The sequence below is a fragment of the Lonchura striata genome, chromosome 8 (assembly GCF_046129695.1).
Source record: "Lonchura striata isolate bLonStr1 chromosome 8, bLonStr1.mat, whole genome shotgun sequence".
NCBI classification, from domain to species: Eukaryota; Metazoa; Chordata; class Aves; order Passeriformes; family Estrildidae; genus Lonchura; species Lonchura striata.
Genome location: NC_134610.1, coordinates 1,236,395 through 1,305,235, shown reverse-complemented (window position 1 = coordinate 1,305,235; position 68,841 = coordinate 1,236,395). Strand labels below are relative to the sequence as shown.

The window sequence follows — 68,841 nt, the reverse complement described above, 5'->3', positions numbered from 1 at the left end:
GGCTCCAGGATTTTCCTGCCCGTCCTGGTTTTCCCTGTTTGTTCCCTTGCCATAGGATCGGGCTCTGCTCCAGGGGATGATCGGCAGGCAGGATTTCCACCCTGGAATTCCCCATTCCCGGGGTTCTTGGGAGAGCTGGGGATGTTCCCCTGGAGAAGGGAAGGATCCAGGCAGAGCTCAGAGCCCCGGGAATGTTCCCCTGGAGAAGGGAAGGATCCAGGCAGAGCTCAGAGCCCCGGGAATGTTCCCCTGGAGAAGGGAAGGATCCAGGCAGAGCTCAGAGCCCCGGGAATGTTCCCCTGGAGAAGGGAAGGATCCAGGCAGAGCTCAGAGCCCCGGGAATGTTCCCCTGGAGAAGGGAAGGATCCAGGCAGAGCTCAGAGCCCCTGGAATGTTCCCCTGGAGAAGGGAAGGATCCAGGGAATCCTCAGAGACCTTCCAGGGCTCCAGGAGAGCTGGAGAGAGACTGGGGATGGATGGGATACTGGGAATTGGGAATTCCTGACTGGGAGGGGAGGCACAATCCCAGGGAATGGTGGTCGGAACGCTCCCAGCTCAGCTGGGACTGAGCCTCTCTGGTGTTATTTAAGAACAGAATTCCCTGTTTAACTTCCCGGGATTTCTCTGGGCATTTGTTCTCCCCGTGGAACATGTGGTGTTTTCTTCCTTCCAATTCATTTTGTGTCCCTCTAATTCTCCCACCCCATGGAAATGTGGGATCCGAAGGGGTGTCCGGGAAGGAGAACAGGAGTGTTTCCATGGAATACTGAGCAAATACCTTCCCATCAGCAGCAATTCCTGCTCTGCTCCCAAACATCCCACGTGTCCGTGGCCGTGGGGACCAAACTCCTCCGTCCAACAGCTGTACCTTGGAAATTCACAATTTCCTTGGAAATTCACGATTTCCTTCGAAATTCACGATTTCCTTGGAATTATTCTCCCTTTGCTGAGGGCTTTGTTGGCTCAGCGGAGAGAGGAGCAGGAATTTGTTGGGACGCACTGGGGATGTCCTGGAGCTCCAGGAGATTCCCGGTGCTCCACGTTACCAAACCAGGCCTGGAATGCCAGGGAATCACATTCCCCGGCTGGAATTCCATCGGAAGGCCGTCTTTCATCGGGAATTGTGTGTCCCCTCCCTTGCAGAAGCTGACCCTGAGGCACCTGAACAGCAACCAGTGCCTGGCGGAGCCGTCGGCCGAGGAGCGGCTGGTGCCCACCATGCGCGAGTGCGGCGGCGGCCGCGCCCAGCAGTGGCTGCTGCGCAACGCGACCCTGGGGCCCTGAATCCGCCCTCGTCCCGCTGCTCCGGCTTCTCCCGCCACCCCGGCCCGGCCGCCCGCGGGCTCCTGCTGCCGCCGGCCCCGGGGCTCCTCCGCGCGCCCCGAGACCTGCGGCGCCCACGCCAGCGGGCTCCAGATTCCAGAGGCAGCGGCTGGCCGCGGGGAAGTTGGATATGGAGGTGTCGCTGTCACTCCAGAGATTCCAGAGGCACTGACCTTGGAGAAATTTGGATATGGAGGAGTTGCTGTCACTCCAGATTCCAGAGGCACTGACCTCAGAGAAGTTGGGATATGGAGGTGTCACTGTCACTCCAGAAATTCCAGAGGCACTGACCTTGGAGAAGCTGGATATGGAAGAGTTGCTGTTACTCCAGAGATTCCAGAGTCACTGACCTCGGAGAAGTTGGGATTTGGAGGTGTCACTGTCACTCCAGAGATTCCAGAGGCACTGACCTTGGAGAAGCTGGATATGGAAGAGTTGCTGTTACTCCAGATTCCAGAGGCACTGATCTTGGAGAAATTTGGATATGGAGGTGTCACTGTCACTCCAGAGATTCCAGAGGGACTGACCTCAGAGAAGTTGGGATATGGAGGTGTTGCTGTCACTCCAGAGATTCCAGAGGCACTGAGCTCGGAGAAGCTGGATATGGAAGAGTTGCTGTTACTCCAGATTCCAGAGGCAGTGGCTGACCTTGGAGAAGTTGGGATATGGAGGTGTTGCTGTCACTCCAGATTCCAGAGGCACTGGCTGACCTCAGAGAAGTTGGGATATGGAGGTGTTGCTGTCACTCCAGAGATTCCAGAGGCAACCACTGACCTTGGAGAAGTTGGGATATGGAGGTGTCACTGTCACTCCAGATTCCAGAGGCACTGACCTCAGAGAAGTTGGGATTTGGAAGTGTTGCTGTCACTCCAGATTCCAGAGGCACTGACCTTGGAGAAGTTGGGATATGGAGGTGTCACTGTCACTCCAGATTCCAGAGACAGTGTCTGACCTTGGAGAAGTTGGATATGGAGGAGTTGCTGTCACTCCAGATTCCAGAGGCAGCAGCTGGCCTTGGAGAAGCTGGGATATGGAGGTGTCACTGTCACTCCAGATTCCAGAGGCAGCCACTGACCTCGGAGAAGTTGGGATGTGGCACTGGGAGCCATCCTGGGAGCTGTGGCCCGAGCTGATGGGATGTGCTGGGCTCTCCTGGAGAGGATCCTGGAAGAATATCCTGGAAGAATATCCTGGAGGATCTTGGGTGGTCTCTCATGCCCTGTGGGATTTGCCAGCACCAAAACTTCCTGGGTTGTGCTGGGAAAAACCAGGATCCGGTGCTGGGAAAACCAGGCCAGGACTGCGCTTCTGCAGGAGCTCCAGCAGATTCCAACAGGAATTCCCACAGGGGACATGGGACTGCCGAGGGGAAGGAGTGACGCTGGTGGGACCTCGGAGTGGCACGGAGGGAGCTGTCCCCTCCTTCCATGGCGATGGAGCTGTCCAAAGCTGATCCCTCTGGAGCTTGGAGTCTCCATCCCTCCATCCCAACACATCCGTGATTCCCAGCACCCCACCAGGCCACAGGCACAGCTCCGTCCCCGGATCCACCCCCAGCTCTGCCTCCAGGTGTTCCCCCTCCTGGAGGAATCCCAGAGCTCCTTTCTGCCTCTGGGAATTTCAGGAGTTTCAGGAATTTGGGGGTTCAGTCCTTTTGTGGGTATGGCCCTGCTGGCGCTGGGAGCTGCTCCCTGCTGGGATGTGGGGACAGGGACATTCCTGGAAAGTGCTGGGGACATTCCTTTGGGAGCCACCCCAAATGCAGCTGTGGCCCTCTGGGCTGGGATTTTGGGAATTCTCGCTGCCCAGAGGGTTTGGGAGACTGAAATCCCAGGGCAGCGGGATCCCAGCACGGGTAAGCGGGGAAATATTTCCCAGGATTTCCCTGGCAATTCCCAAAAATCTCTGTAAAATGCTCTGGGTGATTAAAAATGCCGGTATTTTCTGTATCTGCTCTGGCGGCTCTGGATTCATCCCGCGTTTCTGGGTGGAGAAAATGACAGAGGATGTTTGCTGGGAACTGAGCAGGAGGGAGAAAGGGAAAGGGATTGCTGGAATATCCCGGACTAACTCGGATTTGGGCTCATCTCCAGCCTCCTGCCCAAATATTCCTGCTCCTCCTCCTCCAGTTACCCCAAAAATACAAAAGGTGGTTTAAAAGATCCCCTTAAAAAGGGCGAGGTTTCGTTCTGCTTGGTAAAAGGAGCAGGAAAACATCAGGATCAAACTTAAAGAGGAATTTCCATGCAGGAAAAGAGGAATCCGGTATTTATTCCATCTCCTCCCGCAGGGTTTGGGCACAGCACAGCCCCGGGGGGGTCCCGAGGCCGGGAATTCGGGCTGGGCTGGGAAGGAGGAGGTGGGGAAGGTCCTGGGGACGGTGGGGGAGGGCAGTGGCACTTCCCTGGGAACAGCCCTGCTCCAAAGGGGAACAGCTCCACATTCCCAGCACTGCCCTGTCCCATCCCAAGGCTCCTCGGTGTCGGAGCCGGAGCTGTTTGCAGAATTAGAATTTTATAAACAGAATTTCTATATTCATATATAATTTTGTAATTCACCCTACACTGCTGCAGGGCCCTTCAATCAATCAGATCACAAAAGGGCTAATTAATAACTCATCCAATGAGATTCCCCACATCCAGAGTTGCTTCCTTGTCCAAAAAAACCATGGAAAAACACCAACTAAAATCCCTTTTCTCAGTAATTCCCTGTTCCAGGTTGTCCCTGCAGGTCTGGGGGGTTGGAGCTGCAGGTGACACCAAACCCTGGCGAGGCCCAACCTCCCCTGCTGGTAATTAAAGCCTTTAGAGTAATTAACTGCTCCTGTTAATGATGGGCTGTGGAGCCTGGGAATGAATCACCCAATAATCCCTTTGGGAGGGATGAATGCCGGCCCGGTATTTCCCCTTTTTTCTTTTGGAATTTCTCAGAAATGTTAGTAATTAGGATTGACAGAAAATTACAGAGAGGGAGCCAACCTCCATCTCATTTCCCTGGAAATCTGATTTATCCCTTTTTTTTTAGGATTTATTTAAGGGATTTAGGGATTCATCCCCCTTAGGATATTTTTGAGGTCAGGAAAATCCTGGTACTGTTGCCATGACCACCTGCTCCAACTCCCATTTCAAACTGGAAATGATTTTTCCAAGGGAAAACAGCAGGACCTGCCCTCAATCCACATGCAGTGGGATTGGAAGAGACAGCTCTGGGAATATCTGTTAATTCAGGGAATAAATAATTCATCCCATCATTTTATCTGTCATCATCCCCACACCAGCTAAAGCCTGGGAAAGCCTCGAGGTGCTGAATTCAGGGAATTGCAGGTAAGAGATGGAATTGCAGGAAAAGGAGCTCCAGAGGAAACTCCTGCCCCTTAAGGGGAGTTTAAATGGATCTAAACACGGACCTGGGATGGGAAACCTCACCCGGAACGTTCAGCTGGGACGGATCCCGGCACGGGAGGTTGGATTTGTGGGATGTTCAGCACAAGGAGGATGTGGAGATGCTGGAGAGTCCCGAGGAGGCCATGGAAAGGATCCAGGCAGAGCTCAGAGCCCCGGGAATGTTCCCCTGGAGAAGGGAAGGATCCAGGCAGAGCTCAGAGCCCCGGGAATGTTCCCCTGGAGAAGGGAAGGATCCAGGCAGAGCTCAGAGCCCCGGGAATGTTCCCCTGGAGAAGGGAAGGATCCAGGCAGAGCTCAGAGCCCCGGGAATGTTCCCCTGGAGAAGGGAAGGATCCAGGCAGAGCTCAGAGCCCCGGGAATGTTCCCCTGGAGAAGGGAAGGATCCAGGCAGAGCTCAGAGCCCCGGGAATGTTCCCCTGGAGAAGGGAAGGATCCAGGCAGAGCTCAGAGCCCCGGGAATGTTCCCCTGGAGAAGGGAAGGATCCAGGCAGAGCTCAGAGCCCCGGGAATGTTCCCCTGGAGAAGGGAAGGATCCAGGCAGAGCTCAGAGCCCCTGGCAGGGCCTGAAGGGTTCCAGGAGAGCTGGAGAGGGACTGGGGACAAGGGATGGAGGGACAGGACACAGGGAATGGCTCCCACTGCCAGAGGGCAGGGATGGGTGGGAGATTGGGAATTGGGAATTCCTGGCTGGGCTGGAATTCCCAGGGCAGCTGAGCTGTCCTGCCAGCAGGAGCCTTTGGTGACCCTGTTCCATGTCCACCATTCCCTCCCCACTCCCCCTATTCCCCCATCCCAGCCCGGCTGGCAGAACGTGCTGGGAATGCCGGGAATCTCTCATCCCCCTAAAAGCAAGGATGATTTTAATTGCAGTAATTACAGGGAATGGCTCCCCTTGGATTGTCACTGTCACACCGGGATGGATCACAGGGAATCTTTGCCCAATTCCAGCCGAGGGAGAGGCCTCTGGGAAAACAGGAGCGATGAGGAAGGAGAAATAGGAGAGAGGAAGCTGGCAAGGCTGCTGGATCTGTGAGCCACGAGGGTTCTGGCAGCGTGGCCAGAGTTAGCCAGAGTCTGGGATGAATTCCATAAAAAATTTCCTTTAATCGGGTGGGGAAATTAACAGGCATTGTGTCAATCACAGGAAAAAAGAGTGGGGAACAGGAGAAATTTGGAATATAAAACAGAAAAGGGAGAAACTAAATGAATTTTCTGGGAAAAAAATAGAATATTTTTCTATTTCTGAATATAATAGAAATGCAGTGGCAAGAAAATCCCTGGGGATCAGTTCTGAGGGAGGTGATGGTTGAAAAACGAGGTGTGGCAGGGCTTTATCCCATGGTTAAAGCCACCAATCCCAGTTTTTTCTGGAGCTGATAGTGGCAGTCCGGAGCAGCAGGAGCAGGAGGGGGTGAGGAGCACCCTTGGGTGCAGCCTGGCCCTTCAGAGCATCACCAGCTCCCTTCCCACCCCAACTGCTCCATCATTCCCTGGGCATTTATCCACAGTTTTGGGCTGATTTCCTGCTCCCCGGCAGTTCTGGGGCAGAGCTGAGCTTTGTGGCTTCTCCTGGGGCATTTCTTCCCGGGTGGAAGGGGCTGGTCCCCTCCGGGTCCCCTCTGGGTCCTGGAAGTGCCCTGTGGCGGCCGTGGGCACCAAAACACCTCAAAAACCTGACACAGAATGCAGTGACGCTAAAAACGGGATAAAGGGGGTTGGAATGGAGTGGAATGGAGTGGAATGGAATGGAATGGAATGGAATGGAATGGAATGGAATGGAATGGAGTGGAGTGGAGTGCAGTGGAATGGAATGGAGTGGAATGGAATGGAATGGAATGGAATGGAATGGAATGGAATGGAATGGAATGGAATGGAATGGAATGGAATGGAGTGGAATGGAATGGATTGGAATGGAGTGGAGCGGAGTGGAGTGGAGTGGAATGGAGTGGAGTGGAATGGAATGGAATGGAATGGAATGGAATGGAATGGAATGGAATGGAGTGGAGTGGAGTGGAGTGGAATGGAATGGAATGGAATGGAATGGAATGGAATGGAATGGAATGGAGTGGAGTGGAGTGGAATGGAATGGAGTGGAGTGGAGTGGAGTGGAGTGGAGTGGAATGGAGTGGAGTGGAGTGGAATGGAATGGAATGGAATGGAATGGAATGGAATGGAATGGAGTGGAGTGGAGTGGAATGGAATGGAGTGGAGTGGAGTGGAATGGAATGGAGTGGAGTGGAGTGGAGTGGAGTGGAGTGGAATGGAGTGGAGTGGAGTGGAATGGAATGGAATGGAATGGAATGGAATGGAATGGAATGGAATGGAGTGGAGTGGAGTGGAGTGGAGTGGAATGGAATGGAGTGGAATGGAATGGAATGGAGTGGAGTGGAGTGGAATGGAATGGAATGGAATGGAATGGAATGGAATGGAATGGAATGGAATGGAGTGGAGTGGAGTGGAATGGAATGGAATGGAATGGAGTGGAATGGAATGGAGTGGAATGGAATGGAGTGGAATGGAATGGAGTGGAGTGGAGTGGAGTGGAATGGAATGGAATGGAGTGGAGTGGAGTGGAGTGGAGTGGAGTGGAGTGGAGTGGAGTGGAGTGGAATGGAATGGAGTGGAATGGAATGGAACGGAATGGAGTGGAGTGGAGTGGAGTGAAATGGAATGGAGTGGAATGGAATGGAATGGAATGGAATGGAATGGAATGGAATGGAATGGAGTGGAATGGAATGGAGTGGAATAGAAATAGAATATAACAGAAACAGAAACAGAAACAGAAACAGAAATAGAATAGAATAGAATAGAATAGAATAGAATAGAATAGAATAGAATAGAATAGAATAGAATAGAATAGAATAGAATAACAGCGCCCGACCTCCCCTCGGCCCCTCCCGGCTGGTTCTGCGGGAGCTGGAGCCCCTCCAAGGGAGAAGGAGGAGGAGGAGGGATGGAGCCCCGGGGGAGGAAGATGAGCGGAGGATGCTGGGGGGGGATGAAGGGGAGGATGAGGATGCGGAGGGCGGGATGTGCGCGGGGTCGCTGCGCGCTGGGACGCGCAGGGTCAGAGGGGCGGGCGCAGGTGCGGAGCGCGGATGCAGAGGCGGTGCGGGAGGAGGAGCGGCGCTGCGCGGGGCGCTGCGCGGGGCGGTGCGGGAGGAGTGGCGCTGCGGGAGGAGGAGTGGCGCTGCGCGGGGCGGTGCTGCCCTGCCCGGGGCCGCTGCCGGCGGCTCCGCGTGGGAGGCGGCGGCGCCGGGCGGAGGCTCCGCGGCCGCGGAGCGGCGGGGCCGGGCGGGCTGCGCGGGGCTGAGCGGGGGATGCGGAGCTGAGCGGGGCTGAGCGCACTGCGCGGAGCTGTGGGGTGTGCGGGGCCGTGCGGTGTGCGCGGAGCTGCGCGGACTGCGCGGGGCTGAGCGAGTGCCGGGGGCTGCGCGGATCTTGCCGGCCGAGCCGGGTGTCGGTGGGTGCGCGGATCTTGCCGGCTCCGCGGATCTTGCCGGCTGAGCCGGGTACCGGGGGCTGCGCGGATCTTGCCGGCTGCGCGGATTTTGCCGGCTCCGCGGATCTTGCCGGCTCCGCGGATCTTGCCGGCTCCGCGGATTTTGCCGGCCGATTCGGGAGCCGGGGGCTGCGCGGATCTTGCCGGCTCCGCGGATTTTGTCGGCTGAGCCGGGTACCGGGGGCTGCGCGGATCTTGCCGGCTGAGCCGGGTACCGGGGGCTCCGCGGATTTTGCCGGCTCCGCGGGTCTTGCCGGCCTATTCGGGAGCCGGGGGCTGCGCGGGGCTGCGCGGGGCTGCGCGGAGCATGTCGGCGCTGCGGCGCAAGCTGGGCGATGAGTACCAGGTGGTGAGCACCTCGGCCAGCGGCGGAGGGCTGCCGCCGCCGCGCAGCGCCCCGCGGGGGAAGCGCCAGCGCTTCGTGGACAAGAACGGGCGCTGCAACGTGCAGCACGGCAACCTGGGCGGCGAGACCAGCCGCTACCTGTCCGACCTCTTCACCACGCTGGTGGACCTCAAGTGGCGCTGGAACCTCTTCATCTTCATCCTCACCTACACCGTGGCCTGGCTCTTCATGGCCTCCATGTGGTGGGTGATCGCCTACATGCGCGGGGACCTCAACAAGGCGCACGACGACAGCTACACCCCGTGCGTGGCCAACGTCTACAACTTCCCCTCCGCCTTCCTCTTCTTCATTGAGACCGAGGCCACCATCGGCTACGGCTACCGCTACATCACCGACAAGTGCCCCGAGGGCATCATCCTCTTCCTCTTCCAGTCCATCCTGGGCTCCATCGTGGACGCCTTCCTGATCGGCTGCATGTTCATCAAGATGTCGCAGCCCAAGAAGAGGGCCGAGACGCTGATGTTCAGCGAGCACGCCGCCATCTCCATGCGCGATGGCAAGCTCACGCTCATGTTCCGCGTGGGCAACCTCCGCAACAGCCACATGGTCTCGGCCCAGATCCGCTGCAAGCTGCTCAAGGTGGGTGCTCCGGGCGGCGGCGCGGGGAGATTCCTTCCTGGCAAGCTGCCCAGGGCAGTGGTGGAGTGCCCATCCCGTGTGGAGGTGGCACCTGGGGACGTGGGGTCTTGGCAGTGCTGGGAACGGTTGGGGTGGTTGGACGCGATGTCCTTGGAGGGCTCTTCCAACTTCAGTAATTTGGGGGCTCTGGCAGTGCTGGGAATGGTTGGACTCAATGTCCTTGGAGGGCTTTTCCAACCTCAGTAATTCCATGGGAGCCCTGGCAGTGCTGGGAATGGCTGGGATGGTTGGACGCGATGTCCTTGGAGGGCTTTTCCAACCTCAGTAATTCCATGGGGCCCCAGCAGTGCTGGGAATGGTTGGACTCGATGTCCTTGGAGGGCTTTTCCAACCTCAGTAATTCCATGGGGGCCCCGGCAGTGCTGGGAATGGTTGGACTCAATGTCCTTGGAGGGCTTTTCCAACTTCAGTAATTCCATGGGGGCCCTGGCAGTGCTGGGAATGGTTGCACTCCGTGGTCCTGAGGGGCTTTTCCAAGCTAAACAATTCCGTGGCTCTGTGACAGACCCGTGGCCCCACTGCCGCTCCCCTGGGGACATCCCAGCCCCTCTCCACGTCCCTTGGATGTCCCTCGCTCCTGCCCCGGCTGTTCCCGCGTCCCTGGGGCTTGGAGCAGCCGGGTCCATGGAAGGTGGCCGTGCCCACGGCCAGGGGTGATCCCAGGATGATCCCAGGTTGTGTTTTGGGTCCTGCTGCTGTCCCAGCATCCCTGTCCTGTTTTCCCGGTGCAGGGAACATCTCCGGGAGCCTCGGGCTGCGGGCTCAGCCCCGCATCCCCAACCTCCTTGGAGATAATTCCCACATTCCGCGCAGGATTGGGATGGATATTTATAGATTCCTATAAAATGCTCCATTTGCCTGACAAGGAAATCCTTTGTAGCTCCGAGCTTTCCGGGAGCCGGGAAGGAGAAAGCTCCGGGCATAATCCTGAGCTTTTTGGGCAGCCCTGAGCCCAGCCGGGCTGAACTTTACCGAGGTGGATTCCCAGGAAAGCGGGGTCCGACCTGGAGCATCCCTGCCCTGGAGGGCTGCGAAGGCCCCGGTGGGCTGAGGCTCGTGGGAGCCGGGAATGGGAATGGGAATGGGGACTCGGGAATGGGGATGGGGACTTGGGAATGGGGACTCGGGAATGGGGAATTGGGAATGGGGATGGGGACACAGGAATGGGGACTCGGGAATGGGGAATTGGGAATGGGGATGGGGACACAGGAATGGGGATGGGGACACAGGAATGGGGAGCTGGGAATGGGAATGGGGACTCGGGAATGGGGACTTGGGAATAGGGAATGGGGATGGGGATGGGGACACAGGAATGGGGAGTTGGGAATGGGAATGGGGACTCAGGAATGGAGACTTGGGAATGGGAATGGGGACTCAGGAATGGGGAACTGGGAATGGGGATAGGGACTCGGGAATGGGGACTCGGGAATGGGGAATTGGGAATGGGGAACTGGGAATGGGGATAGGGACTCGGGAATGGGGACTCGGGAATGGGGAATTGGGAATGGGGAATTGGGAATGGGAATGGGGACTCGGGAATGGGGAATTGGGAATGGGGATGGGGAATCGGGAATGGGGATGGAGCAGGTGGGAGGAAGGAGCCGGCTCGGGGGGCGTTTGCTGCATCCTGCAGGGACCCCCCGGGAATCGGGATACCCGCCGGGGGTGCTGGGCAGGGAATGGGGTGTCCTGTCCTTGGGGTGGCTGTCCTGACGGGAATGGGGGTGCTGTTTCCATGGGAAGGGTGTCCTGCAGGGATTTGGGATATCCTGCAGGGATTTGGGATATCCTGCAGGGATTTGGGATATCCTGCAGGGATTTAGGATATCCTGCAGGGATTTGGGATATCCTGCAGGGATTTAGGATATCCTGCAGGGATTTGGGATATCCTGCAGGGATTTGGGATATCCTGCAGGGATTTAGGATATCCTGCAGGGTATGGGGGTGTCCTGTCCTTGGGATTGGAGTGCCCTTGGGATGGGTGTCCTGCAGGGATTTGGGATATTCTGCAGGGATTTGGGATATCCTGCAGGGATTGAGGGTGTCCTGGCAGGGATTTGAAATATCCTGGCAGGATTTGGGATATCCTGGCAGGATGTGGGATATCCTGCAGGGATTTGGGGTGTCCTGCAGGGATTTGGGATATCCTGGCAGGATTTAGGATATCCTGGCAGGATGTGGGATATCCTGCAGGGATTTGGGGTGTCCTGCAGGGATTTGGGATATCCTGGCAGGATGTGGGATATCCTGCAGGGATTTGGGGTGTCCTGCAGGGATTTGGGATATCCTGGCAGGATTTAGGATATCCTGGCAGGATGTGGGATATCCTGCAGGGATTTGGGGGTGCCCTTCCCTCGGGCTGTGGGGTCCCCATTCCAAGGACAATCCCCTTGGGAATTTCCCCGTTTTTCCTCCCTGTCCCCCCACAGCCCCAGGGATGGGGCTCAGCCCGTGGGAGGCTCCTGAAGTTGTGCCGTTCTCCCAAATTCCTGTTTTCCATGGGATTTCAGGATCAGGACTGGCCCGGTGTTGGGGTCCCCAATCCTTGAGGGAGTCTGTGCCTAAAAAAGGGAAAGAATTCCTGAAAAATTCCCAAAATAACCCTTTAATAGCTTTAAAATTATGGAAAATATAATTATATATAAATGATAAATTATATAATTTATAAATCTTATTTATAAGGATAAATATATAATATATATAATAATATATAAATATATAAAATAACATTGCAGCATAACACCATAGGTTTATGTAACATGCAATTACAAATATTTATATTTAACAATATATAATTTATACAGTTTGTTTTAAAATAGTTAATAATGTCTAAATATATATTTGCATACTATATAAATGTATTTAAATAATTTCCTATATTTCAAGCTATAAAAGATCAAAAATTAGTAATTTCCAGTCCAGCATTTGAAAATTGCCTCCTTTTTTTTTGTTTTTTTTTTTTTTTTTTTTTTTTTTTTTGTTTTTTTTTTTTTTTTTTGTTTTTTTTGTTTTGTTTTGTTTTGTTTTATTTTGGTTTTTTTTTTGGCTCTGGAAGTGTCAGAGGGGGAATTTTAAAAGTTGAAGCTTCAAACTCAGTGTGGCTCCAAAAGAATTCCCTGGATTTGAAATAAGGGAAGGGAAAGGTTTGTGCTTGGGAGAGAAGCAGTGCCAGGCCAGGCCTCCTGGGGAAAAAAGGGAACGGAAAAACAAAAGTGGAAAAGAGGAAATTAGGAGGAAAAAAGGGGAAAAGAAAGGAAAAATGGGGGAAGAGCAAAATAAAAGGGGGAAAAGGGAAAATAAAAGGGAAAAGTAAAATTTAAAAAGCAGGGGGAAGGAAAATTAAGGGGAAAATAAGAGGTAAAAACAAAATAGGAAAAAGGAAAATAAAGGGAAAAATCAAAGAAAAGGAAAGGGAAAATGAAAGGGGAAAAGAGTAACAAAAGACAAAGGAATAAAAGAAAAAGGGAAGCAGAGGAGAAAGGGAAAACAAAAGGGACCCACACGGGGAGGGAACAAGAGGAAAACTAAAAGGAAATGGGGAAAAGGAAAAGTAAAAGAAATAAAAAGGAAATAAGTGAAAAAATAAGGGAAAAGATAAAAAAAACCCCTCAATCCATGGGGGAAATATTCCTTTATTTTTCCTGCCGGGCTCAGGCCAGGAGCAAGACCAACCCCAAAGCCTTAAAGTGGGAAATCTGTGCAAAGCCTCTTTTGCTGTAATGGGAATTTTGGGATGGATTTTTGGGATTGGAAAGAGCTCGGATGTCACTCAGAATTCCTGAATTTTCCCCCCCTCATCACCTGGAGCAAAGGAGTCACTCAGGGTTCATTCCTTAGCAAAATGTTCCCTCTGGAATTGCCTGGGGTTGGATTTTTCCAGGGACTCAGGGAGGTGTGAAATTAAATTTGGTTTCTCTGGATTTGAGCTCTGGCATTCCATCGGAATTCCGGGAGCAGCTGGAGTGTGACATCCCAGCTGGATCCGGAACACCCGGATCCCTGTCCCACAGAGGCTGGGAGGGACGTGCTGGATCCCTGGGAATTCCGGGGATCCAGGGGGAGCGGGGAGGGCAGCGGGGCGCTGTGGGGATTTCACCTGGAGCTGGATCGGATGTTGGGAGATTTTGGATTCCACACGGTGAAATCCCAGAATCCTGGAATGCTTGGATTCCACCCGGTGAAATCCCAGAATCCTGGAATGCTTGGATTCCACCCGGTGAAATCCCAGAATCCTGGAATGCTTGGATTCCACCCAGTAAAATCCTGGAATGTTTGGGTTCCATCTGGTGAAATCCCAGAATCCTGGAATGCTTGGATCCCGCCTGCTGAAATCCCAGAATCCTGGAATGTTAGGATTCCACCCTGTGAAATCCCAGATTCCTGGAATGTTTGGGTTCCACCCTTTGAAATCCCAGAATCCTGGAATGTTTGGATTCTATTTGGTGAAATCCCAGAATCCTGGAATGCTTAGATTCCACCCAGTGAAATCCTGGAATCCCGGAATGCTTGGATCCCACTTAGTGAAATTCCACTTGGTGAAATCCCAGAATCCTGGAATGTTTGGATTCCACCCTGTGAAATTCCAGTATCCTGGAATGTTTGGGTTCCACCACATGAAATCCCAGAATCCTGGAATGTTTGGATTGCACCCTGTGAAATCCTGGAATCCTGGAATGCTTGGATCCCACTTAGTGAAATTCCACTTGGTGAAATCCCAGAATCCTGGAATGTTTGGATTCCACCCTGTGAAATTCCAGAATCCTGGAATGTTTGGGTTCCACCACATGAAATCCCAGAATCCTGGGATGTTTGGATTGCACCCTGTGAAACTCCAGAATCATGGAATGTTTGGGTTCCACCGGGTGAAATCCCAGAATCCTGGAATGTTTGGATCTGGAATGTTTGGATCTGGAATGTTTGGGTCTGGAATGTTTGGATCTAGAATGCTTGGATCCCACCTGCTGAAGTCCCAGAATCCTGGAATGGTTGGATCTGGAATGTTTGGATCTGGAATGTTTGGGTCTGGAATGTTTGGATCTAGAATGCTTGGATCCCACCTGCTGAAGTCCCAGAATCCTGGAATGTTTGGATCTGGAATGTTTGGATCTGGAATGTTTGGATCTGGAAAGTTTGGATCTGGAATGTTTGGATCTGGAAAGTTTGGATCCCACTTGCTGAAGTCCCAGCCTCCTGGAATGTTTGGATCTGGAATGTTTGGATCTGGAATGCTTGGATCCCACCTGCTGAAGTCCCAGAATCCTGGAATGGTTGGATCTGGAATGCTTGGATCTGGAATGTTTGGATCTAGAATGCTTGGATCCCACCTGCTGAAGTCCCAGCCTCCTGGAATGTTTGGCGGGAGGGTCTCTCAATCCCAGATTCTGGCGCAGGGATTCGTGTCCCAGCTCTCCCTGGGCTCTCCGGGCACGAGGAGCTCCAAGGTCCCTTCCCCTCCTTGTCTCCCGCAGTCCCGGCAGACTCCGGAGGGGGAATTCCTGCCGCTGGACCAGCTGGAGCTGGACGTGGGCTTCAGCACGGGGGCTGACCAGCTGTTCCTGGTGTCCCCGCTGACCATCTGCCACGTCATCGACGCCAAGAGCCCCTTCTACGAGCTGTCCCAGCGCAGCATGCGCAGCGAGCAGTTCGAGATCGTCGTCATCCTCGAGGGCATCGTCGAGACCACCGGTGAGCGGCTCCGGGGGGCTCGGGGAGCTCCGCGGGCCTCCTGCACCTCTGGAGCGCCTGCAGGCAGCTGGAGCTGGGATTGCCTGCACAGGGATTTTGGTGCTGGGGACGGGTTTTGGTGCTGGGGATGGATTTTGGTGCTGAGGCTCTCTCCAGGAGATCGACTTTGGTGCTGGGGATGGAATTTGGTGGTGGAGATGGATTTTGGTGCTGGAGACGGATTTTGGTGCTGGGGATGGATTTTGGTGGTGGAGATGGATTTTGGTGCTGAGGCTCTCTCCAGGAGATCAACTTTGGTGCTGGGGATGGATTTTGGTGCTGGGGATGGATTTTGGTGGTAGAGATGGATTTTGGTGCTGGGGATGGATTTTGGTGCTGGGGCTGGATTTTGGTGGTGGAGATGGATTTTGGTGCTGAGGCTCTCTCCAGGAGATCGACTTTGGTGCTGGGGATGGATTTTGGTGGTGGAGATGGATTTTGGTGGTGGAGATGGATTTTGGTGCTGAGGCTCTCTCCAGGAGATCGACTTTGGTGCTGGGGATGGATTTTGGTGGTGGAGATGGATTTTGGTGGTGGAGATGGATTTTGGTGCTGAGGCTCTCTCCAGGAGATCGACTTTGGTGCTGGGGATGGATTTTGGTGGTGGAGATGGATTTTGGTGGTGGAGATGGATTTTGGTGCTGGAGATGGATTTTGGTGCTGGAGATGGATTTTGGCGCTGGGGCTGGATTTTGGTGGTAGAGATGGATTTTGGCGGTAGAGATGGATTTTGGCGCTGGAGATGGATTTTGGCACTGGGGATGGATTTTGGTGCTGAGGCTCTCTCCAGGAGATCAATTTTGGTGCTGGGATGGATTTTGATGCTGGGATGGATTTTGGTGCTGGGGATGGATTTTGGTGCTGGGATGGATTTTGGCACTGGACCTCTCTCCAAGGGATGGATTTTGGCACTGGGGATGGATTTTGGTGCTTGAGCTCTCTCCAAGGGGATGGATTTTGGTGGTGGAGATGGATTTTGGTGGTGGAGATGGATTTTGGTGCTGAGGCTCTCTCCAGGAGATGGATTTTGGTGCTGGGGATGGATTTTGGTGCTGGGATGGATTTTGGTGCTGGAGCTCTCTTCAGGAAATGGATTTTGGTGTTGGGGATGGATTTTGGTGCCGGGGCTCTCTCCAAAGGGATGAATTTTGGCTCTGGGATGGATTTTGGTGCTGGGGATGGATTTTGGCACTGGGCTTCTCTTCAGGAAATGGATTTTGGTGCTGGGGATGGATTTTGGCACTGGGGCTCTCTACAAGGGATGGATTTTGGTGCTGGGATGGATTTTGGCATTGGGATGGATTTTGGTGCTGGGATGGATTTTGGCTCTGGGATGGATTTTGGCTCTGGGATGGATTTTGGCTCTGGGATGATTTTGGCGCTGGGATGGATTTTGGCTCAGGGATGGATTTTGGCTCTGGGATGGATTTTGGCTCTGGGATGGATTTTGGCTCTGGGATGATTTTGGCTCTGGGATGGATTTTGCCGCTGGGATGGATTTTGGCTCTGGGATGGATTTTGGCGCTGGGATGGATTTTGGCTCTGGGATGGATTTTGGCTCTGGGATGATTTTGGCTCTGGGATGGATTTTGGCTCTGGGATGATTTTGGCGCTGGGATGGATTTTGGCGCTGGGATGGATTTTGGCACTGGGATGGATTTTGGCTCTGGGATGATTTTGGCGCTGGGATGGATTTTGGCGCTGGGATGGATTTTGGTGCTCCAGGATGTGGTTGGAATGTGGAGCTCCTGGCTGGGATGCGGGCTCCGGCATTTCCAGCTGCTGCTGGGCCCAGGGGATGTTCAGGGCACCTTGGATCCGTTTTGGGGCCGCTGTGGGGTCCCGGTGCTCCCTCCCTGCTTGCCCAGGGAGAGGACGGCGAGTCCTCCCTGCACTTCCCTAAAAACTCCCTGAGGTTTCCATAACTCCCTAAAACCCCCTGATCTTCACCTACCCACCCCCTGAGAGCTCCAAAAATCTCCTTGATATTCCTCTGAAAACTCCTTGGCATTTTCATAAAGACTCCCTGGTATTTCTCTAAAGAATTCCTGATATTTCTCTAAAAAATTCTGACGTTACTCTAAAATTTTCTGATGTTTCTCTAAAAATTTCCTGATATTTCTCTAAAAAATTCCTGATGTTTCTCTAAAAAATTCCTGATGTTTCTCTAAAAATTTCCTGATATTTCTCTAAAAAATTCCTGATGTTTCTCTAAAAAATTCCTGATATTTCTCTAAAAAAATCCTGATATTCCTCTTAAAAAATCCTGATATTCCTCTAAAAAAATCCTGATGTTTCTCTAAAAAAACCCTGATATTCCTCTAAAAAAAATCCTGATGTTACTCTAAAAAAATCTGATGTTTCTCTAAAAAATTCCTGATATTTCTATTAAAAAATCCTGATATTTCTCCAAATAATTCCTGATACTAATTCCTGATCCATTCCTGATACTAATAATTCCTGATAATAATTCCTGATACTAATTCCTGATCCAAATAATTCCTGATCCCTAAAACTCCCTGATATTTCTCCTGAACCTCCCTGATATTTCCCTAGAAGTTTCCTGATACTTCCTTAAAAACCTCCTGGTGTTTTCCTAAAAACACCTTGATACTTCCCTAAAAAAAAAAAAAAAAAAAAGTGATATTTTCATAAAGGCTTCCTGATATTTCCCCCAAATTCCCAGATACTTCCCTAAAAACTCCCGGACATTTCCCTAGAAACTCTCTGATATTTTCCTAAACACTGCCTGATACTTCCCTAAAAATTCTGTGATATTTCCATTAAAAATTCCCTGGAAAAGCTCATGGAAAACTTGCAGGCCTGACCTGCAGACCAGACCTTGCAGGTTTCTTGTTTTTATTCCTCAAAAAAAAAAAAAAATTAATTCCAAACAAAATGGGGGAAGCAAAGCTCTTTTGTAAACAACTCTTGGGAATTTAAACCCCAGCTTTGTTTTGGGAAATATTGACCTGGAAATTATGTGGGGAATGGGCAAAAAAAAAAGAAAAAAAAAGAATTTCTGGGTCTTTAAAGCATAATTGGGATAAGGTTCCAAATGTTGTGACCTATTTTTGGGAGTGGAAAATTGGGCAAAATAGAGCAAAATGTGCTGGATCCGGATAAAACAGGAGGGAATGAAGGGTTGGGAAAATCTTCCAGTGGGAGCAAAGGGAAGAGGAGGATTTGGGGAAGGGAGAGCTCATCCAGGAGGTTTTTTAGGGAACAGGGGGCACCTCTGTGGGTTTCAATCCTGCAGAAATTCCCGGGTTTTTCCCATTTTCCCTCCTGTCCTTCACCTGGAAGCCAAAGGTCTGGAAAAGCAGAGATTTTCCTGTGGGAACGGGCAGCGATCCATGAGCAAACACTGGGATCCCTGGATGTAAATGTGCATTCAATACTGAGAATAAAGGGATGCGTTTCCTGTGGATCCCATTCCTGGATACCTCTGGCAAGGGAAAAATGGGATTAATTCAGGGGTTTTGGAGAGGTTGAGTGTGGTACTGGGAATGTGACCCTGGAATTGGGATGAAGGCAGGGAAGGATCAGCCGCAGCTTTGCCAGGACCCGTAAAAAGTTTAAAAATCCACAAACGCCAGGTTTTTTCTCTGTGTGGAGTGATTTGGAGGGAATTCAGCTTGTCCAGACCTGCTGGGCCAGGAAAGGTTGGAGCAGATGATCCATGAGGTCAGCCTGGCTCACTCCCAGGGAGGGGAGACGAGAGGAGAGGCTGTTGGAGGCGCTGGCGGGATCAGGATTCAGGGATATGCTTCTCCCTCTCCCTTTTACATTCTCCGACATCATTTATAATGATCAGGGATTTTGGAATCCAAATATCCGCGGTGTGAGCTGGCTTTGCTGGGGCTTCGGAGCCTCCAGGCTGGCTCCAGACGCCGCTTGTCAGGAAATTTTCCTGTTCCCCTTCCCTCCTTTAACCACTGAAGGATCCTCTTTCCTTCCCATTGCCCAGGTTATTCCCATCCCACTCCTCCCGTTTCCCTGTGCTGCAATTCCTCCCGGATTACAGCCAGGATCAGAAGTGCTGGCTGTTTCTACATCCCGTATTTATCCAAAACAGGGATTTAGGAATGTGAATATCCATGGCCCGAGGCGCCTCTCTCTTTCCCTGTGCATTTGCAGCCTACTGGCTGGCTCCAGCTTGGGAATTTTTTCCTTGAACTCCCTTCCTTGCTTTAATCCTTGCCTTTGCTCAGCTCCAGCACTGGGGGGCTTGGATAATGAGGAAATATCCCAAATAAATCCTTCTGGAATTCCCTGAGAGCTCCTGATCCTTCTGGAATTCCCTGAGAGCTCCTGATCCTTCTGGAATTCCCTGAGAGCTCATGATCCTTCTGGAATTCCCTGAGAGCTCATGATCCTTCTGGAATTCCCTGAGAGCTCCTGATCCTTCTGGAATTCCCTGAGAGCTCCTGATCCTACTGGAATTCCCTGAGAGCTCCTGATCCTTCTGGAATTCCTGGAGAGCTCCTGATCCTTCTGGAATTCCCTGAGAGGTCCTGATCCTTCTGGAATTCCCTGAGAGCTCCTGATCCTTCTGGAATTCCTGGAGAGCTCCTGATCCTTCTGGAATTCCTTGGGGAGAGCAGCAGGGCTGAGCTGAGCTCTCCTTCCCTCCCCAGATTCCAGCCAGGCCTTTCCTTTAGAGAATTGTCTCCTCTGAGGGTTTTTTGGGAGTCACAGGAGGGATCCTGGCCCAGGATGGTGGAGGTGATTCCTTGGGATGGTTTTAACTAAAAGAGGGAATATTTAGATGGATGTTGGAAGGAATTCCTGGCTGGGCTGGAATTCCCAGAGGAGCTGGAGGATCCAAAGCCAGGCTGGACACTGGGATGGATGGTGGGAGGTGCCAGGGGTGGGGTGGGATGGGATTTAAGGTCCCTTCCCACCCAAACCATTCCATGATTCCATGACCTGAAATTCCTGAGTGCTCCGAGCTCCTCCCAGCCCCCAGGAGCTGGAGGAGCCCCACTCTGGCACTGGGATTGTTCCCGTTTTTTGGAGCCTTTCCCAGTGGAGATGCTCCAATGGACACGGAGCTGGTGCCCATTCCGGGTTATCTTGGAGATCTCTTCCAAGTTTGGGATAACCTGGAACTGGGAAGAACATTCCAAGGGTTTATTTTCCAAACCTTTTGTCCTCGCTTCCCATTGCTTGGATGCAGAATTGGAAGTGTTCCAGTGGAGAATTTGACTTCCATCCTGGATTTTCCTGCTGGGATTTGCCTCTGGATATGTTTGGCATTATGTAACCCTTGATAATTTTGTGTTTTCCCGCAATTTATTGATAAGCTGCTGAAATTCCTGAGAAATGAGTCATTAATAGGAACCTGAAGCAGACAATACCCTGCAGGAATGGTTTGTGCATTCGTTTTCCAAACTCATTAAATTTATTTTGGAAACCTCTTCCCGTGATTTGGCGATTAAAGAACTCCGGAGCCTGGCAGGCTTTTTAATGAAAGAAATGGGGATGGCATCAAAGGCCCTTTCCTCTGGTTTTGCTTTTAAAAACATGAAAAACGTGGAATTCTGGAAGCACGGGAAGGGGCTGAGCTCAGAATGCAGCAACTTGAGGGAACAAAGAGCTGGGACAGATCTGAAAATTACCAGGATTCCGATAATTCCATTTAAAATGGGATTCTTTTTGGATGTCTGTTCTGAAGGTCAGCAAGAAACCTCAATACAAATTCAGCAACTTTAAAGCTGGAATATAAAATACGGGAAATCTGGAATGGTTTGGGTTGGAAGACACCTTGAAAGGTCAATTTCTTTGTGTTTTTTTATCTTTCCATTCAGATTTTGGGATTTTTGTTGTGTGTGTTGGATGGGAGGGCGACAGGAAAAGAGGATTCAGCACTTCACATATTGACAGTAGCTTTAAATTGCATTTCTTTTATTTGGAATGTTTTTAAGCACAGCCTGAGCCCGATAAAACATTCCTGTAAAACTCTCGGGGCCGAACATCCCTCGGATCTGCTCCCAGTCCTGCCGTTATAGGAAATCCGTCAGTGGAAAATCCAATATTTTCTGGTCACGTGGAAAACCACGCTTGGCCCTGGCAGAGCCGGGGTTCCCGGGCACTGGGAGCTGCAGCTCCAGCTTCCTCCTGCCCCCCTGGAGCTGCTGGAAAAGGGAGAAAAGGGATTTTTAAACCTGGGGAAAGGTCTTATCCCGTACATCCCTTTATATTATATCTTGGATGTAAGATAAAGGGATCCTGGCATCCATCCCTTCCATAATTTTATCTTGGATAAAAGCTAAAGGGATGTAAGGGATCCATCCCTTCCATAATTTTATTTGGATATAAGATAAAGGGATCCTGGCATCCATCCCTTCCATAACTTTTATTTGGATATAAGATAAAGGGATCCTGGGATCCATCCCTTCCATAATTTTATCTGGGTATAAGATAAAGGGATGCAAGGGATCCATCACTTCCATAATTTTATCTGGATATAAGATAAAGGGATCCTGGGATCCATCAATTCCATAATTTTAACTTGGATATAAGCTAAAGGGATTCTGGGATCCATCCCTTCCATAACTTTTATTTGGATATAAGATAAAGGGATCCTGGGATCCATCACTTCCATAATTTTATCTGGATATAAGATAAAGGGATGTAAGGGATCCATCCCTTCCATAATTTTACCTTGGATATAAGCTAAAGGGATCCTGGGATCCATCCCTTCCATAGTTTTATCTGGATATAAGATAAAGGGATCCTGGGATCCATCCCTTCCATAACTTTTATTTGGATATAAGATAAAGGGATCCTGGGATCCATCCCTTCCATAACTTTTATCTGGATAACGCTCCCTCCTCCTGCCGGAGGCAGCAATTCCCCCAATCCCCATTTCCCTGCACCAGGCCTTCCTGCTCCTCCTTTTCTCCCTGAGATCTCTTTGGAGGCCCAGGAGAGAAAACTGGCAGTGATTTTGACCTGGAGGCAGGCAGGAGCTTCCCTTTCCCTTTCCCTTTTCCTTTTTTTCCTTTTTTTTCCTTTTTTTTCCTTTTTTTCCTTTTTTTCCTTTTTTTTCTTTTTCCTTTTTCCCCTTTCCCTTTTTTTCCCTTTCCCTTTTTTTCCCTTTCCCTTTTTTCCCTTTCCCTTTTTTTCCTTTTCCCTTTTTTTTCCTTTTCCTTTTTTTCTTTTCCCTTTTTTTCCCCTTTTTTCCTTTTCCCTTTTTTTCCCCTTTCCCCTTTTTTTCCTTTTCCCTTTTTTCCCCTTTCCCCTTTTTTCCCCTTTCCTCTTTTTTCCCCTTTTTTCCCCTTTCCTCTTTTTTTCCCTTTCCCCTTTTTTCCCTTTTCTCTTTTTTTCCCTTTCCCTTTTTCCCTTTCCCTTTTTCCCTTTCCCTTTTTTCCCTTTCCCTTTTTTCCCCTTTCCCCTTTATTTCCCCTTTCCCCTTTTCCCCCTTCTCCCTTTATTCCCCCTTCTCCCTTTTCCCCCCCCTCCCTTTCCCCCCCCCCCTTTATTCCCCCTTCTCCCTTTTTCCCCTTCTCCCTTATTTTCCCCTTTCCCCTTTTTTCCCCTTCTCCCTTTTTTCCCCCTTCTCCCTTTTTTTCCCCATCTCTCTTTTTTCCCCTTTTCCCTTTTTTCCCCTTTTTTTCCCTTTCCCCATTCCCTTTCCCCGTGGATGATCCCAGTGAGCGGTGCCTGAGCTGGACTCAGCTCTGCCAGAATTCCCTGCTCACGCCGGATCGAGCAGAATTCCTTCAGCCCGAGCAGCTCCTTGTGCTGCCGCAGCCTCTGGAGCAGCAGCTCCCATTGGAGCCCCGTTTTTCCAGGGATTTCTGTGGGAGCCTGAGCAGGAACCCTCATTTTGGGAGCCCCAAATTCCATCTCTGGCACAGATCTGCACCTGCTGCCAGGAATGGGGGCAGAGCAGGGAAAAGGGAATATCCAGCTCCTGTGGGAGCCGTCCTGCTGCAGCTGGAGAAGGGATTTGGGAATGCTGGGGTGGGAAAGGGCAAGGCAGAGGGCTGGAATTTTTCCTGGAGCGCTGGGATGTGAAATGCTGCTGGCTAAATATAGCCCCAGAGTGCTCCTGCTGGAGAAATTCGTGGAGAGATAAAAGCCTGCAGTGCTCAAATGGTGCTGCTTCACAGGATCCTGGAATGCTTTGGGATGGAAGGATGAAATCCCATCCTGAAATCCCATCCCATTCCATGGGCAGGGACAGCTCCCACTGTTCCAGGTCACCCTGCCTGGCCTTGGGCACTTCCAGGGATCCAGGGGCAGCCCCAGTTTCTCTGGGAATATGAGCCAGGGCCTGCCCACCCTCCCAACCAGGAATTCCTTCCCAATATCCCACCTAAATCCTTCCGTTTAAAGCCATCCCCTCCTGTCTTTTCAGGCAGTGGCTCCTTGAATCCTTCATTATATTGAAATCTGAGCCATTTTTTCTCTGTAGCAACTTCTTCCCACTCCTTATTTAGCTCCTGGATCCTCTGGCAGTGCAGCTTTCCCTGGATATTTGCCCTCGGTGGATTGTGGATGCTGCTGTCGGAGGTTTTTGTCAGCAGCCCACTGATCCCTCCTCACTATTATTTATTTATTGTTCCAATAATCTGCAGCAGGGTCCGTGCCTCGGGCAGATGTGCTGCTCCAATCCTGCCAGGAATTCCCAGCTGGCTTTTCCATGGATACCTGCTCCTTGGCCTGGACGCTTTGCTGTTTGTTATTCTTTATTTCCAGCTCTGCACAGCGTGGGGGTGTTAAATATCCCAGCTCCTTCCTCACGGGCTCGCTCTCCCGAGGGATCAGCCGTGGGAATGGCCTGAGCTTGCACCAGGGGAGGTTTAGGTTGGATTTTTGGGAATGTTTTTCATGTCCAGGCGTGGCACAGAGTGCCCATCCCTGTGGCACTGGGGCCGTGGGCAGTGGTGGCCTGGGGATGGTTGGACTCGAGGTTCTGAGAGGCTTTTCCAGCCTGAACCCTTCTGGAATTCCGTGATCCCGGCTGAACTGGCCTGAGCAGCCACGCGTGGCACCTCCTTTTGGAAAGGAACAAAGCCCTGAGCTCTCCTCGGGGTGAGCTCTGGGGTCCTTCTGCCTTTGGAGGGTTTTGAACCCCTGGAATTCTCTGGGAAGCAAAATGTGCTGTGGGGCAAGGAGCACAAAAATCCCTGCAGGGATGGGGACTCCCCCTGAGCCCCTTTCCAGGAAGGAATTTCCCCAAAATCCACCCTGAGCTCCCCTGGGCCAGCCTGAGGCCGTTCCCTCTGCTCCTGGCCCTGTTCCCTGGGATAATCCCAAATCCCCCCGGCTGTCCCCTCCTGGCAGGGAATTCCAGAGAGGGAAAAGATCCCTGGGGATCCTCCTTGGCTCCAGGCTGAGCCCCTTCCCAGCTCCCTCAGGGATTCTCCATTCCCTTCCCAGCTCCCTCAGGGATTCTCCATTCCCTTCCCAGCTCCCTCAGGAATTCTCCATTCCCTTCCCAGCTCCCTCAGGGATTCCCCATTCCCTTCCCAGCCCCATTTCCCTCCCAGCCCCTCTCTTCCATCCCACCCCAGCCCTTCCCACACATCCACACCTCCCGGGGGCTCATCCCCAGGGAAGAAGCCCAGCCTGGCCGGGCTGGTTTTCCTGTCTGACCCTTTGTCCCAGCTTTGTCCCAGTTTACGGCTGACAGGAACCAGTTGTGGTTTGGGCCTCACTTTGTGCCCGCTCTTGGTTGCTGGGGTGGTTTTGAGGTGAGGATTCGGGGGAAGGCGCTGCTTTAGCTGCTGCTGTGTGACACGATCCGAGCTGCACCGAGCTGGGTGATGATAAAAGTGGTTGGCAGGAGAAGGGGGAACGTTCCCGGAGAGTCATCCCAAACGTCAGGAGGAATTGGGAATTCATGGAGGGGAAAGCTGGCTGGGCTGGGCGCTGCTCCTGCCTCCCTTCCCCCTGCCCTGGGCTGGGCTTGGGGGGTCTGGGGGCTTGAGGGGTCCAGGAGAGCTGGAGAGGGACTGGAACAAGGGATGGAGGGACAGGAGCCAGGGAATGCAGGGATGGCTGGGAGATTGGGAATTGGGAATTCCTGGCTGGGAGGGAGGAGAGGCCCTGGCACAGGGTGCCCAGAAAAGCTGTGGCTGCCCCTGAGTTCAGCACTGGCAGGATTAAAAAAACCAAAACAAACAAAAAAAACAAAACAAAACAAAACCCCCCAAAAAACCCCAAACAAAAAATTAAAAAAACAAAACAAACAAACAAACAAAAAAAACCCCACAGAAAAACCCACAAAAAAAACCCCCACAAAAAAACCCCACCAAAACCAAAAAACCCCTACAAAACCAAACCAAACAAACAAACAAAAACCCCCCAAAAACACCCCAAAACCCCCCCCCCAAAAAAAACCAAACAAGAAAACCCAAACAAAAAAAACCCACACCAAAAAAACCCCACCAAAACCAAAAAAACCACAAGAAAACCAAACCAAACAAACAAACAAACAAAACCCCCAAATAAACAGACAGTTTTGCCCCCAGGAAAATGCTCCCTGCAAACGCCCCAGATGGACAAACGCTGAGTTTATCTGGAGATTTACTGATTGTGGGGCAGAGCTGGGTCAGCCCTTACCTGGGTTCCCGGGCTGGAATCACCCTCTGCTTATCCCGCTCCTGGATCTGCTCCATGCCCCTGCCCTGGAATTCCTGCTGTTGGCTTGGATTTATTCCATTTATTGCCCGCCAGGGTCCGTTCTGCTCGGGGTTTGTCAGCAAGGATAAGGACAGGACAGGAGGGAATGGCTTGCACTGAAGGATTGGGGTTGATTTCGGTGGGATATTGGGAAGGAATTCCTGGCTGGGCTGGAATTCCCGGAGCAGCTGGGGCTGGCCTGGATCCCTGGCAGTGCCCGAGGCCAGGCTGGGTGACCTGGGACAGTGGAAGTGTCCCTGCCATGGCAGGCTGGCTGGGATGGGGTTTAGGGCTCCTTCCCAACCCATTCCATGCTCTGGGATGCGTGGCACTGATGACTTTGGGGTGCTGAGAGGTCCCAGAGCTCTCCGGGGTGAGTCAGGCACCCCAATCCCCTCGGGAATCTCCTCCTGCTCCCCTGGGCCGGCTCTGGGGAAAGAGGAGCCAGAGGTGCAGAGATGGATGCAGCCGGAGCCAGTCTCAGCAATTTTCCTGCTGAGATTTCCTCTCCTCGTTAGGATATCGATCTGTGGCTGCAGGCACTTCCCCCAGCACACAGCTCCGGGATAAATAACCCAACAGGCAGCACTGACTGGGGTTTAGGAGCTGGGACGGGATAAATAACCCGGACAGGCAGCACTGACTGGGATTTAGGAGCTGGGATGGGATAAATAACCCAACAGGCAGCACTGACTGGGATTTAGGAGCTGGGATGGGATAAATAACCCAACAGGCAGCACTGACTGGGATTTAGGAGCTGGGACGGGATAAATAACCCAGACAGGCAGCACTGATTGGGATTTAGGAGCTGGGACCAGGGGTCTCTCCATCCTCCTGCTCTCCGTCCTGCCTGTGGCTTCCCCAGGGATCTGACGTGGCCATGGGGCTGCCTGTGGCTTCTGGAATGTTTTTGGGAGCGCTGTAACCGAGAATCGGAATGTGTTTAAATTTAAAATACCTCCGTGTTTAAATTTAAAATACCTTCGTGTTTAAATTTAAAATACCTTCGTGTTCAAATTTAAAATGTGTTTGTGTTTAAATTTAAAATGTGTTGTCAGTGCAAGGGCGGTAAAGATCAGGGAATCACAGGATCATGGAATGGGTTGGGTGGGAAGGGACCTTAAATCCCACCCAGTGCCACCCTGCCATGGCAGGGACACTCCCACTGTCCCAGGAGCTCCAGCCCAGTGTCCAGCCTGGACTTGGGCACTGCCAGGGATCCAGGGCAGCCAGAGCTGCTCTGGGAATCCATTCCAGCTCCTCCCCACCCTCCCAGCTGGAATTCCTTCCTGTGTCCCACCTGGGCCTGGCCTGGGTGACAAGGTGGGGGTCGGGCACAGGGGTGACCTTGGAAGGCTTTTCCAGCCTCGGGATGCTGGGATCCTGGGATTCTGGGATTCTGGGATCCTGGGTGTGTGATGGCTCCTGGATCCCGTGCTTGCTTCAGCAGGGCCGTGGGGCTGTGCTGAGTCCTGGATAAAAGCTCATCCCAGAGCTCTCCACACAGATCCCTTTTCCCTTTGTATTCCCATCGTTTTTCCCGTGGTGCTGAGCTCGTTCCCAATGTCCCCCGGAGCCTTTCCTGCTCCTGCCTGTGCTCAGACACTTTAAATTCCCGGGCCAGGGAGCTGGGGGTGGAATTTCCCCCCGTGCAACGCTGCTGACTCCATGTGATGGAGGAGCTGGGATTTATATTTCATATTCCCCACGGTCTCCCTGCCTGTGGCTGCTCCTCCCAGCGCTGCTCAGCAGCCAGACCCAGGCAGGGCTGGAAAACCTGGGAAAAGTCATGGAGTGCTTTGAGCCAAGGACCTCAGCCAGGAAAAAGGGGATTTTCCCTGATTTTTCTATTTTTTTTTTAACCTGGAAGAGGCTATGAATTTAAAAGCTGCATGGAAAACACGCCTGGAGCTGTGGCTTGGGCCATGGTGCCTGTGAAAGCATCCCAGATTTCCACTCTAGATGGGATACTGGGAAGGAATTCCTGGCTCGGAGGATGCTGGAGCTCTGGAATGGAATTCCCAGGGAAGCTGGGGCTGCCCCTGGATCCCTGGCAGTGCCCAAGCCGGGCTGGAGCAGCCGTGGGAGGTGTCCCAGCATGGCACGGGTGGCTGGGATGGGATCTGAGATCCCTTCCCACCCAAACCGTGCTGGGATTGCAGGAGCAGCGTCCAGGGAATGCCATCCTCCGGGTTCTGAGGCTGAGCCGAGCTCACCTGGTAATTAATTCATCAGCAGAACTGCCTGGAATTAGCGCTCTGCTCCGAGAGAGGCTCCTAATTGGGAGTTAATGGCTCATTAGCGCTGAGCACCCCGGCAACACAAACAAAGCAATTAGCGATTTTCAGGGAGGGGATCCCCATCCCAGCGCCCGGCTGGGCCAGCGGGGGCTCCGGGGGTGCTGCTGCCAGGGGAATTCCCTTTGGGATGCTTTGGAAGGGCTGGGATGATGGGGTGGGCTGGCTCCGGCTTCCTGCTTTGGGGCCTCCTCCCTGTTCATCCCAAACTGGGAATGATGGGGGTTGGAAAAAGATGGGAATAATGAGCAGCAGCGGCTCCTGCCCAGAGCGCTTTAAGGATGTAAATCACAGGATTTCAGGCTGGCTTGGGTGGGAAGGGATCTTAGAGCCCAGCCCAGCCCCTTCCCACCATCCAGGGTGCTCCAGGTCCTGTCCAGCCTGGCCTTGGACACTTCCAGCGGTGAGAAGGGGCTCCAGGAGAAACGGAGAGGGACCTGAGAAGTTCCAGGGAATGGCTCCCACCACCGGAGGGCAGGGATGGCCGGGATATTGGGAATTCCTGGCTGGGAGGGCGGCGGTGCCCTGGCACAGGTTATCCCATGGATGGCCCATCCCTGGCAGTGTGCAGTGCCAGGCTGGGGCAGTGGCAGGTGTCCCTGGCCGTGGCAGGGCTGGAATGGGACGGGATTTAGGGTCCCTTCCCACCCAAAGCAGGTTGGGATCCTGGGAGGGTGTGGCAGCGCCTCTGCAGCCGCCAGGATTTTCCCTGGAAGCGAAGCAGTGCCCGGAGCTGTGGGGTGGGAAAAGGCAGAGAGCCCCAGCCAGGATTGCCAGCGTCATCCTCAGCCGGCTGTCCCCGAAATCTGCGGGAAACCAAAGGCATCGTTCTCCCTTGAACGCCCAAAATGCTCCAGCCTCTTTAAAGCAGCCTGGGGAGAGCTCAATCAGCACCACGGGCATGGCAGGCAAGGCTGGGATGTAAAATTCGAAACCCCTGGCAGGCATGTGGGCATTGCTGCAGCTCAGGCTGGGATTGCATCGATCCTCCTGGGAATAACGGGCCTGAGGGACGGCAGCACATCCCCAGGGATGGGGCCCGAATTCACCTGCCCTGACTGCGAGGTGGGCTCGGGATCACCTCCCTCCCTCCCTGCTGCCAATGCTGCAGGAACAATATCCCTGTGCAGGAATTTGGGATCCGAACCCAGCTGGGAGCCACGGGAGGGAGCAGCTCCGAGCCCCATCTGCCTCAGCTGCCCCCGTGCAGGAATTTGGGGCTGTGGGATTCGGGGATCCTCGCCCCAGGTGCTGTGGGATGCTGGGCTTTGAGGAACAGCTGGGAGATGCTGAGCACCTGGTGCTGCACCTGGGGGGGGTCAGGAAAATGTGTCACCAAGGGGGAGAGTCCAACCTGGAACTGCTGAGGGTGTGGAGATGCTCCCTCAGGAGCGTTTTTGGGGATTTTTTTCCTCGGGGAAAAGGTTTTCCAAGCTGGGCAAGTCTCGGTGAGATCTCTGCTCACTGCAGGGGCAGGAGGAGCTGCCCCATCCCTGGGAGTGTTCCAGGCCAGGCTGGAACAACCTGGGACAGTGGGAGATGTTCCCGACCATGGGAGGGGGTGGGACGGGATTTAATGTCCTTGCCAGCCCAAACCACCCTGGGAGTCTGTCATTCCATGACATTCACACGTGTTTCTCTCTGTGACCCAGCAAGGAGCGCGTGGGTCCCCGAGGAGCCTCTTGCAGCCCCAAATCCCGGCTGCCAGCCGTTCCCACAGGGCTGGCAGTGCCCATCCTGCCTTTGCTGGGAGCCCGTGCGCTGCTGGTGGCAGGCAGGGAGTCAGAGCCAGCCCTGCTGCTGCCACAGCCCGTGTCCAGCTCGGGGGAGGTGGAGCTGGAGCTGTGCCGGCTCCGAAGGACGTGGCAGGAGCTGCTCCAGCCTCTCATGCTGGGAATGGCCCTGGGACCATCCCGGTGGGTGCAGGTGAGGAGCTGGAAAAGCTGCTGGAGCTCAGCCTCAGCGGCTCTCTGGGCACAGGGGAGCAGAGATCCCTCAGAACAGGAGGCTGGGCATCGGCAGGGCTGCCAGGGCAGTGATCCCCTGAAAGGGGATCCCTTTTCTGGTGATCCCTTTTCAGGTGATGCTTTCCAGCTGATCCCTTTTCAGGGGGTCCTTTTCAGGTGATCCCCTTTCAGGAGATCCTTTTCAGGTGATCCCTTTTCAGGGGGTCCTTTTCAGGTGATCCCCTTTCAGGTGATCCCCTTTCAGGAGATCCTTTTCAGGGGGTCCTTTTCAGGTGATCCCCTTTCAGGTGATCCCCTTTCAGGTGATCCCTTTTCAGGGGGTCCTTTTCAGGTGATCCCCTTTCAGGTGATCCCCTTTCAGCTGATCCTTTTCAGGGGATCCCTTTTCAGGGGGTCCTTTTCAGGTGATCCCATTCAGGTGATCCCTTTCCAGCTGATCCCTTTTTAGCTGATCCCTTTTCAGGTGATCCCATTCAGGTGATCCCATTCAAGGGATCCCATTCAGCTGATCCCTTTTCATCTGATCCCTTTTCAGCTGATCCCTTTTCAGGCTCTGGATCCAGCCCTGGGATACCCTGGGAGTGCAGTCCGTGTTCTCCAGGAGTTTTAAATGTTGGGGGATACTGATTTGTAAATATTGGTTTTTAAATATGAGGGGATGCTGAGCGAGGTGTGCAAGGAATTGTGGAGTATCAGAGCTGGAAGGGAGGCACAGGATCACAGATCCAGCCCCTGGCCCTGCACAGACACCCCAAAATCCCACCCTGGCACCTCCAAACGTTCCTGGAGCTCCTGGGAATGTGCCCATTCCCCGGGCAGCCTGGGCAGTGCCAGCACCCTCTGGGGGAAGAGCCTTTCCTGATGTCCATCCCAGCCCCTCTGGCACAGCTCTGGCTGTTTCCCCTCTCCCGTGATGGATTTGGGGGTCTCCCCTTGCATTCCTTGGCCAAGCTGGGGCGGCAGGCGAGGAGCAGGACTCGTGCAGAGCTGTGCTGGGAGCAGCTCCGGGCACGGCCTCCGAATGTTTGGTGTTTTAGGAGACCCAGCAAATCAGTCCCTGTGTTAGACCCGTGGCACTAAATCCCAGAGGTTATTCCCAAACAGCCCCACCTGCCTGCTGTAAATCACAGAATCCCAGGCTGGTTTGGGTGGGGAGGGACCCTAAAGCTCATCCAGGTGTCAGGAACACCTTCCCCTATCCCAGGGTGCTCCAAACCCTGTCCAACCTTGCACACTTCCAGGGATGGGGGTTCCACAACCTCTCTGGACAATCTGAGGCAGATGATCCCTCTCTGCACCAGCCCTGAGGCTGGTACAGATTATTTTCAGCTCAGAAAGTGGCTGCTGGCTTTCTGTTCTATTCAAATCGGTCTCCCGGCCACCCTTTTACCACAGGGATGCTGGCGTGGAGCAGCTCTGCCCCGGCAGCGCTCAGGGAACATCCCCAGGTCCTGGAGGCCAGGAGAGCTCTGCCACCCCAGGGAATTGTCCCGTTCCATGAGAAGAGAGCTGGAATTTCCATCCAGGGAGGCGTCTCTGGATGCCTCGGGGAGTTTTGGGGGCTGCAGAGGGAAGCTCTATTTTGGTGCTGAGCCCATATGGCCGGGTGGGTGTTTGGGGGAGGGGAGGGCTGGGCCGGCCTCACAATGAAAATGTTCTCCTCTGGAGAGCAGAAATTATTGTAAATATATATATATTATTTTTTTTTTTTGCCCCTTTTCTCAGTCTTTTCCCCAGACTTCCCCCAGGTGTTGCTGACCTCCAGCAGTCTCCTGGGATTGCACAGAACATTCCTTTTTCCCCATGGCTCTTCCCCACCATTCCCAACATGGAGACACAAATGGATCCCCTCATTTCCAGCTGCACTTGGGAGCCCCAACTCCATGAAAAACAGAACCAGCTCTTTTATTTTTCTTTTTTTTAGGAAAATCCCTCTGAGACCATGGAGTCCAACATTGCCAGGCTGCCCAGGCCACCACAGCCCCATGTCCCCACACCCACGGGGCTCTGGGATTCCTCCAGGGATGGGCACAGCTGGGGTGGGATGATCCCGAATTCCTCTTCCAACCCACACCGGCCTGGGATTCTCTGCTAGGCATAAGGAACGTTTCCATAGGGCTGTGCTGCCTGGAAAAATCTGGGAATTGCTGGGGCTGGCGGGAGCCCTGGAGAGCAGGCAGTGCCGTTTTGCAGGGCGTGGTGGGCAGTTGCAGGTTCATCCCTTTCCCCGTGTCCCCAGCTGCCGGGAACGTCCCACCCGAGCAGAGGGGATCCACTGATCCATTCCACCCCTCGTCCCTCCAGCCCTTCCCCTGCCCTTCCCGGTGCTTCCTGGCAGGGAATGCGCAGAGTGCAAGGATTGCAGGGAGTGCAGGGATTGCAGGGAGTGCAGGGAATTGAGGAAGTGCAGGGATTGCAGGGAGTGCAGGGATTGCAGGGAGTGCAGGGATTGCAGGGAGCAGGGGATGCAGGGAGCGCAGTGAATGCAGGGAATGCAGGGAGCACAGAGAATGCAGGGAGTGCAGGGAATGCAGGGAGTGCAGGGATCGAAGGAAATGCAGGGAGCACAGGAAATGCAGGGAGCACAGGGAATGCAGAGAGTGCAGGGAATGCGGGCATGCAGCGAGTGTAGGAAATGCAGGGAATGCAAGGAGTGCAGGGAATGCAGGGAGCAGGGAGTGCAGGGAATGCACTAAATGCAGGGGATGCAGGGAGCACAGGGAATGCAGGGAGTGCAGGGAGTGCAGGGAGTGCAGGGAATGCAGGGAGCACAGAGAATGAGGGGAGTGCAGGGATCGCAGGAAATGCAGGGAGTGCAGGGCACGCAGGAAATGCAGGGAGCAGGGAGCACAGGGGATGCAGGGAGTACAGGGAATGCAGGAATGCAGGGAATGCAGTGAGTGTAGGAAATGCAGGGAATGCAGGGAGCACAGGGGATGCAGGGAGTACAGAGAATGCAGGGAGTGCAGGAAATGCAGGGAGTGCAGGAAATACAGGGAGTGCAGGGATCACAGGAAATGCAGGGAGCACAGGGAATGCAGGGAGCAGGAAATGCAGGGAGCAGGGAGCACAGGGGATGCAGGGAATGCAGTGAGTGTAGGAAATGCAGGGGATGCAGGGAGCAGGGAGCACAGGGAACGCAGGGAATGCAGCGCTGCCCTTCTGCTGTGCTGAGTCAGTCCCTGCCAGGTGGGAGGGAGCGCTGCAGGCCTGGGGAGGTGCAGATGGCTCCGGGAATGGAACCTGCTCCAAGGCAGGAGCTGCAGGGGCTGCAATCGGCCCTGACGCATTCCAGCCCCGGGAGGAGGAGCGGAGCAGAGCCTGGGGTTGGGATCAAAAAAAACAACCAGGAGAGGATAAAAATAGCAGGGCAGATTCTCAGCCAGGATTAATTATGGCGTGGAATGTTTGATCCAGATAACTGCTCCTGCCTCTGCTCTTCCGAAAGGATGGGCAGCCCTGCTCCAGGCCTGGGAGGGCAGCCAAATTTTCCTTTTCCCCTCTTTTGGTACAAAAAAAAGGAGGTTGTTGCATGCCTGGATGCGGGAGCAGGAGCAGGGTGTGCTGATTCCATGGGATTTTGGAAACTTGCCCCGATTTGGGCTAAGGGTGGTCCTGGCAAACACCAGGATGAGCTGCTGAGGTGCCAGGGAAATCTGGGGGTGTGAGGACTAAAAAGTGCCCCTGGAAGAGGCCTGGCTGATAAGGAAAATACCTTTGGAGTCACGGCTCTGTTTGGATGTCAGGAATGCTCCGGGGGGACAGTGGGAATAATGCAGGGGGTATTTATGGAATGGAGATAAACAGTGGGAATAACACAGGGGGCATTTATGGAATGGAGATAAACAGTGGGAATAATGCAGGGAGTATTTATGGAATGGAGATAAACAGTGGGAATAACACGGGAGTATTTATGGAATGGAGATAGTGGGAATAACACAGGGGGTATTTATGGAATGGAGATAAACAGTGGGAATAATGCAGGGGGTATTTATGGAATGGAGATAAACAGTGGGAATAATGCAGGGGGTATTTATGGAATGGAGATAAACAGTGGGAATAACACAGGGGGTATTTATGGAATGGAGATAAACAGTGGGAATAACACAGGGGGTATTTATGGAATGGAGATAAACAACATGGCTGAACTGAGGAGCAGGGAAGGAGCCTGGATTGCTCCTCAGGGTAGGAAGAATAAAGGGTTTGGGATAAAACCCTGTCTGACTGACAGGAGTGTGGCCTGGAGCCGTGGGAGTATGGAATCGTGGAATGGTTGGGGTTGGAAGGGATCTTCGAGATCCTCTTGGTTCCCTTTTGCACACAAACATCATGGGATAAATCTGTGTGCACTGGAATTCCCAGGGATTCAAATTCCCAGAGCTGCTGTGGCCACCCCTGGATCCATGGAAGTGTCCAAGACCAGGCTGGACAGGGCTTGGAGAACCCTGGGATAGTGAAAGGTGTTGGAATTAGATGGTCTTTAATCATCTTCCAATCCAGATCGTTCTGGGATTCTGGAGGATTTTCATGGAATCGAAAAGGATTTTTGTGGTTGCTGCCTTTAGGACATATTTTGTGTCTTCCATTTCAGGAAATGCTGGGTTTTTCTCTCTTTAACCAAAGTGGGTTTTTATGGAAAAATTGACTCCCAGCCAGAAATTCCCAATCTCCGAGCCATCCCTGCCCTCTGGCAGTGGGAGCCATTCCCTGGCTCCTGTCCCTCCATCCTTGTCCCCAGTCCCTCTCCAGCTCTCCTGGAGCCCTTCAGGCCCTGCCAGGGGCTCTGAGCTCTGCCTGGATCCTTCCCTTCTCCAGGGGAACATTCCAGGGGCTCTGAGCTCTGCCTGGATCCTTCCCTTCTCCAGGGGAACATTCCCGGGGCTCTGAGCTCTGCCTGGATCCTTCCCTTCTCCAGGGGAACATTCCCGGGGCTCTGAGCTCTGCCTGGATCCTTCCCTTCTCCAGGGGAACATTCCCGGGGCTCTGAGCTCTGCCTGGATCCTTCCCTTCTCCAGGGGAACATTCCCGGGGCTCTGAGCTCTGCCTGGATCCTTCCCTTCTCCAGGGGAACATTCCCGGGGCTCTGAGCTCTGCCTGGATCCTTCCCTTCTCCAGGGGAACATTCCCGGGGCTCTGAGCTCTGCCTGGATCCTTCCCTTCTCCAGGGGAACATTCCCGGGGCTCTGAGCTCTGCCTGGATCCTTCCCTTCTCCAGGGGAACATTCCCGGGGCTCTGAGCTCTGCCTGGATCCTTCCCTTCTCCAGGGGAACATTCCCGGGGCTCTGAGCTCTGCCTGGATCCTTCCCTTCTCCAGGGGAACATTCCCAGCTCTCCCAGCCTGGGTTCACCAGAACATTCTGGAGCTCTCCAAGCCGTTGCCACTTTAATCAAGGACCAGCCTTGTGATGGTGCTGGGGAAATGTTCATGCCAAGAATAGCTGAGGCAGCTCCTGCTGGGAGCTGGAGGTGCTGGAGCTGCAGCCCCACGCTCTGCCTGTGCTGCACCAGAGCCCTCCTGGCAGGCTGTGCATTTCCCAGCTGAACGGGAAAATCATGGAAAAGCAGCTGCAGGGAGAGCCTGGCAGCTGGAACCCTCCTGCCCTTTGTGTCCCCGTTTTCTGGCTGGTTGCAGGGCTCAGCCCTCTGTCCCCATTCCAGATGTGAACATCAGGATATCCCCTTTATCAGCTATCCCATGGATGAGTTTTCCATGGATAAATGGGATGAAGCAGCTGCTGTCCCTGTGTTTGGGGCTGCTCCTGATCCCTGGGAGCGCCCCAGGCCAGGCTTGGAGCAGCCTGGGATGGTTTCCCTGCCCACGGAGGGTGGGATGGGCTGGTCCTTGCTATCCCCTCTGACCCCAAAATCCATCATCAAGATCCATCAAAGATCCATCATCCCCATCCCACGATTCCATCATTTCCTCATCATTCCACCATTTCTCCTTTTCCCGGGAGAGGAGAGGCTGCTGTGGGAGCCCTTTTCCCTGCAGCAGCAAATCCTCCTTCCCTCAGTGCTCCAGGAGCAGCGTTGTGTGTCTTTATCAGCCAGGCCTCACCCTTCCCATCCCAGGCCTTGGACTGCAATTCTGAAGCAGCTCACTTCGCAGGAGTCCATCAGACTTGGCGGTGGGATGAATTTTTAACTGGTGATTTGGAGGTTTTACAGACGCAGGTTTAAGGCAGATCCCCTCCCGTGCACAGGGCAGAGCTCCTGGGGTTTTAACCTGCAGGACAGGAGCTCTTCCTAAGGAAAAAGTTAAAAACCTGACAAAATAAGGATATTTGTGCCTTTTGGCCAGGAATTCCTGCTGGAGAGGCCTCTTCTTCCCAGTCCTAGGTCACAGAGATGCCTTTTTGTGGCTGTTGGGGCCCTGTGCTGCCGAGTCGCTGCAATTCCCAATTAATTCCCTCTTTCCCCACTGATGAACTTTTCCCCATTGGGAAGGACACCCGCTGTCCCTGTGTCCAGCAAACTGCATTCCAACGGCTGAAGGTGACATTTCTGGCATCCCCAGGGAACCTTTGGGTGCCAAAATTGCTTCTGAGGCCTCTCCCAGGGCAGGGGGGGCAGTTAAAAGCTGATTAATGAGCCGTGATTTCCCAGGCAGCGGCCAAGCTCGGGAATCGAAGGGGATAAATAACAGGGCTGGGATTCTTTTCAAGGCAATTTATGGTTGAGCTCTAGAAAACAGCCGGCTCCATCTGGGTCCTTTGGAAATTTGGAAGTAATTGGAGGATTATTAGAGGGTGGAATTAGTCAAAGCATTTATTTACAGCTTTTTTTCTTTTGGCCTCCATCTGCCCCCTCATTAATCCGGGAATGCAGCTCTGAGCTGGGCTGGCAGCGAGTCACAGAACCCTGGAATGGCTTGGATTGGAAGGGAAATTAAGGATCATCCTTAATTGGGTGGCTGGGACACCTTCCACGATCCCGGGTTGTTCCAAACCCCTCCAGGTGGCCTTGGACACTTTTAGGGATGGGGCAGCCACAGCTCCTCTGGATTGCCCCTCTGCACAAAAAGCATTCCCTGGTTTTGGAGCAGTGGGGAAGGGTTTTCCTGGATATTTTGGGATATTCCTACAGGAATTGTTGTAGCTGCTCAGGTGGGATGTGTGTGCAGGCAGAGCTTTGCTGGTTCCCACTCCCAGAGCCCTCAGGGAGGGAGGCTGAGCTGGGAGCAGGAACAGAACGCTCCAAAGCCTTTTCCTGTGACAAACGGCTGCTTAATTCCATAATAAATAATTCCACTGCAGGCAGCCTGTTTGCTCCCAAGCTGGAGCTGGGAATTCATCCTGCAAATGGGCATTAATCATGGGCAGGACTTGGGAAGACAGGAGCAGGCCCGTGATCGGGGTGGAGGTGTCAGAGCAGGTCCTGCTGAGGGGGAAAAGCCCAAAAAACGAAAACCCTTCCATGCCAACAGCAGGAACAAAAAACTGGGAGCCAGGAGGGAGGGATATCCATGAGCAAAATTCCTGGAAAATAATCCTGGGGTGGTTATCAGCAGGGCTGGCAGAGGTGGGGAGCACACAACTGATCCTGCTCTTCCTATGGGAAAACATGGAAATGGTCTTGGATGTGGGGTTTGGTGCTTGCTAGGAGGTGTGGTGGGGACAGAGGTCCTGGTGTGGGATGGAGCCCCTCTGCTCTGGAGCCAGGCTGGGAGAGCTGGGAATGTTCCCCTGGAGAAGGGAAGGATCCAGGCAGAGCTCAGAGCCCCGGGAATGTTCCCCTGGAGAAGGGAAGGATCCAGGCAGAGCTCAAAGCCCCGGGAATGTTCCCCTGGAGAAGGGAAGGATGCAGGCAGAGCTCAGAGCCCCGGGAATGTTCCCCTGGAGAAGGGAAGGATCCAGGCAGAGCTCAGAGCCCCGGGAATGTTCCCCTGGAGAAGGGAAGGATCCAGGCAGAGCTCAGAGCCCCGGGAATGTTCCCCTGGAGAAGGGAAGGATCCAGGCAGAGCTCAGAGCCCCGGGAATGTTCCCCTGGAGAAGGGAAGGATCCAGGCAGAGCTCAGAGCCCCTGGCAGGGCCTGAAGGGCTCCAGGAGAGCTGGAGAGGGACTGGGGACAAGGGATGGAGGGACAGGAGCCAGGGAATGGCTCCCACTGCCAGGGGGCAGGGATGGCTGGGAGATTGGGAATTCCTGGCTGGGCTGGAATTCCCAGAAAAGCCCCTGGATCCCTGGCAGTGCCCCAGGCCAGGCTGGAGCAGCCTGGCACAGTGAGAGGTGTCCCTGCCCATGGATGGGGTGGCTTTTAAGATCCCAAAGCTTTGTGGGATTCTGTTGTTGCTGGAATACGAGACCTGAGAGCTCCGAGCTGGGGCTGAGGCGTTGCTGGGAGAACGAACACAAAGGAAAAGCTGGAAAACACAGCAGAGCCTGGAGCAAGGCTGGGAATTGATTTCTTGTCCTGGTCACGGTGGCACCTCTCAGCACTGCCTGTTGGCTGACACGTATTCCCAAGAATGTTGGGAATATTGGCTGCTGCTCTTCATCCTGAGAGGCTCTTAAATAATTTGTGCCCTTGGGTTTGTTGGGGAGGAGAAAATTGGATCTGAAAGGCAAAAGATATTCCTGCAAATATTTTCCCCTGCAGTGAGCTGATGTGGGAATGAGACAGAATCTGCCAATGATTTTCCCAAGGTTCTGCTGGCACCTTTTCCATGGCAATAGTGGGCACAGAATTCCTCCTGGGAAAGCCTGCTGGAGAGGCAGGACCATGGGGCAGGAGGTGGAGACAGCCCTCGGGACATTGCCATGGGACTGCCTGGGGTGGGAATGGGGATGCACATGGACTGGGATGGGAATGGGAATGGGGATGCACATGGATGGGGGTGGGAATTTGGATGGGATGGGAATGGGAATGGGGATGCACATGGATGGGGGTGGGAATTTGGATGGGGTGGGAATGGGGATGCACATGGATGAGATGGGAATTTGGATGGGATGGGAATGGGGATACACATGGATGGGGTATAGGAATTTGGATGGGGTGGGAATGGGGATGCACATGGACAGGGGTGGGAATTTGGATGGGATGGGAATGGGGATGCACATGGATGAGATGGGAATTTGGATGGGATGGGAATGGGAATGTGGGTGGACAGGGGATGGGAATGGGAATGTGGGTGGATCTGGGTCTGGAGATGGGGATTCAGAAGGGGATGAGGATGTGGATGGGGTGGGAATGCTGACAGGGATGGGAATGCAGATGTGGGTATGGAAATCAATAGCTGTGAATGGGAACTGGGATGGGAATGCAGATGGGTCTAGGCCTGGAGATGTGGATGCGGACGTGGATGGGGATGCAGATGTGGATGGGGATGCAGATGTGGGTGGGGATGTAGATGTGGAGGAGGATGCAGACGTGGATGGGGATGCAGACGTGGATGTGGATGCAGATGTGGGTGGGGATGCAGATGTGGGTGGGGATGCAGATGTGGAGGAGGATGCAGACGTGGATGGGGATGCAGATGTGGATGTGGATGCAGATGTGGGTGGGGATGCAGATGTGGAGGAGGATGCAGACGTGGATGGGGATGCAGATGCGGAATCCCACGTTCAGTCCCTAAGGAGGTCAGAGCCCGTCAGAGGCAGGGCTGAGGCTCAGCAGGGGAAGCTCTGGGATCTGCTGGTGAAGCTGCTCCTGAGCAGCTGCAGAGCGAAGAGCACAGCTGGAGGAGGAACTCACTCAAATTGCCATTTCTCTCAGAATTGCCATTTTTCCTAAACCCTTTAGGAGTGGGATTGCTTCCACTCCACTTCATAAACAGGAGCACCTGGGACCGGGGTGAAAATGCACTGGGAAGCAGAAAATATGTCCTGGGTGAGGCTGTGGGGTGTGCTCCTGCAGATGTGAGGAGCAGCATCCCGTGCTGAAAACCTGGATTCATATTTTTTTCCCAAGAGATAAAGTGGGAAACAGTTTTGTCTTGTGATCAGCAGCAAAGCCAGCACTGATTCCATCAGCAGCAGCATGGAGTGGGGCAAACTGGAATTTTCCTGGTTGTGTGTCACACTCCATCCCACTCCCCCTCGCTGCATCCTGCTGTTGTTTTTCCTGCGCCTTCCCAAGCTCCTTTCCTTTTCTCCTGGCTCCTGGTGAGCCAGGCAGGGGATGTGTTTGCAGAGGTGGATGGAGCTTCCTGAGATCCAAATGTCACATTTCCACTTGGCTGCGTGAGGAGCAAATGGCAGCGTAATTCTATTTGCAGATTTCTACCGAGAGTGGTTAAAAATAGTAATGATGATGATGAAAAAAAGCAGGATTTGTTCTGGATGTCTCCAGCAACCCACGAGCATCACCTCCCTCTGATTCCCAGGGGTCACCAGGGTGGCAAGGTCTGGTGCTGGAGCGGAGTTTTCTCCACAGTAGGAGGAAGAGGAAGGGCAGTGTTGTGCCTCTTAGTCATGGATTTTATTCCCTGTTAATCTTTCGGAGCTGGATCCCAGCCTGGCAGTGATGGATGTGGGAGCAGACTGCTGGCGAGGCCTTTGAGGAGGAATTTTGTAGAACTTGCTGATGGCTTGGCATGTGCTGATGAGGGGCTGCTTTCGTGTGTGCTCATGGATATGAGGGAAATGTGGAATAATTTCGGAATAGTTTAGGATCTGACGAGTCCCGTTTGCCCTGACAGCTCCTGCAGCTTCAGTCCCAGGTTCTCAGGTAGCCCTGGTGTCCCTTTGGCGGCAGCACCTTCACAAAGGGTCTGTAAATGTAGGTGGGAACTCCTCAGTTCTGCCCTTTCCGCTGAGGTTGGCTCCTTTCCCCTTGGGAATGATGATTTAACAGCTGTGGAATCCTAGAATCATGGAATCCTTAGGGTTGGAAAAGACCTTTAAAGCCATCAAGTCCAACCATCAGGCCACTGGCCCGTGTCCCCAGGTGTCACATCCAGAGGGATTTGAAGCCCCTCCAGGGACGGGGACTCCACCACTGCCTTGGACAACCCTTTCCACGAAGGAATTTTCCCTAATATCCAACTAAACCTCCCCGGGTACATCATTTCCTCCAAACGAGGGCAGGCCAAAGCTTTCTTTTTAATACATTTAAACCCATGGAATTGCTCAGGGATTTCTGTGCATCCCCAATTTCCTGGGACCGGTGGAAGCTTTTCCTCCCTTCTCCTTGCAGGGATGACGTGCCAAGCCAGGACATCCTACACGGAGGACGAGGTGCTCTGGGGCCATCGCTTCTTCCCGGTGATCTCCTTGGAGGAAGGCTTCTTCAAGGTGGATTATTCCCAGTTCCACGCCACGTTCGAGGTGCCCACCCCGCCCTACAGCGTCAAGGAGCAGGAGGAGATGCTCCTCATGTCCTCGCCCCTGATCCCGCCCGCCGTCAGCAACAGCAAGGAGAGGAACAACTCCGTGGAGTGCCTGGATGGGCTCGACGAGGTGGGCACGAAGCTGCCCTCAAAACTGCAGAAAATCACCGGGAGGGACGACTTCCCAAAAAAACTGCTCAGGATGAGCTCCACCACCTCAGAGAAGGCCTACAGCATGGGCGACCTGCCCATGAAACTCCAGCGCATCAGCTCGGTGCCCGGCAACTCCGAGGAGAAACTGGGCTCCAAGACCACGAAGATGATGTCGGATCCCATGAGCCAGTCGGTGGCAGAGCTGCCCCCCAAGCTGCAGAAGCTCTCGGGGGGCGGCGGGAGGATGGAGGGGAACCTCCCGCCCAAACTGCGCAAAATGAATTCCGACCGCTTCACATAACGCGCCGCGCCCGGCGGGATGGCGCGCGGCCGGGACCCCGAGGAGGCGGCAGGGGCTGCGGGGGGCTCGGGGCTGCCCGGGGGCTCGGGGAGCCGGGCTGGGCTCGGGGAGCCGCCGTGGGCTCGGGGAGCCGCCGTGGGCTCGGGGAGCCGCCGTGGGCTCGGTGCCGCGGGATCGCGAGCGAGGGCCGCGTCCTCGGCATGTCCCACCCCAGCGCATGCGACAGTAGTGTGCAACCTCCGCGTCCAGTCCGTGGCATGACTCCTCCTGTACTTATACTCTGTATCCCGAAAAACACGCAGAGGGGCCTCCCTGCCCCTGCGTTCCCCAGGGAATGGGGACAACACGGAGTGGGGAACTCGCAGGGTGAGCTGAACTTGAGTCGGAAGCGTTTGGGGTCTTTTTTCCCTCTTGCCGTGGGTCGTGATGTCCTCGCCCAAGTAGTTTGCTGCATGTGGTTTTTTTCCTCCACCGAGGTGTTTTGGTTCACCCTTCACATCAAATCTGCTCGCCTTAAATCCACTGCTGGTTTCTAGTTTGCTTTCAGGTGGTTTTTTTTTTTTTTGGGGTGTTCCCTGTGTCAAAGCCACCGGGAAAAATATCGTGAGGAAACAATAAAAATCTGTATTTCCTCAGGCTTTGTTTAGAAAAGAAAGTTGTGTTCTTAAGCCTGGGGCAAAGTGATAAATAATGACTCAAGTTCACCCTTTAGGTACAATTAGTAACATTTCTATAAAATCTTTGTGGTGTATATGTGGAAGAAAACCGGCAGGACGTGCTTGATTTCTCTGGTTGCTGAAAGAGCCAGCCATGAAGAGCCTGTGGGGCCAAGCAGGCTCTTCTGTTGGGAGAACTGCACCCCAAAAGTGGAGCCCCAACTCCCCCAGTCCCTCCGGGCCTGGATTTCCCTGCCAGGCAGAACAGGGTGCTCCCAAGCCTCGTTCCCTCGTTCCCTGCTGCTTTTTGTGGGGAAAACGCTGTTTGACCTCGGGGTCAAACCTGGGGTCACCCTGGGGCTCCGCAGCGAGCCAAGCCTGGGTGGATGTTCAGGTGTTGGGGCTGATCCCTCTGGATTCCTTCGCCCACCTGGGTCAAGGCAGGGCGGGCTCTGGGATGGGGTGGAGCACCTCCCCAAAATCCAAAGGGTTGAGGCGCCCCTGGGCTGTGTTTGGGGTTTTCCCAGAGGCTCCCTGGAGGAGGTTTGGGGTTGGTGGAGCTCTGGGTGGCACCGCCAGGGGTGGGGTGGGAAAGGCACCCCCCAGGAGCGGGGATTCAAGTGCCATCCCATGGGGGAACCCTTGGGGTCGCGTCCAGGTGCCCCCAGGTGTGGGCAGAGGAACATCCGTGGATGGGCACCTCTGGCTCCTGGCGCTCCTGCAGGCACGCCAGCATCGCTGGGTAATCAGTGATGGGTTTGGGGGAGAAAATTGGGATTTTATAGATGGAACAAGGTAGGAGCCCCACACTGCTGGATAATCAGTGACAGAGCTGATGGGCTTAGGGGAAAAAATTATAGATGGAATGAGGACTTGGGAGCCCAGGACTGCTGGATAATCAATGACAGAGCTGATGGGCTTGGGGGAGAAAATTATAGATGGAACGAGGACTTGGGAGCCCCGCACTGCTGGATAATCAGTGACAGAGCTGATGGGTTTGGGGGAGAAAATTGGGATTTTACAGATGGAACAAGGTAGGAGCCCCACACTGCTGGATAATCAGTGACAGAGCTGATAGGTTTGAGGGAGAAAATTGGGATTTTACGGATGGAAGGAGGACTCGGGAGCCCAGCAGTGCTGGAGCTGGCTCAGCCACCAGTGTCCCTGGAAGTGTCAATGTGTGACTGTCACCGTGTCCCCCAGGATGGGCAATTCCCAGAGTCCCTTGCCATGTTTTACCCTGATTGTATGCTTTTCTATTCTACACTAATTCTATTGCTTTTCCTTATTCTATTTTGTTTCTTAACTTATTCCTATTCCTAGTCTCATTCTTATTCTTATTCTCATTCTCATTCTTATTCTCATTCTTATTCTTCCTCTTATTCTCATTCTTATTATTCCTCTTAGTCTTCCTTTTACTCTTCCTCTTATTCTTATTTTTCCTTCTATTCTATTCTATTCTATTCTATTCTATTCTATTCTATTCTATTCTATTCTATTCTATTCTATTCTATTCTTTCCCTTTCCCTTTATTCTATTAGTCTCTTAACCCATTACTGTTCTATCCTTTATTCTGTTCTTTATTTTTTATTCTAATTCCATTCTAATTTTGTTCTATTTTTTCTATTTTCTATCCTACTTTATATTATTCTTATATCATTCTCTACTTCCTTTTCTTATTCTTGATCTATTTTTATTCTTATTCTCTTCTTAATATATTCTATTTCCTATTCTTTTTCTTGAGCTAGTATTCTAGTCTATATTAACTCTCCTTAATCCTATTCTGATTTAAATTTCTAATTCTATTCTATTATTTTCTCCCTTCCATTCTCAATTTTCTATTCTATTTTCTATTTTCTGTTTTCTCTCTTTTCTCTTTTCCCTATCTTATTCTATTTTATTCCATCGTATTTCCCGACTCTGGCACAGCAGCCCAGGTGCAATTTGGGGTCCCCCAGGGGTTTCTCCACAAAATGGAAAACATTCCAGGGAGAAGAGCTGGAGGTGGGAAAAACCCTCCAAAAACCCCCTGGAGGCGGGACAAAAACTGGAAAAGGAGCCTCGCTTAATCCAATTAATGCCCTAAAAACGTCCAGCTGGGATTGACTGAAAATTCTGATTTTTAAGTGAAAATGTGCCCAAACCCCCCAATATTAAGGGAATTATTGGAGTGGTAAAAACCAGCCTGGGTGCTGGGATTGTTGGATCTGGAATCCATCCCTGCTGGTGCAGAATTCCCGAGGTTTGTGTCCGGGATGGAGGTCCAGGCGCAGCCCCTGTCTGGATTGATTTCTTTTAGGGACTTCGTGTTCATATTTCATTTTTAAGGCGTGCTCCCTTTATTTTCATTCATTAACAAACATCTGAGCCCAGCCCTTGCTTCTGCTCATTAAAAAGAACTGTAATTAGCAATGATTGATTGATTGATTGACTGATTGCACAGCCGGTCTGTGTTCTCTCCTGCTGAATTCCCGCTTGGATTCTCCTGGAAATTGTAAATATTTCAATTCCAATAAAAGAAATAGAAGAAATAAAAGAAATAAAAGCGGTTTTGGGCATGGCGTGTCTCCCTGGATAGAAATTCCGATTTGAGCTCTGCAGTCAAACAAAATCTCCAATTAAGGCTGCACATCTCGCATTATCTCCAGTTTTGGCCCAAACTGGGGCGATTTTCGGGCGTTTTGGGGCATTTGTGGCTGTAATAAAATTACCAAGAATAAACTCCTCAGTTTCCTCCTCTCGCCTTTGGGGCGGGGAACAAATCAAAGGCTCGTTCTCTAAAAAGCAACAAAAGAATAAAAACTGGGCTGGGTTGAGCTGAATTTCGAGGTCTTTAAATGCCTTCGGGAAAGGCTTTTCCCTGTCCAGGGAAAAATGGGAATTTGCACTGGAAAAATGGGAATTTGCACGGGAAAATGAGAAGTTTCACTGAAAAATGGGAATTTCCACAGCCAGCCACAGGAATTAATAAAAATAAAAATAAAAATAAAAATAAAAATAAAAATAAACATTAAATATAAAAATAAAAATAAACATTAAATATAAACATTAAATATAAACAGTAAATATAAACATTAAGTATAAACAGTAAATATAAACATTAAGTATAAATATAAACATTAAATATAAACAGTAAATATAAACATTAAGTATAAATATAAATATAAATATAAATATAAATATAAATATAAATATAAATATAAATATAAATATAAATATAATTTGTTAATTATAAATGAATAAATAATATAGCAAATAATATAGCATTATCTATAGTAATAATAGTACAATAATATAAAAATTAACAACAAAACAACTATATTAACAATAATAATATATAATTAGGTATATTAGGAAATATAATAAATATATAATATATTATATAATAATTATTAAAATATTTTAAACTCTATAACAAAAAATAAATATATTTTATTTTATATATTTATTACTATAATAATTATATAGAATTATATTATATACTTAATAAAGAAGATATATAGAATAATATATAATGTATAAAATATATAATAAATTTATAATAGACAATATTAATACATGTATAATAAATAATATTAAATTATTAGTAGTAAAAACACTATATATATAATATGTACTATATATTATATGACATTATGTATTTACTATATTAATAAACTATTATTAGTAAAATAGATCAGTAAATGTATATGAAACATAATTAAATATGTAATTAAATATAGATAATATGTAAAATCTAGAATTATATATAATAAACAATATGTAATAGATATATAGAAAAATAAATATATGAGAACGTATTAAAATAGATTAAAATATATTCTAAATATATCATGAAATATATTAATCATGTATAGAATATATAATACATATATTATATATATAATACAGTGTAATAGTAAATAAATAATGGAAAAATGGGAAAATAATGGGAAAATAATGGGAAAATGGGAACCTGGGAGAATGGGAACCTGAGAAAATGGGAAAATGGGGAAACGGGAAAAAGGGAAAATGGGAACCTGGGAAAATGGGAAAATAATGGGAAACTGGGGAAAAGGGAAAACGGGGAAAAGGGAAAATGGGAACCTGAGAAAATGGGAAAATGGGAACCTGGGAAAATGGGAAAATAATGGGAAACTGGGAAAATGGGGAAATGGGAAAATTGGATCCTGGGAAAATGGGGAAAAGGGAAAATGGGGAAAAGGGAAAATGGGGAAAAGGGAAAATGGGAAAATAGGAACCTGGGAAAATGGGAACCTGGAAAAATGGGAACCTGGGAATATTATCAAACCCTTCCACCTGGAAACACTGCCAGGAGCTGAAGCCATTCCCAGCACCCGAAATCCTGGAGTAAAACTTTTCTAAAATAAAATCCGAATTATTGTCCTCTTCACATCCCGGCTGCCTGGCCCTCACCGCTCCTCTCCCGAAGCTTCAGCATCCCAAATTCCTGTTCGGATCCCTCTTTCCCGCGGGGATTTTGGGATCAGTCATTCCGGGGGTTGGGAATTGTGAGGGATGAGGGGCTCCGGTCGCTTTTCGGGGACTCCACCCAGCAGCTCTGCATCCTCACGGAGCTGGGGGGCCAAAGCTGCTTCATCCCAGGAATTCTGAAGTGTTCCTGCTCCCGCGGGATGTTCTGCATGGGATCTGCCCCATCCTGAAGATTCCAGAGCATCATTCCAAAGAAAACAGACCACAGGGAATGACTTCCCTGAGCGGAGTTTACCTGAACATCTGAAATATTTATCCTGCTTTACTTGAGGCATTCTTGCCAAATCCTGAAAATCCGATGGAAAATCTTGCTTCCCGCAGGAGACAGTGCTTGAAAAATGTTGTTTTTTCTTTTTATTTTTCTTTTTTTTCCCTTTTTTTTTTAATTAGTCACTTCCAGCAGTACAAAGCTCCTGGGTTTTATTCCTCTTTTCCTGCTGCTGCTCAGGAGTGGCTCTGTTTCTGTACAACGCTTCCCACACAGCCCTGCTCCTGGCAGAGCTGGAATGCTGCATTCCAGGCTTTTCCCAGGATATTTTGGAAGTAGAGACTGCACGAGCAGGGAGGAGAATATCCAGCACGTGCTAAATCACTGAAAAATAGATAAATCTGGCCCAAAGTTGAGGCAAGTCATCCTTTGGAATGCGATCCTTGGAATTGCATCCTGAGGAATGTGTATTCCTATGGAATCTGCTGCCACAGGAGGAAGAAATGAGGGAACGGTGTTTCCCCGGGAGCTCCAATCCCTGTGGAATTGTGATCCAATTCCCTGTGGAACGCGGCCCTTGCTGGGAATGGGGCAGGAATTCTGTCAGGGGTGGTTCTCCGAACCGCCCATGGGATGATCAACCCTGAATAGCAACAAATAATCAAAAATCGAGGATTTCACCGAAGAAACCTTCGGGGTTTGTCTTCGGAGAGGGGAAACACCGACAGACAGCAGCGGGATCAATCAGTCTGGGACCGATTATAAAGAAATCGATCATTTTGTGTTTGTTTTCCATCCAGCTCTGGTTGTTTGACCCATTTTGGGGCCAACAGCAATTTAGGTTCCCCCGTTCTTCCACATACATTAACGGTGAGTTCAATGTATAGAACGTGTCCTATTTCCCCTCCCTCGTTTTGTGAGGACGAACCAAGCCCGAGCCGCACGTTCGGGCTCTCCGCAGCCGCTCGTCCTTTCTCCCTGCTTTTCTCCTCCTCCTCCTCTGCTCATTTTCCCAAGGCTCCGCAGCGATGCCCGGGAGCGGCGGCGGCCGAGCCCGGCTCCCGTTCCCATGGAGACCGCATCCCGGGAATCCCCAAAGCGGCAGCGGGGCAGTCCCTGCAGGGCCTGGAATTCTGAAATTCCATCACCGAGCCGCTGGGAAACTGGAATCCGCGGCCATGGGGGCTGAGAGAGGCTCCCGGTTGGGAAGGAGGGTTTGGAAAGGGGGTTTGCTGCTGGGCTCCCGCTTCTCCAGCGCAGAGGCAGCGTGTCCCAGCTTTCCCTGCTCCTGTTCCCTCTATCCCATATCCCAGCTTTCCCTGCTCCTGTTCCCTCTATCCCATATCCCAGCTTTTCCCTGCTCCTGTTCACTCTATCCCATATCCCAGCTTTCCCTGCTCCTGTTCCCTCTATCCCATATCCCAGCTTTTCCCTGCTCCTGCTTCCCTATCCCAGCTTTTCCCTGCTCCTGTTCCCTCTATCCCATATCCCAGCTTTCCCTGCTCCTGTTCCCTCTATCCCATATCCCAGCTTTCCCTGCTCCTGTTCCCTCTATCCCATATCCCAGCTTTTCCTATTCCTGCTTCCCTATCCCAGCTTTTCCCTGCTCCTGTTCCCTCTATCCCATATCCCAGCTTTTCCCTGCTCCTGTTCCCTCTATCCTATATCCCATCTTTTCCCTGCTCCTGCTTCCCTATCCCAGCTTTCCCTACTCCTGTTCCCTCTATCCCATATCCCAGCTTTTCCTCCTCCTGTTTCCCTGTCCCAGCTTTTCCTCCTCCTGCTTCCCCATCCCAGCTTTTCCCTGCTCCTGCTTCCCTATCCCAGCTTTTCCCTGCTCCTGTTCCCTCTATCCCATATCCTAGCTTTTCCCTGCTCCTGCTTCCCTATCCCAGCTTTTCCTCCTCCTGCTTCCCTGTCCCCTATCCCAGCTTTTCCCCCCTCCTGATCCCTCTGTCCCCTATCCCAGGTTTTTCCTCTTCCCACAGGGCATTCCTGGGTTTTGGCTCAGCAGGATCCCAAATCCAGGCTGGCTCCTGCATCCCAAACCAGGGTTTCCATAGTTTCAGGACAAAGGAATTCCCAGGGATGTTTCAGCAGCACAACTCAGGGAAAGGGAATTTGGGATCCAGGGGGAACAGGAGACTCCCCTGGGACCTGCTGGAATGAGAGCCCAGGGATGGAGAGCAGCACCGGCTGTGACCACCACCGAAAATGCATTTACCCAAAAAACCCTAAAATATCACCAAAAAACCTGTCTGTGGAATTCCAGACTGGTTTGGGTTGAAAAGGGCCTTGAACCTCAACCCATTCCAACCCCAGCACCTCCCACTATCCCAGGATATTCCAGCCTGGCCTGGAGCCCTGCCAGGGATCCAGAGCAGCCCCAGCTGCTCCGGGAATTCCAGCCCAGCCAGGAATTCCCAATTCCCAATCTCCCAGCCATCCCACCAGCCCAGCCAGGAATTCCCAATTCCCAGTCTCCCATCCATCCCACCAGCCCAGCCAGGAATTCCCAATTCCCAATCTCCCATCCATCCCAGCCAGGAATTCCCAATTCCCAGTCATCCTCACTGGCAGCTCAAAGCCATTGCATCTGGAAGGGGAGGGAAGAACCAGCCCAAGACCTGCAATTCCCACAAATATCGGGAATTGAGCCCAGAACGGGGCTCTGGGTGAAGAGCCCCGAGCTGGGAGAGCTCCTGGAGAACCGAAATCCTGCTTTTTGGGAAAGATTTACTTCCCGAGGTCCTGCCAGCGCCGGCCAGGCTCCTTAGGAATGTGCAGGTGATTCAGTTCCTTTTCACGGCCAGAAATTCTCCCCGAGGGGAAACGCAGCCAGTTCCCAGAGATTGTCAGGGATGGATCCAGAGCGCTAATTCCCGTTTATTTGAGATGGGATGTGTTCTACAGGCAGCAAACCCAGCTCAAGCAGGTGTCAAAAGATCCATAATTCCCGTTTATTTGGGATGGGATGTGTTTTACAAGCAGCAATCCCGGCTCAAGAAGGATTCAAAAAAAATCCCCAATTCCCGTTTATCAGGAATGGGATGTGTTCCACAGGCAGCATTTCAGCAATCCCGGCTCAAGCGTGTTCCAAAAGATTCCCAATTCCCGTTTATCAGGGATGGGATGTGTTTTACAAGCAGCATTTCAGCAATCCCAGCTCAAGCAGGATTCAAAAGATCCCTAATTCCCATTTATCAGGGAATTCCACAGGCAGCAATCCCGGCTCAAGCAGGTTTCAAGATCCCAAATTCCCATTTATTTGGGATGGGATGCGTTTTACAAGCAGCATTTCACCAATCCCGGCTCAAGAAGGATTCAAAATATCCCAAATTCCCATTTATCAGGGATGGGTTGTGTTCCACAGGCAGCAATCCCGGCTCAAGCAGGTTGTCAAAAGATCCCAAATTCCCGTTTATTTGGGATGGGATGCGTTTTACAAGCAGCATTTCAGCAATCCCGGCTCAAGCAGGTTTCAAGATCCCAAATTCCCATTTATCAGGGAATTCCACAGGCAGCAATCTCGGCTCCAGCGGGATCCAAAGGGGCAGAGGGAAGGGATTTTTCCGAGCCAGGCGCTGCTGCGGCCATAATTCAGATTATTGCTTTAAAAACGAGCCGAGGAGGCAGCGCCGGGGTCACCGCGGCACTGCCACACCCCAAAATTCCATTAAAATCCTTCTGAGGGGACCATAAATGCGAGTTTTGCTGCCCACGTGGATACGGCTCCCACTAATTAGCTCCGACCAATCAGCAGGACGGAGCTTTAATTAATGTTCTCCCTTCCCCGCACACCCAGCGCCCACCGGCAGCCAGCGGAGCTTCACCACCCACCTGGGGAACAAAATCCCAAAACTGGGTGGGAAGGAGGTGGGAACTGGCAGGGATGCTGCAGGAATTCCCAGGGGTTTTTTTCAGGAATTCCTAGGGATGTTGCAGGAATTCCCAGGGGTTTTCAGGGATTCCAGGAGATGTTACAGGAATTCCCAGGGGTTTTCAGGAATTCCCGGGGATGCTGAAGGAATTCCCAGGGGTTTTCAGGGAGTCCCAGGAGTTTTCAGGAATTCCCGGGGATGCTGCAGGAATTCCCAGGGATTCCCAGGATCGCTGCGGGAGCTCGCTCCGGCTCTGGTTAAAGGACCCCAGGGTGTCCTGAAGGCTGGAATGGCCACAGGGGTTGGGATTTGCAGCCGGAGGGAGCAGGGATTTCTGGCACGGGGAACATGGATGAATCCATGAATGGGTGGGGTTGGGAGGGATCTTAAATCCTATCCTCCCCTGGCATGGCAGGGACACCTCCCACTGCCCCTGCTGCTCCAGCCTGGCCTGGGACACCTCAGGGGGAATTCCAGCCCAGCCAGGAATTCCCAATCTCCCAGCCATCCCTGCCCTCTGGCAGTGGGAGCCATTCCCTGGCTCCTGTCCCTCCATCCCTTGTCCCCAGTCCCTCTCCAGCTCTCCTGGAGCCCTTCAGGCCCTGCCAGGAGCTCTGAGCTCTGCCTGGATCCTTCCCTTCTCCAGGGGAACATTCCCGGGGCTCTGAGCTCTGCCTGGATCCTTCCCTTCTCCAGGGGAACATTCCCGGGGCTCTGAGCTCTGCCTGGATCCTTCCCTTCTCCAGGGGAACATTCCCGGGGCTCTGAGCTCTGCCTGGATCCTTCCCTTCTCCAGGGGAACATTCCCGGGGCTCTGAGCTCTGCCTGGATCCTTCCCTTCTCCAGGGGAACATTCCCGGGGCTCTGAGCTCTGCCTGGATCCTTCCCTTCTCCAGGGGAACATTCCCGGGGCTCTGAGCTCTGCCTGGATCCTTCCCTTCTCCAGGGGAACATTCCCGGGGCTCTGAGCTCTGCCTGGATCCTTCCCTTCTCCAGGGGAACATTCCCGGGGCTCTGAGCTCTGCCTGGATCCTTCCCTTCTCCAGGGGAACATTCCCGGGGCTCTGAGCTCTGCCTGGATCCTTCCCTTCTCCAGGGGAACATTCCCAGCTCCCCGTCCTGTCCCACAGCAATCCCATGCCGAGCTCCAGCAGGCACCTCCCAGCCCAGCCCATCAGCCCGAGATGGAGCCGCAGTTTTTCCACGCAAAATTCCTGCGAGTCTCTCCCGGGGAAGGAGCGGAGCGGAATTCCCGGCGCTGGCGGCAGCGGAGCCATTCCCGGTGCCGGAGATGCCTCCGGTTGCCATGGGAACAACCTTGCCTGGAAAGGGCATCTCGCCCCTCCCGCGCTGCAATTCCCATTCCAGAGGGCTTGGAACGCCCTTCCTCCATCCCAGCACGGCAGCATTCCCAACCCCTTCCCGAAAATCCGCCTTTAAACACGGGGGCTCTGCTGTCACCCCCTCGCTGGGCACCCCTCCTGCCTTTGTGCCCTCCCAGTGCCCAAATCCATTTGGGGTCAGGGCTGGCACCGCCCCTGTGCCCAAATCCCTCCTGGAGCAGGGCTGGCACCGCCCCTGTGCCCAAATCCCTCCAAAGCAGGGCTGGCACTGCCCCTGTGCCACACTTGGAACAGTGTGTCCCCAGGCTGAACCAACAGAAAAATGCCAACACCACAGTGAGACATGGAGGGCATGGAGAAGGAGAAAAAGGACAAGGCACACCCAATTTCCTCCAGCTTGTCCCCTTTGGACCCCTCATCTAGAATCCTAAAATTTTACTTTTGCACCCGTGCCACACTTAATTATTACTGATATCAAACACTCAGAGCTTGTAATTCATCCTGTAAGATTGAAAACTCTTTTCCATGGCCAGAGATCACAGCCAGTGTCTCTGGGGGCTCTGTCCATGGGTTCCTGACCCCTGCCAGGGTCCCAGGGCAGCCAGAGGGAAGCTCTGGATTCCCACACCCTCCCTCTTCCAGGATATTCCCTGAGAACCCCACTGGGGACATCTGGAATCATTCAGGGAACAGCCCTGGGTCCCTGAATTTATCCAGCACAGTTCCTCCTCCTCAGGGCCACCCCTCAAACTGCAGGATCGTTAAGGCAAGGTGTAAAAAACAAGCCAGGAAGGAGAAAAACTCGGCGGTCCTTAAATGAAAGCGCCTTAATTAAGCAAAGAAAGGGATTATGGTTAGAACCTTGTTTGTTAATGAGGGGAAAGTCATCAGCTGCTGGTGGAAGCCAAAGCAGCTGGGTCAAAGCAGAGTGAAGGGGAAATAAAACTGCAGCAGCTCCCAAAGAGCAGGGAGTGCAGATTCGGCTGGGAAGGAGCAGGAGGCAGAGCTGCAGAGCTCGGGAGGGTGAGATGCCCACCCAGCAAGGGCTGGGATCTGCTGGAGAGCCAGGCTGCCACACCCAGCAGCTCTGGCACCACAAAATTCCAGACACCCCGAGGCTGGAAAGGACCTCCGGGGTCATTAAACCCATCCTGGGCCTCTTCCATGGTCATGAAACCCATCCTATGCCCCCTCCAGGATCTTCAAACCCATCCTGTGTCTCTTCCATGGTCATTAAATCCACCCTGGGCCCCCTCCAGCATCACCAAACCCGTCCTGGGCCCCCTCCAGGGTCTCAAACCCATCCTGAGCCTCTTCCATGGTCCTTAAATCCATCCTGAGCCTCCTCCAGGGTCATTAAATCCATCCTGGGTTCCCTCCAGCATCACCAAACCCACCCTGTGCCTCTTCCATGGTCATTAAATTCACCTTGTTCCTCCTCCATGATCTTCAAATCCATCCTGTGCCTCTTCCATGGTCATTAAATCCACTCTGGGTCCCCTCCAGGGCCATTAAATCCACCTTGTGCCTCCTCCAGGATCTCAAACCCATCCTGAGCCTCCTCCAGGGTCATTAAATCCATCCTGGGCCCCCTCCAGGATCCCAAACCCATCCCGTGCCCCTCCCCAACCAGGAGCACTGGGTGACTCCACTCTCTGACAGTTTTTTGATGCTTTTCTATTCCCAGTTGTCAAAACGTTTAGGGAAATGCGTTTTTAGGAATTACTAAATTTAAGGATTTTTTTTCCCCCTCCCCAAACTGGAAATACCTGGAGCAACTAAAGGGGCTGGGAAGGGAATGGGGAATTCCTGAGGGAGCTGGGAAGGGAATGGAGAATCCCTGAGGGAGCTGGGAAGGGAATGGAGAATCCCTGAGGGAGCTGGGAAGGAAATGGAGAATTCCTGAGGGAGCTGGGAAGGGAATGGAGAATCCCTGAGGGAGCTGGGAAGGGGATGGAGAATCCCTGAGGGAGCTGGGAAGGGAATGGAGAATCCCTGAGGGAGCTGGGAAGGGAATGGAGAATCCCTGAGGGAGCTGGGAAGGGAATGGAGAATCCCTGAGGGAGTTGGGAAGGGAATGGAGAATCCCTGAGGGAGCTGGGAAAGGAATGGAGAATCCCTGAGGGAGATGGGAAGGGAATGGAGAATCCCTGAGGGAGCTGGGAAGGGAATGGAGAATTCCTGAGGGAGCTGGGAAGGGAATGGAGAATCCCTGAGGGAGATGGGAAGGGAATGGAGAATCCCTGAGGGAGCAGGGAAGGGAATGGAGAATTCCTGAGGGAGATGGGAAGGGAATGGAGAATCCCTGAGGGAGCAGGGAAGGGGCCGGAGCAGGGAAGGGGCCGGAGCAGGGATGGGAGAGGCCCCTGCCCTCAGCGCTGGGGCAGAGCCGATTTCCAGCAAGGCAGATTTTCCCCTGCTTTGTGCTGGGAAGGCAATTTCCAGCCTGCCCACCAAATTACAGGCTGCTAGGAATCATTTCATCCATCTGATAATTACGAGATTAACCAGAGCTCTCCATCCAGCAAGAGTTCATCTCGCACACGGGGTGGGCTGGAGCTCGTTAGTTGGGACTGGCTGGTTTTAATTCAAAAGGGTAAAATAGCCCTGTGCACCCAGAAAAAAACCCAATTTCCTCTCCAGCTGCCATCAGCTGCATTTTTTTCCATTGAAAAGCAGCTCTGCCCAGGGAAATGGCAGGTGAGGGCGGGAGCCCAGCTCTGCAGCCCCGGGAGATGCTGAGGGGGTTTTACAGATGATTTTGGCACAGGGCAGAACCCCGGGGCTCTGCTGTTCCTGCCCCAGCGTTCCCAAAATCCCAGCAGGGCCCGGGACCTCAAACTCACCTGGTCAAACATCACAAAGCAACATTTCTCATGAGGCTGGGAGGAATTGTGGATTTGCCTTTCCAAACGAGCTGGAAGATAAAACCAGCACTGAGAAATAAAAGAAACAACGGGAAGGATTCCACTGATTGAGGAATGGAAAAAGATATTTCCTTTTACAAATATAATTTAGGTTGGCTAATAAATGACACTGGATATTGAAATATGAAAGAAGCAACGGGGAAAACCCCTAAATTCCGTGAGAATTAAAAACTAAAAGGGAGGGTTGGGCATTAGAGGGGAATCTTTGGTATCAGGTGTTTAGGGAAGATTGAACCTCCCAAGTACCTCAGCCATGGGGAAAGAGAGAGGGAAATGTGGATAAAAAGGAGGCTGAGCCCTCCAAAAACTGGGAGACCGCAGGGAAATGCCCCCTGGCCTCTCCCTTTATTCAAATAATGCAAAAGGGCTCCTCTGTCTCCTTTTTGGACACAAACCTCTGGTGTTTGTGGGTGAATTTTCCTGACAAGGGCAAAGGTGATAAAGCAGCAAATCCAGGGGTGGAAAAGGGATTTCATCCTTGCTCCAGTGCCATGGGTCCTCATGGAGAAGGGAATTTGCAGGCACAGCTAATTCCACCTTTGGGTTCCAGGGGCAGCACCTTCAGCATCACTTCCAGAGCTCCCGGGGATCCTCTTCTGGTGCTGGAGCTCCCTAGGGAAGGGATTCACAATTAATTAATTAACCCCAGCGCTGCAATTAACCCCAGCCCTCGCTCTGATGCCTTTGCTCTGGCTGTACAGGAGGGGATCAAAGGGCTGCTCTCACAGCAGCCTCTTAATTACCAAGCTGCTAATGAACCACATCCTTCCTCAGCATTTGGGATCTCTCAGGAAAAGTCCAGGAGCTCCAGGTGTTGGTAACCAACGTTCCCTGCCCGGAGTTCATCACTGGGGAGGTTCTGCTTCCAGGCACTGCTGCCAGGAGGTGAAGAGACGGGAAATATTCAATCTGGGTGGAAGGGAAATATTCAATTTGGGCAGAAGGGAAATATTCAATCTGGGTGAAAGGGAAATATTCAGTTTGGGTGGAAGGGAAATATTCAGTTTGGGCGGAAGGGAAATATTCAATCTGGGTGGAAGGGAAATATTCAATTTGGGCAGAAGGGAAATATTCAGTTTGGGTGGAAAGGAAATATTCAATCTGGGTGGAAGGGAAATATTCAATTTGGGTGGAAAGGACCTGAAATCCCATCCCATTCCACCTCCCAGGCTGCTCCAAGCCCTGTCCGGGGACATTCCAGGGATCCAGGGCAGCCCCAGCTGCTTGGGAATCCGTGCCAGGGCCTCGCCTCCCTCCCAGGGAACAATTCCTGCCCAATTCCATCTTTATCTAAACCCAAAGACTGCCCTTGGAAAGGCACCTGAAGGTCCAGGGAGTGAATCCTGCTCCAGAAACAGAAAACTCCTTCCCTAATTCCCATTTTACCTGACATCCTTGCCAGGCCATGGCTTCATGTGCTCCGTGAAACGTTCCCGAGTGCCTCGGCTGCTCTGCTCGCGGCCCCTCCGTGGGGATGCAGACATCGAACAGCTTCCGAGCACTCCTCAGCCACTAATGAAACACATTCCCGACAGGTAATTAATGAAACACATTCCCGACAGGTAATTAATGAAACACGGCCCTGGCTCCAGGTGCAGCTGTTCTCCAGGGAAAACGGGCTGGGGCAGGGCTGGCAGGAGGAAATTGGAGCCCTGAGAGGAGCTGAACCCCGAACTTGGGAAAGATCTAAAAACCACCAGCTATTTATAACTCTGCCCCTCATCACCTATGGATGAGCATAAAAGGTTTTTCCCTCCAGGGAGAGGTTTGCATCTGGATGAAGGATGGGAAAAGGAATAAAGTTCTGTCAGAGAGCGGCACCGTGAGTGCCTTTCCGTGTCGGGCTGCTCTGAGTGCTCCTCCATCCATAATGCAGATTATTCCCACTCCAAATATATCCCTGTCCTCGGGAGCTGCCGAGCTCAGCCCTGGAACCCAGCGGGGTCGGGGCAGGGGCTGCCCTGGGATTGGGATCCAGGGGCTCCCAGGGTGGGTTCTGCTGGAGCTGCAGCCCCTGGGATGGGCTGGGGGTCCTGGGGCCACGGGGATTTGGGATGTGGGGCTGGGCTGGGCTGGGGGTCCTGGGGCCACGGGGATTTGGGATGTGGGGCTGGGCTGGGGGTCCTGGGGCCACGGGGATTTGGGATGTGGGGCTGGGCTGGGTTGGGGGTCCTGGGGGATTTGGGATGTGGGGCTGCAGCACCTTTAATTGGGCTTTTTACACCCCTTTAACTGGGCTTTCTGAGCCTCTTTAATTGGGCTTTTTGTGCCCCTTTAATTGGGCTTTCTGTGCCCCTTTAATTGGGCTTTCTACGCACCTTTAATTGGGCTTTTGTGCCCCTTTAATTGGGCTTTCTATGCCCCTTTAATTGGGCTTTCTACGCGCCTTTAATTGGGCTTTTTGTGCCCCTTTAATTGGGCTTTTTGTGCCCCTTTAATTGGGCTTTCTACGCCCCTTTAATTGGGCTTTTTGTGCCCCTTTAATTGGGCTTTCTACGCCCCTTTAATTGGGCTTTTTGTGCCCCTTTAATTGGGCTTTCTGTGCCCCTTTAATTGGGCTTTCTACGCCCCTTTAATTGGGCTTTTTGTGCCCCTTTAATTGGGCTTTTTGTGCCCCTTTAATTGGGCTTTCTGTGCCCCTTTAATTGGGCTTTCTGTGCCCCTTTAATTGGGCTTTCTACACCCCTTTAATTGGGCTTTCTGTGCCCCTTTAACTGGGTATTTTGTGTCCATTTAATTGGGCTTTTTGTGCCCCTTTTACTAGGCTTTCTACGCCCGTTTAATTGGGTTTTTTGTACCCCTTTAATTGGGCTTTCTACACCCCTTTTACTAGGCTTTTTGTGCCCCTTTAATTGGGTTTTTTGTACCCCTTTAATTGGGCTTTCTGTGCCCCTTTAACTGGGCTTTTTGTGCCCATTTAATTGGGCTTTTTGTGCCCCTTTTACTGGGCTTTCTACGCCCCTTTAATTGGGTTTTTTGTACCCCTTTAATTGGGCTTTCTCTGCCCCTTTAACTGTTTTTTTTTGTGCCACTTTAAATGCGCTTTTTGTGCCCCTTTAACTGGGTTTTTTATGCCCATTTTACTGGGCTTTTCGTAGCCCTTTAATTGGGTTTTTCATGCCCCTTTAACTGGGTTTTTCTGCACCAAAGTGGAGAAAGGCCACAAAGCCAGGCGTGCCCGATGCCAGCTGCCAGCACAGGGAATTTGCCCTCCTGGAGCACCCTGGGCGCTGCCCTGGCCGGGCCCCAGGCTCTGGCACGGCTCCCAGGTGCTCTGTGCCCTGCCGTGCCCAGTTTTCCCTCTCCAGCAGCTTCCTGAGGAGTCCCGGGGATCACAGATGCTGGAGGTGCAGCGGCCCCAAGGAGGACCAGCCTGGGTCAGCCTCCAGCTCTGAGCCCTGCTCAGGAGGGAGCCAGAGCCAGGAAACCTCAGTGAGGTGCTGGATTTTCATCCGTGCCATGCAAGGGTTTGTTCTCCCTCTCTGCACTCTGAAGAGACGGTTTAATTGTTGAAACGCTGAATTGTTTAAATGAAATTAAAATCATTATCCAATTAATTCAATTTTAGGATTAATTATTGAATATGATAAGTATTTCTGCTTTGAAACACCTCTTGGGGTTGCTTTGGGAAAAGCTCCTCTTGTGCTGAGGGAGCTGAGAAGATCCCAATCCCATTCCACCCTGAAAACTCCTCGTTCCTGTTCATCACCAGCCCTGCCATTAACCAGCTGATGGAGGAACCCACCTGGCTTTTCCTTGGGAATGTGTGCAGGGAATGCTTGGATAATTACCTGTGAGAAGAGCTTCCTGAGCTGTGTTTTAAATGAGCTGAGGGACTGGAATCCTTCTCCCTTTAATTAAACTCCTGACATATCCCATACTTCACCTCTCCGTTAGCCTTGGACCTCTCCAGGCCGGAAATTCCATCAGGAATGCCTGGAAGGGCTGAGGGAGAGGAAGAGGAAGATCCTGTGTGGAGAGAGCATCCCCTGCCAGGACCTGCTGGCTGTGGCCTTGTAAGGCTCTGTTGTCAGTGTTCAGGAACACCCAAAATCACGGGATATGATTCCATGCAGGTGCTTTTATTGAGAGCTCTGGGATCAGGGGATGTGGGAATCCAGGACATCCCTCTGGCTGCCCTGGGAGCCTGGCAGGGGTCAGAACCCCCCTGGACAGAGCCCCCAGAGACACTGGCTGTGATCTCTGGCCATGGAAAAGAGTTTTCAATCTTACAGCATGAATTAGCAGCTCTGAGTGTTTGATATCAGTAATAATTAAGCGTGGCACGGGTGCAAAAGTAAAATTTTCGGATTCTAGATTAGGGTCCAAAGGGGACAAGATGGAGGAGATTGGGTGTGCCTTGTCCTTTTTCTCCTTCTTCATGCCCTCCATGTCTCACTGTGGTGTTGGCATTTTTCTGTTGGTTCAGGCTGGGGACACACTGTCCAACGTAGGTGACAGATATTGGCACGTTCTTGTAAATGCAGCCCAGGGAGTTTCTGGTATTTAATGTTTGTCACATCCCACTGAGGGCAGAGCCCCACACGCTGCCCTGCAGGACAGAGCTGGGCAGGGCAGCAGAACATGTGAGAGATAAACAGAATAAACAACCTGGAAACCAGCACAGACCAATTATGGCTTCTTTGGCAGCATTGCTGAAAGACAGAGACTTTCTACAATCTCAGGATCATAAATACCACAGATTCTGACACCCTTGGCTGGCAGAATCCATGCTTTCCATGCATCCAGGGAAATCTGTGCTTTCCCTGCATTCCCCGCCCTCGCTGGGATGTGTTTAAGGAGCAGAACCATCCCTGAGCATCCCTGACCATCCCCTTGGGCTGGCATCAACCTCAGAGCCACAGAGACAAGGCCAGACCTAAAACACGGCCTGTGCCAAGCCCAGCTCAGCAGTCGCTGGGACAGCAATCAGAGGCCTCATTTCCTGAGGAAAAATCCAGTTTTTTCTGCTTTCCTTTAACCAAAACACCCGGCCTGGAATGGAGCCTGGCAGAGGGACCCTGCCAGCAGTGACAGCCAGGCACGGGCTGGGGCTGCGCCTTCCAATCTGGAGAGCACGCCAATTAGCATTCCAAATCATGCTAATGAGGCAATTAATTGGATTTCACCAAGGAAAAGCAATAATCAATCAAATCCCGATCAAAGAGAGATCTCCCTGCTGAAAAACAGCAAAGTTCCACATCCAGATGGAAAAACGTCGTGCCCAAAGGGACCCAGGCTGGAAGAGCTGGGAATGTTCCCCTGGAGAAGGGAAGGATCCAGGCAGAGCTCAGAGCCCCGGGAATGTTCCCCTGGAGAAGGGAAGGATCCAGGCAGAGCTCAGAGCCCCGGGAATGTTCCCCTGGAGAAGGGAAGGATCCAGGCAGAAACCCCCAAACCCAGCCTGCCCAGAAATTGGAATTTCACCATTTTCATCTCAGCTTTTGAGCCCTCCATGGAATTCCACACCAACTCAACAATTACTGTTGGAATTCCTGGTCCAGGGGGCATCCCCAGGAAACTGCAGAGCTCCTTCTCTCCTGTCCCTGCTCTCAGCAACCTTTCCTTGCCCTGAAACACGAGGGGCTGGCTCTGGTCCCATCAAAACCACGGGGCTGGGGACAAAGTGTCACCTTGGGGACATTCCTGGCCGGCCCCGGGCATAGGCAGACATCGGCTGTACCGAGCCCTGCCCCGTGGCACAACCCGTGCCCAGCTGATTTGACATTTTACACTGGTTTTAAATGTTGCATTGACACCTGGATGAGGGACAAACAGCTCGAGGAGCTGAAATCCTGGGTTTAAATCACTTCGATTTAATCACCTTGGCTTTGTGCTACTGGGTTCACCTACATGTCCAATAGCCACCCTCCTGCTCTGCCTGTCCCCAGCTGTGGAACTTCTTTTCCCTGAGGAAATCCCCATTTCCCCGTGGCTGGGAGCGAGGGGAAGCTCCCATCAGGATTTCCCTCCAAAGTCACGTTCCAGGCTGCAGCTTTCGCTGCCAAGCCAAGCTTTGGGTGCTGGATCCATCGGAATGAGGCCTCACAGGCTCAGGGAAGAGGGAGAAATCCCATTTTGATGGGGTGGAGGCAGAGCAGGGAGGGGTTGGATGGCTGGGGTTACACCCAGCTGTTCTCCTTTTCCACAGGATTGTTCTCAGGGAAAGCCCAGGGATGCACAGGCGTTGTCTCTATGGGACACGTGAAAGCACGACGGAAAGAAGAAAGTTTATTTCTCTGACTCCGACTTTTATACTTTCCCAAAGGTGACAGTGGATTGGAGAGTGAATGGGTCACCTCTCCAAAGACATTGGACAAGCCACCAGTGCATCAAGTTTCTCTACCCCCATAGAGGAATGCAAAACAATATGTTGTTTATAGAAATTGCGTGGAGAAGTTCTCCAACAGAATGTAAACTCAGAAGGTTTTAGAAAATCTTAAGAATCAGGGTGACAGGCATTGGCTCTGCAAACCAGAGTCCTGCAATGGCTGGGGTGGAAGGACCTTAAATCCCATCCCATGGGCAGGGACACCTCCCACGTGCTCCAAACCGTGTCCAACCTGGCCTTGGACACCTCCAGGGATGGGGCAGAAAATCTGGAATTTTTCTGTGTAACAAACCCTCCCGACAGGGAAGAGCCCTCCCAGCAGCACTGAACCCCTCAGGTGCTGGAGAAAACCAGGGTAAAACCCCAACGTGACAGAACCCCCTGTCTGAAAAACCTCTGCCACCACTCATGGGGTTTTTTCCTGGAGGGAACAGTGGGGGAAAAAGCTGATTTTGTTCTCCTTCATTGTCCCACAATGGTGTAAAACCCAAACCTGACAGAACCCCCTCTCTGAAAAACCTCTGCCACCACTCAGGGCGTTTTTTCCTGAAGGGAAGAGAGGGGAGAAAAAGCTGATTTTGTTCTCCTTTATTGTCCCACAACGAGGAGGTGAAACCCAAACCTGACAGAACCCCCTGTCTGAAAACCTCTGCCACCCTTCGTGGGGTTTTTCCTGAAGGGAAGAGGGGAAAAAAGCTGATTTTGTTCTCCTTTGTTGTCCCACAATGGCGTAAAACTCAAACCTGACAGAACCCCCTGTCTGAAAACCTCTGCCACCCTTCGTGGGGTTTTTCCTGAAGGGAAGGGGCGAAAAGCTGATTTTGTCCCACAATGAGGTAAAACCCAAACCTGAAAGAACCCCCTGTCTGAAAAACCTCTGCCACCACTCACGGGGTTTTTTCCTGAAGGGAAGGGGGGAAAAGCTGATTTTGTTCTCCCTCGTTGTCCCACAGTGAGATAAAGCCCAAGCCTGACAGAACCCCCTCTCTGAAAAACCTCTGCCACCACTCACGGGGTTTTTTTCCTGAAGGGAACAGAGGGGGAAAAAGCAGATTTTGTTCTCCCTGCTTGTCCCAGCGTGCTGGAGCAGCAGCTGCCCGTCAGTGATGGAGGCAGCTATTTCTGGGCTGTAATTAAGCCCTGGCAGAGTGGGAGGCACAAAGGCAGCACCATCTGCCACCCCGGTGGCACGGAGACGGAGCTGGAGCTGCTGCTGCCCCTCTTGTCCTTGCCACGGGGACCCGAGGGGGTTTTTTGGCAGTGCCGGGGGTGCTGGTGCCCACCCTGGGCTGTGCCACGCTGCCCTGGAGCCCGCTGGGATCCTGGATGTGCCCTGCCCAGGGTTGGGGTGGGCTTTGAGTTCCCCAGGCCAAGGTGGGCTCAGAAATCCCTGCTGGGGCTCCTGACAGAAAATCCACGCTCGGCACACGGCTGAGGTTATTTTGGGCACGGCCAGATGAAAGCCATCAACATTCCTCGCTGCAGGAGGCTGCGTTTGGCTGCAGAACAGACCCAAATCTCAGCGTTTTGGGGTTTTTTGGGGGGTTTAGCTGCTGGCTGTGCTGCGAGTCTGAGTGGGGCAGGACGGAGCAGCCCCGTCCGTGGGGCTGTGCCAGCCCCACAGCCCCGTGGGGTGACCTTGGCACTGCCCTCTCCATCTTCCCACCCTGGAACCCCGGCAGGACGGGGCCGTGCCCTGGCACAAGGAATTGGGTTGGCATTGGGCATGAACCGGGCACTGCTCTCTGAGATTTCTCTTTTCCTGCTGGAAATAAACACAAATAAATGGTTTCCAGCACAGGAGCCACCTTCAAATGCCCTCTGGGGCCTGAGCAGCTTCCAAAGGGAAGCTCCTGCTTTTGGGGCAAAGGGGTTGGAGAGGGGAGGGCGCTGGGGGTGGGCCAGGGAAGGGGGTCTGGGTTCAGGGAAGGGGGTCTGGGTTCAGGGAAGGGGCTGGGTGCCCAGGGAAGGGATCAATATTCAGGGAAGGGGCTGGGTATTGGAAATGCAGGGGAACCCAATGGGCAGAAATGCTGATGTCTGACTCAGTTCAGAAGGCTGAATGATTTCTTTATTATAACTCTGCTAAAATATGTTAATATACTATATAAAAGGAGGATCCCAAAACTACACACTACTTTCTCTGACTTTAACACAACTGGTGACCCTCTGAGAGCCCAGCCCCAGGTGGGTTGGATTGGCCACCAGGCTCAAACAATCCTCACCAGAATCCAACCAAGCATCACCCCAGGGAAACAATTCTTCAAACACATTCCACATGGAAAATCAAGGAGCAGAAATATAAATGGTTTTCTCTTTCATTTCTCTCTTTGTGCCTCTATGAAAAATCCTGAGAGGGAGAGAAATGTGCCTGGCACGAGGATGCCCAGGGAACAGGGTTTGGGTGCCCAGGAACAGGGTTTGGGTGCCCAAGGAAAGGGGTCAGGATTCAGGGAAGGGTCTGGGTGCCCAGGAACAGGGTCTGGGTGCCCAGGGAAGGGAGTCTGGGTTCAGGGAAGGGTTCAGGTTGCCCAGGAACAGGGTCTGGGTGCCCAGGGAAGTGAGTCTGGATTCAGGGAAGGGTCTGGGTGCCCAGGAACAGGGTCTGGGTGCCCAGGGAAGGGAGTCTGGGTTCAGGGAAGGGTTCAGGTTGCCCAGGAACAGGGTCTGGGTGCCCAAGGAAAGGGATCTATATTCAGGGAAGGGTCTGGGTGCCCAGGGAAGGGAGTCTGGGTTCAGGGAAGGGTTCAGGTTGCCCAGGAACAGGGTCTGGGTGCCCAGGGAAGCGAGTCTGGGTTCAGGGAAGGGTCTGGGTGCCCAGGGAAGGGGGCTGGGAGCTGGAGCAGCCCTCCATGGAGGCTGGGCTTGAGGAGGCCTCAACACCCATAAATGCCCAAGAGCCTCCAATGCCCATAAAATTCCTTTGGAGAGCTGCTGGAAGCACTGCAGGCCCTGGAAAAGCAGAGCTGGGGTTGAGGCTCATCAGCTGAGGGATGGGGCCCCTCCCGTGGATATTCCCTCAGCAGGACACAGATCCCCCGTGGAAGAAACGGCCCCAAAGGCACGGAATGTCCTGCTGGAGCCCTGCCAGGCCCTGGGGATGGTCCCCACCGCCCTGGCACCGCTGCCGTGCCCGTCCCTGCCACTCCTCGCCCGGCAGCCCGGCCCCGTGCCCGCAGAGCCGGGGATAAGGACCCAGAAATAGCCCAGGCCGGGCACGGGATGGGCACAAGGCACTGCAGAGCTGCCCTGGAGCATCTCGGACAAGGGGGCTGCCAGCAAGCACGGGGCACGCAGAGCCTGCTGCAGCTCCACCCGACAACGAGGGAAAATTAACCTTGAGCGTGGGTAAGCCCAGCACCCCACAGCCAAACCACGCCTTAGGTGCTTCCAGGGGAAGGTTTGTCCTGCGTGATGTTTTTGCCACCTCGGGCTGTCAGCAGAGGGCTCTGGAATGGGGGTGACCTGCCCGGGGCTGGGAGGAGCACAGCTATTTTCAAACTTCAAAGAGAAGCTGAAAATGGAGAACTGGAAGCCCATGGAGAAAGGAGTTGCTGGGGTGAAACGTGGCTCCCAGCCCTCAGACAGCTCCTGGAGAGGCCAGAGGGCCTTGGTGGGGCTAAATCCACCTGGAGTCAGCAGGAGCTCTGTGCTTTCAGACATGTTCTTGCTTCTTAGAAAGTCTGGAATCGCAGATTGGCTTCATTTGATGGGACCTTCAAAATCACCCCAACACCCCTGCCCTGGCAGGGACACCTCCCCTGTCCCAGGTGCTCCAGCCTGGCCTGGGACACTGCCAGGGATCCAGGGCAGCCCCAGCTGCTCTGGGAATTCCATTGCAGCCAGGAATTCCCAGTTCCCAACCTCCCACTCATCCCTGCCCAGCCAGGAATTCCCAATTCCCAACCTCCCACCCAGCCCTGCCCAGCCAGGAATTCCCAATTCCCAACCTCCCACTCATCCCTGCCCAGCCAGGAATTCCCAATTCCCAACCTCCCACCCAGCCCTGCCCCGCCAGGAATTCCCAATTCCCAATCTCCCATCCATCCCTGCCCATCCCACCATTGCAGCCAGGAATTCCCAATTCCCAACCTCCCGCCCATCCCTGCCCAGCCAGGAATTCCCAATTCCCAACCTCCCACCCATCCCAGCCCAGCCAGGAATTCCCAATTCCCAATCTCCCATCCAGCCCTGCTCATCCCACCATTGCACCCAGAAATTCCCAATTCCCAACCTCCCACCCATCCCAATCTCCCACCCATCCCTGCCCTCTGTCCCTTTCAGACCATCAACCCCGCTCCTGTTGCCACAGGAAATGATGATTAAAAAGATAAATAATGATTTAAAAAAATAAATCCCGAGCCTGGGCGGGCAGATTGCTGGGGTTAGAGCTCCCCTCAGTGGGATGCGGGATGGGCACAGCCTGGCCCGGGCACCGCAGGGGTGGCACAGCTTCCTCAGGGCCAATTCCATGGAAATCCCTGCTGGGACCTCCGGCGGAACTCATCCCGAGGATTCCGAGCGGATTCCTGCGGGCAGGCGCGGGATCCAGGGCGGGGAAAGGGCTGAGAGCCGATACTGCCCAGCCAGAACCCCAGGGATGGGGCCTGGGATGGAGCAGGAGCAGCTCAGAGCCACAAAACAGAAAATCCGGGAAATCAGGGAAATCCGGGAAAATCCGGGAAAATCAGGGAAATCAGAAAAATCAGGGAAATCAGGAAAATCAGGGAAAATAAGGGAAAATCAGGAAAATCAGGGAAATCAGGGAAAATCAGGAAAATCAGGGAAATCAGGGAAAAGCAGGAAAATCAGGGAAAATAAGGGAAAATTGGGGAAAATCAGGGAAAATCAGGAAAATCAGGGAAAATAAGGGAAAATCGGGGAAAATCAGAAAAATCAGGGAAAATCCGGGAAAATCAGGGAAATCAGGGAAAATCAGAGAAAATCAGGGAAATCAGGGAAATCAGGGAAAATCAGGAAAATCGGGGAAAATCAGGGAAAATCAGAGAAAATCAGGGAAAATAAGGGAAAATCGGGGAAAATCGGGGAAAATCCAGAAAATCAGGGAAAATCAGGGAAATCCAGCTCCTGAGTGCATTCCCCAGCTCCGGGTGGATGTTGGCTCCAGCTGGGCCTGCCCGGGGGTTTAGGGTGGATATGAGTGTGGGACTCAGATTCAGTCAAAGGAAGAAACGAGAGTTTCCAGCCAGGCAAAAAGCCTGGGAAAGAGCTGGGAAAGAATGTAAATAATTCTTTATCTCTCTTGTTGTTCACATTGTTTATGGTTAAGTTCTATCACTGTGCATCAAGCACTGCACACCAATGTGTTGAGTTGTTTTCACTTCACAACCAATGGATTTGATCCTTGAGGAGCTCTGTATAAAAGAGCAGGGTATTTTGAATAAATTGGAGTTTTACTCTCAGCAGCCTTGGAGTCAGAGTCTCTTCATTCCCGTCCTGCCTCGACAGCGACATGTGAGGAAAGAAGATTTTGTGGGAAGGCTTGGAAAGCGCTGGAGGGCAGTGGGGGAATGTTCCCTGGGAATATTCAGGGAATCCACATTCCCAGGGATGTGGCTCTGGGGACAGGGGCAGTGCTGAACGCTGGGGGTGGTGCTGGGCTCGATGACCTCAAAGGTCCTTTCCAACCTGAAGGATTCCCTGGTTTTATAAGGCAGCATTTTCCAAGGAATCCTCGAACAAGGAATCTGTCCCAGCTGTGCTCCGTTTCCTGCACCCCCTTGAGCAGATCCCTCCCTTCCCAGGCAGGATTTTCCATGGACCAGCTGCAGGCAGGGGGCACAAGGGCAGAGCCAGCCCAGGGAGAAGGGAAGGATCCAGGCAGAGCTCAGAGCCCCAGGAATGTTCCCCTGGAGAAGGGAAGGATCCAGGCAGAGCTCAGAGCCCCAGGAATGTTCCCCTGGAGAAGGGAAGGATCCAGGCAGAGCTCAGAGCCCCGGGAATGTTCCCCTGGAGAAGGGAAGGATCCAGGCAGAGCTCAGAGCCCCAGGAATGTTCCCCTGGAGAAGGGAAGGATCCAGGCAGAGCTCAGAGCCCCGGGAATGTTCCCCTGGAGAAGGGAAGGATCCAGGCAGAGCTCAGAGCCCCGGGAATGTTCCCCTGGAGAAGGGAAGGATCCAGACAGAGCTCAGAGCCCCGGGAATGTTCCCCTGGAGAAGGGAAGGATCCAGGCAGAGCTCAGAGCCCCGGGAATGTTCCCCTGGAGAAGGGAAGGATCCAGGCAGAGCTCAGAGCCCCTGGCAGGGCCTGAAGGGCTCCAGGAGAGCTGGAGAGGGACTGGGGACAAGGGATGGAGGGACAGGAGCCAGGGAATGGCTCCCACTGCCAGGGGGCAGGGATGGGTGGGATGTTGGGAATTGGGAATTCCTGGCTGGGCTGCAATTCCCAGAGAAGCCCCTGGATCCCTGGCAGTGCCCCAGGCCAGGCTGGAGCAGCCTAGGACAGTGGGAGGTGTCCCTGGCACGGCAGGGTGGGATGGGATGGGATTTAAGGTCCTTCCAACCCAAACCAATCTGAGAATCCATCATTTTCTCCTGTAATTGATTTTTTCTCTAAGGAAAATCCCACAAGCTGCCAAGGAAGAATCCGTGAGTGGCTGGACACAGCTGGAGCCATTCTCACCTTTAAAATAATTTCCTCTTTCCACATCCCCAAGACTCTCAAAACTCCCCAGCAGCTGCTGAATGAGACCCAAAACTTTCCCAGACAATGCCTGCGAGATGATCAAATTAAAGCAGGAGAAAATATTTTCTCCGGTGAACAAATATTGAAATTTGTTTGAAACACACCATTTCCACAACGATGCCATTTGAGTTAATTACTTTACTGTAAATGTACCTCTTAAATAATTGCTAAACCTCAAGAAACGCTTTCAATAATTGACGGAGTTTTCCGAGGGAAAAATGGTGTTATTAAATCCAAATTAAATGCACATTTGAGACACTTCAGTAGAGTGCTGCCAGAGCAGAGCCTCTCGTGCTGCACGAGGAATAACTTTGGGGATTGATGGCAGGGAACCTTCACTCTGCAGCCACCCAGGGGCATCTCCTTCCACGTTCTCCCCAATTCCCACAGGAATTTTGGCATTTTGGGGTTTGGGAGCAGCCCCGGGTGGGGGTGGATGTTCAGCACCACCTCGGGGGTTAAACCCAGCCTGGGCAATGGGCAGGGGCTGGGCTGGGACTTTGGGGTTGGTTCCATCCAGAGACAGGTGGGAATTTGTGCTGATAGTAAAAGGGTTTTAAAATCATGGGGATTTAGGGTTAACAGGAAAAATCAGCTTAGCAGGCCCTGGAAAAATAAACACCCTGAGCACAAGGAGAACTTGAACTTGCTAGAACTGCACTTGTAGC

General features: G+C 52.5%; 1 protein-coding gene and 1 long non-coding RNA gene across 2 annotated transcripts; both read left to right on the top strand.

Moving 5' to 3' along the window:
- The first annotated feature begins 8,222 nt into the window (after window positions 1–8,222).
- Window positions 8,223–41,667, top strand: KCNJ3 (potassium inwardly rectifying channel subfamily J member 3). The gene is made up of 3 exons (XM_021545687.2): window positions 8,223–9,214; window positions 14,743–14,959; window positions 41,042–41,667. Exons 1-3 carry the CDS (start codon window positions 8,537–8,539, stop codon window positions 41,626–41,628), a joined length of 1,482 nt encoding a protein of 493 aa, XP_021401362.2. The 5' UTR covers window positions 8,223–8,536; the 3' UTR covers window positions 41,629–41,667.
- A 14,686-nt stretch (window positions 41,668–56,353) lies between these two features.
- Window positions 56,354–58,694, top strand: LOC116183839 (uncharacterized). The gene is made up of 2 exons (XR_004148534.2): window positions 56,354–56,672; window positions 58,446–58,694. It is a non-coding gene; the product is annotated as an uncharacterized LOC116183839 (long non-coding RNA).
- The last annotated feature ends 10,147 nt before the right edge of the window (window positions 58,695–68,841 follow it).

Coding starts and splice junctions, on each gene's coding strand:
- KCNJ3 (XM_021545687.2), top strand. CDS start 8,537: ATGTCGGCGCTGCGGCGCAAGCTGGGCGATGAGTACCAGGTGGTGAGC. Junction 9,215..14,742: donor TCCGCTGCAAGCTGCTCAAG/GTGGGTGCTCCG, acceptor TGTCTCCCGCAG/TCCCGGCAGACTCCGGAGGG. Junction 14,960..41,041: donor GGGCATCGTCGAGACCACCG/GTGAGCGGCTCC, acceptor TTCTCCTTGCAG/GGATGACGTGCCAAGCCAGG.